The following is a 71,500-nucleotide window of genomic DNA, read 5'->3' on the forward strand; positions in this document are numbered from 1 at the left end:
CCCACTTGTGCTCTCTCTCTCTCTCAAATAAATAAATAAAATCTTTTTAAAAAGTTTGGCACAGAAATACGAGTAATTAAGAATGTAGAATGGACAAGACTTGGCTTGACTCTGGATATGGGGGTGATGGTGGCCCCCAGGGTCATGGGGCCAGGTTACACAAGGTGAAACAGATTGGGGAGAGAGATAATGAGGTGGGTTTTGAGTAGTTAGGGCTGCTTAGTCCCATGGGCCACCGGGGAGAGACTGGCAGGAAATGTGTACTTGAATCATCAGCGTGTTCACTCAGCAAATATTTATCAAACACCTAATATGTGCCAAGAGCTTTCCTAGGTGCTGGGAATGACATGGGAGAAAGATAACTGACCAGATTCCTGCCTGCATGGAATTTAGAATCTAGTTGTGGGGACAGGCATACAGCAAAAATATGTATAAGTAAGTATTCATATATATATGTGTGTATATATATGTATATATATATATACATTTCTTGTTAAACGACAAATTGGTCTAGGTGTTATAAGAAAACACCAAGGGGCTCAGGGAAGCAGGAGGCCTGGGAGGAGGGGACCCAGACAGCCTATGCAAAGGCCCTACGGTAGAAAGAGATTGGTTTTCCCAAAGAGCCAAAATAAGGCCAGAGTGGTGGACAGTTGTGATCACAGAGTAGAGACTCAGAGAATTAAGGTGAAGAGTCAGGGAGGGTGGCTCATATTTTTATTTTATTCTAGGTCCCATGGGAAGTCATCAACGAGTTTTTTGAAAGGAGTGAGGGGAGGTTCCTATAACCGCTCAGGTGAGAAATTCTTGCACTAGAGTGATGGCAGGGGAGGCAGAGAGTAGGAGGGATTTGAGAAGCCGTGGAGAAACAAGCAATAAGACTTGGTGATTAATTGGGATTGAGGAGAGGAGGGAAAAGGAAGAAAGCATCGGGACTCCCAGGTTTGTGTCTGAGCAGCTGGTGAAGGGGTTGCTGCTCACTGAGAGAGGGTCCAGGTGGGAGCAGGTAGAGTGTGAGGTGGTGTGACATCCAAGGGAGGGGCCAAAGAGCTGACTGAAGATGTGGGTCTGGCGTGGGGACCAGGTGTCAGGGCCATACGTGTAAATCTGGAAAACATTAGGTGACTGAAGATGTTTAAAGTCTTGGGCATGAGTGAGATGGGAGAACCTTTACAGTGATGGTGGAAGAAGGGCCAGGACTTAGCGCTGGAGACCCCAGTTTTGGAGAATAGACGGAAGGGGGTCTTTGGTAAAGGGGCTGGAGTGTAGTTGAAATAGTGAGTTGGGCAAGGGAGGGGGGCTAAGGTTCTTTTAGTCTGAGACCTTGGGGGGCTGGTCCCAGAGAAAAGGATGGAATGCCTCCAAATAGTTGAGGACTGACCACATGTTAAAGTGTAGACTGGTTTTGTCTACACTTGCAACATGGTCTTTGGTTTCATGTAAGGGAAAATTGCCCAAATCCAGAGCTGCACAGAAATGCCAAAAGGATCTAGAGGGAATTCATCTTTAGATGGACACTTGGAGGAGATGATCTTCCAACTCCGAATTCCATCACTCTAGTTTATGTCTGAAACAAGGGGGAAAAAAGAAGTTGCTTTATTGCAATGTTAGCCTTTTAACAAAAACACCAGTAACTAGATCCAGCCATCGAACATATATTTATTGAGCTTTTGCAGCATGCTGGGCACTGGGAGTTGGTGGCCCTCACGGAGTCTGGGGATGGACACTTTCAGTTCCTTGTGGATGTGTCTGTTTCCCTCCTGCCCAGCAGGTGCAGGTCAGCACTCATTTCCACATCTTCCTGTTGGTCACTGGAATGCAGCAACATATCACTGGGGGAAAGAGAAAAGAATCAGTTTAACAACACATGAGGTCAAGAGGTGAAACAGACAGTCTCCAGCATTTAGAAAATTATGAGAAAGTGGCCCTCATCAAGTAAAAGTTCCCTTTTATCGGAATAAATAAAAGAAAAATCCCATATTTTTACCGCTGCTATCACCCAGTGGTGAGGGTGGTTAGATGGAATGTTTCAGTGCAGAGGAATTTATGGTACAGAGCTTTATTCAGCCCTCCCAGCCGGCTCCTAGAAACCACGTGTCTATGCCCAAGGAAGCAGCATAAACAAAGCCAAAAGTATATGATGCAATTAATAGTTATGCTGTTTGTGCTTTTCTTGAAAGGCCTCACTCCCGTTCCTTTCAGTGCGTCTTACCCCCTTGAAAAGTGCCACACGTTCATTATTAGTCTTTGTTCATTCCTTCATCAAATATTTATAAAGGGCTCTGGATAAATGGAGGGGGAGGAGGGGGTCCAGACGGGGGGAGGGAAGTGGTACAGAGTGTCAGCAGGTTCTTTGAGTGCCAAGAACAGAAATTCAGGCAGCTAGATTGATGAGGAGGGGAGGCTAGGGGAGAGAAGGGAAAACTCTTAGAACAGAAGGAAAAGGAGGGGGGTGTAAAGAAAGGAGGGGGATGGGCAGGAATGAGGGGAGAGGGGGTGGGGGGGCAGGCAGGGGGACAGATTGTCAAAAGAACAGCAGCTAAGGGGCATTCCCTCAGGGCGCCACCTTTGAAATAAATCTGCTCCAACTGTTTTGTTGTTGTTGAAAATTCAAATGCCAGACTGTCAGGGGTCAAATTCCAGAGAGGAGAGGCTGATTGGCTGGGCTTTTGCCACATCCTTTGGGAAGGTGGGGCATGTGGGTTGACACCATATTATGGGGAACAGGTAATTCCTCTAAGGAAAATCAGTTGCAGTCTGGTGGGGGAAACATGGTGAACTGGCAGAGGAGGAAGACAGGAACTGCCATGATAAAGAATAATACCTACTTTTAATGGGGAGCACGCTGAGCCTTGCAGAGATGGTGGAGGATGGGTCCAGCAGACAGAGCTGCACATCCAAAGCCCTGAAGCAAGAAAGGGCCAGAACTGAGGAAGGGGCAGCTTGTGGTCCATTGTGGTCACAGGAGTTGCTGGGGGGAGCGAAAGGCAGGTCACTAAGTGGTGGTTGTGTTTTCTCTAAGTGCATTAAGATGCCATAAAAAGATCTTAAAAGAGAAAGTAATGTGATATGGTGTTCATCTTAAAAGATCACCTGGCTGGAGGGTAGAGAGTACGTGAGAGAGTGTGCTCAATCAAGTGACTCCTTGGTCAGCACAGGGTTGTGGCTGAGAATGGAGCATGGACCGCGTAGGGGAGGAAAACTTCCTCAACCCTCTTAGGTTCGTTGCTGGGGGGTGCAAATTAAACTGACAAAAGACAGATTAATAGAAAAAGCATACACATTTTATTTTTAATTTTATGTACACGGGGGTTTCACAGAAAAGTGAAAACCCAAAGAAGTAGTTAGACTTGGGGGCTTATGCACCATTTTAACAAAAGGCATTATATTGTGGAAAAGAGCCAAGACAAAGAAGAGGGGGCTTCTAGGGGGCAGCAAATTGTGGGAAGGTAAAAATATGGGCGAACCAATGGCAGACAGGATTACTTCGTAAGGTTTGCTTATGCAGAGTTGCCTCAGTACCATCTCCATCTCTGATAATAGAGTTGCTCTCCCCGTCCTGGTACAAGAGAAGCCTAGGACACCTTCACTAGGGGAGCGTATGCCCTGCCTTCAGGCAGATAGCTGGAGAGCAGAGAGTCCTTACTGTGGTCACTTTTTCTCAATTGCCTTCAGTCCAAAATTATCCTTCTGCCAAAGTAGCATATTTTAAGATGGCATATTCTGATCCCCTTCAAAGGCACACAGGACCAAGATCAGGCAAGGGGTGGGAGTGGGAGTCAGTTTTTACAAGAAGGACAAAACGAATGTCACAGAGACAGGAGACGTAGAGCATGAGTCAGCGTCAAGAAGAGCAAGCAGAGACCATGGAGCCAAGTCCAAGACCCAGGGTGTTCTTGAAAGTGGGGAGGAGCTCACAGGTACCAGGCACCCAAGTAGGCAGGACACAGACGAGGAAGGAGCAGGAGACACTGTGAGTTTAGATAAACAATTGGGTCCAAAGTCTGCAGTGACTGAGACAGGCCAAGAGGAACCCATGGGTCCACAGGAACAGCTCCAGAAGGCAGGCTGTCTGCCCTCTGTGTCCCTGGCCTGAATTCTTGTCAGGAAGAGAAGGAGATGCAAAGACCCACTTGTTTTGGAGGGTCTTGACTGAAGCAAGTACAGTCTTCCTGAGTCTCCTTTAGTGAAGAGCAGGGTAATTCAGGGAAAGGGGTTTGGGGGTTAGATAATATGGAACTCTTCCTGTTGATCCTGCTGATGTACCTGTACAAATGTACAAAGATTTGTTCATTAAGGCATTATGTGTAACAGCCAGCAAACAGACTAATAAACAAATAAGGAAACAGCCTAAAAGTACATTTTTAGGGAATTGGTTAAACAACCATGGGCATCCATACAGTGGAATATGTTGCAGCCATTAAAAAGAATGACATAGAACTATGTGTGCTAACATAGAGTCATGTCCAAGATGCTTTATTTGAAAAAATCCAATTACAGAACAGGAGTACAGTGTGATCTCTTCGTGTGGAAAAACAGGGCATATAAATATGTGTTAATATGCGCATTGAGAATTTTTGGAAGGAAAGAAGTAATATTAACAGTGGTTTTGTCTGAAGAGAAGGGCTGGGGCTGGGAAGGTGTGTTTCTACTTTCCTATTTGATTTCTCTTTCTATGAGCATATCTTACTTCTATAATGAAAATATTAATTAATAAAAACTGTTCTTAAAACCAGAGTAAAGATTCATAACTCCTTAGAAATAGAAGGGATCTTCCATAATGGATAGAGGACATTTGCCAAAAACCTACAGCAAAGTCACACTTAAAGATTAAATGAGGGAGCGCCTGGGTGGCTCAGTTGGTTAAGCGTCTGCCCTCGGCTCAGGTCACGATCTCCGGATCCTGGAATCGAGCCCTGTGTTGGGCTTCCTGCTCAGCAGGGAATCTGTTTCTCTCTCTCTCTTTGCCCCTTCCCACCACTCATTCTCTCTCTCAAATAAATTTATTTTTTGACAGAGAGAGACACAGTGAGAGAGGGAACACAAGCAGGGGGAGTGGGAGAGGGAGAAGCAGGCTTCCTGCTGAGCAAGGAGCCCAATGAAGGGCTCCATCCCAGGACCCTGGGATCATGACCTGAACTGAAGGCAGATGCTTAACAACTGAGCCACCCAGGTGCCCCATAAATAAAATCTTAAAAAAAAGAGATTAAATGAGAAACCTTCCTTTAATGTCAGGCATGAGACAGCAGTGCCCACTGTCTGTACTTCCATTTAACCATATGAAGGATTCATGTCCTAACCTGTGCATTTAAGAACAGAAAAATCAATAAAAGGTGTAAGACAGAAAAGAAAAAATAATCATAGGTCACAGATAATGTGATCAACCGCATAAAATTCAAGAGAATGTTTGAACCTAATACATTTTTTGGAACTGAGAGTTTATCATGGCTGTTGAATTTCAGGTTAGTACTTAAAACTCAAGTGTATTCTTATATATTGGCAACAGTACAATTTTTAAACTACCATTTATAAGAGGAAGAAAAATTGTATAACCAAGGAACAAATATAACAAAATATATGTACTATTTCTGTAAAGAAAATTGTAGAACTACAATTATAAAACATGCAATTTATAAAATTGTTTAAAATGTAGGTATTGAAACATATTAAAAAGTAGAGCTATATACCATCTTCGTGGATAGGGATATTCAATATCTCATAAAGATGTTAGCACACTCCATATTAATATATCAATTCGATAATACCAATCAAAGCCCCAAAGGGAAATTTGAGGAATTGACAAGCTTATCTTGGAGTTTAGAGGGAAAAGCAAACAAGTTAAGACAAATAGTTAAGGCTATTTTGAAGAAAGAAGGGAAGGTGAGAAGTTGTGGGCCTTGCCTCTCTAAATATTGGGACTTATTATAAGCTTACAGGAATTGAGACATGTGGTATTGGCATAGAGGCAGACAAACAGACTAAAGGAACTGAGCCCAAAATTAAACCTGCAGATATATGGGTATTATTTATGTGGTAGAGGTGACACTGTCATGACAGGGTTTGAGACGTGTTCCCCCCAAATATGGCAACTTGGCATATTAAGTAATCTAAATGGAAGGAATTTGAGCAATGGCAGCTGCGTGAAGGACTCTTTGACGTTCCCCTGAAGTAGATCATAGACCCTCACAGGACAGATGCCCTTTCTGTACCCAGAGAAAAGGAGCATCCTTATCTTCAAAGATGAGGGGTGCCAAGAGAAATCTGAATGAATAGACCTTGCTAAGTTTCCCCCAGTTTACTCCTTTTGGATCATACACAGTTGTCCTATCCCATGACTTTCCACTCTTCATCAAACCCAGTATAAAAACACTCAGATTTAACTATTCTTCAGGTCTTCATTTCCTTGTGAAGACTCCTGGGTCATGTACAACTTATATTAAGTAAATTTGTACACTTTTTGTTAATCTATCTTTGCCACAGAGCCTCCATCAAGAACCTAGAAGGGTAGAAGGAAAAAGATATTTTTCCTCCCCTACAACAGGTTAGTGATACAAGACTGGAGTGATCAATAATTGGTGCCAAAGATCAGATTGTGCATCTAGAAAACAATTAATTAATTTACTTCATACCAAACACAAAAGTACATTCCACTAAATTAAATGTGAAAAGCAAAATTTGAAAAAAAAATGGGAGGGAAAGTTAGGAGAATACTAACAAAAGATTTCCTAACCAAGACTCAGAAAGTACAAACCACAAATAACAGGACAGATAATTCATTAAAATTAGAAACTTCTGTTCACCAAACATCAGCAACAGCAGAAACAAAAGGACAATACAAGCCACAGACTGGGAAAAGATAGGTACAGTTTATAAACAACAAATGATTCACATTTAGGATTTACCGAGAACTCCTATAAGTAATTAAATAAAAGGAAACCCAAAAGGGAAATGGGTGAAGGCTGTGAACCGGAAATTCACTACATTTTTTTTTTTCTATACTTTTCAGTATGCATGAAATATTTCATGATTTACAAAACCAAAGCTCTAGTGTCAGGTCTCCCAATCTGTTTGTGTCACTTTGGACAAGTCACCTCCCCTCTCTGTGCTTCCTTTCTCCTTTGTAAAATTGAGGGTTGCATTGGAAGACCTGCCACGTCCCTTCCAGCATTAAAATTCCAATAACTCATCAATCCATAAATGGATAAAGTGGTACATCCACACCATGGACTATGATTTGGAAATAAAAGGAATGCAGTACTGACACCTGCCACAATGGGGATGCACCTTAAAAACAGTAGGCAAACTGAAAGAAGCCAGACACAAAGGACCACATATTGTAGGATTCCATTTACATGAAATGTGTAGAATAAGCAAATCCATGGAGACAGAAGGCAGATTCGTGGTTGCCAGGGGCTAGCAGGAAGACAGGACTAGAGGGCATGATGGCTAATTGGTGCAGGGTTCTCTTCGGGTGATGAAAACGTTCTAAAATTGACCACAGTGATGACTGCACAAGTCTGTGAATACACGAAAAGCCACAGAGGTGTGCACTTGAAGTGGGTGAACTGTATGGCATGTGAGTTGTATCTCAACAAAGCTGTGAAAAATGAAAGTTTCCATTTTCCAAAAAGAAAAATTTTCAATGACCCTATATTCATCCTGTGACTATTCACTGCAGCAGCAGTGAGCCACTTACCGGGGTCCTCACTAACACGGATTCCCAAGCGTGGTTAGCTCTTTAGAGAAGTTGGGGACAGCCTATTTGTAAAAGTGGGTGTTGGTGACTAACTTCTGCCTCTCCTGAGACACATCACACAGATTTGGAAGTTGGAGAGAGGAAAAGGATCGCAATGTCGCAGGCAATCTGATAAAGGGAGCCAGGAAGGGGAAGGTCCTATTAGTCAAAGTGCACAAAAACACTCCTCTACAACCAAAGGTAGAGAAAATAAAATCCTAACTCTGGTGGCTGTCATTGCCACCAAAAATAAATAAATAAAATAAAACAAAATAAAAATACGGGTAGCAAGTGGGATGCTGAGATGTTTCATGATCGAGAGCTGTAGTCCTAGAATGAAAATACAGTAGCTTTGGTTGTTTCCAGCTGTAAAAGTGATTTGGTGCCGGATATCAATTTTATGGCCTTTCCCTGGGTGTAATAACTGGAAAATGCCTGAGGAAAATCTCTGTCCAAAATCTAGCAGCTCTCCACATAGGTCCTCCTGCCTCTACTGATGGGGAACTGGCAAATAATTACATTATTTCTGCCGTAAAGCCCGATACGTCCCTAATAAAAGTTAATGATTGTGCGCAGGCTTTCAGATATTCGGAGTCTAGACTGAAGTCACTAAAAGGAATCTTTGTACGTTCACTCTTCAGCATTCCACGTGGGTAGGACTTTCAAGTGACTTCAGCACCAGCCTCAAGCTGACAGCGTATTTGTTGCCTTCAGTCTTAGGCACGGAAGCCCTGTTAGGACCCTAGGAATAGGTCAAGGCTTGTACTTGATGTTCCAAAACATTAAAAAGCTACAGCATTAAAACATGAACGCCGAAGGCAGAACACTTTAAAATGAGAAAATAACATCTCTTCTTTGTAGGGTTGGAAGCTTCATCTCTTTCCTTAGACACCATAAATATATCCTTTTCTCTTCCTTCCCCAGTGGGAAGAGCGGGAAATGGGAACAGAGGTGTTGGCAGTGAGTAGTGATATTCTGACATAGTTGTAGGATGTCTGAATTGGGAAAGAGCTTCACGTGCCCTCTAGTCCAACTTTTAATTTTGCAGAAGAAGAAACCAAGGCTCAGGAAGGTCAACTGACTTGCCTAAGGTCATTGGCTTCAGGCCCCTGGGGAGTTAACACATCAAGGCGGATGGATAACTTTTTGCATTTAAGACGATGAACTCTCCCAGTTAGAAGATCACTCTGATACTTCATTGATTCAGCCAACAAGCATTACTGAGCACCTGCTATATACCAGGCAGGCATGGGCCCTGGAGCTACCCTCTTGCGGGAAAGTAGGGAGATGGGCGGTGAGCAAGCGAGTCCACAGGATAGCTTTTAGCTGCTGTGACAGGGGCCGAGGGGGCTCGGGAAGGCTCCTCTGAGGAGAGGACATTTGAGCTGACACCTGGAAGACACGGGAGCTGCCGTGAGACCCTATACTCGCACTGGAAGGAGAAGCCAGGCCAGGGGGCTGAGGCCAGGGAGGGAGGCTTGTTTGGGACAGATACTGGACAGGACGCCACAGGGGGTTCTAAGGGAGGAAGTGACAGGTGAGCAGAATGGGTGGTGGAGGGAAGAGGGCTGGAGGGGAGGTGACCAGGAGACGGGGAGGAGGCTGCACAGGTATCCAGGTGAGTCAACCGTGGTCGTGGTGGAGGGGGAGAGCAGGGCGTGGATTCGGGCCTTGTCCCGGGAACTGGTTAGAGCTGCCTCATCCAGGTGGTCTCCGGGCTCTGTGGACACCTTGTGCTCAAACTCGGGAGTCTCCTGGAGCGCACCGGTGCTCTGGAGTGAGCCCCTAAGAGAAGCAGAGAGGTCAGGAGCACAGATCCTGGACCCCTGCATCGCTTCAAACCCTAGTTCTTCACCTCACCCCACATGACTTCAGGGTGGGTTACCAGATTTTCTAGTGCAGGTGTTGTTCAGCTTTTTCTGTAAAGGGCCAGATGAGGATTGCCTTCATGGGCACCATGCTGGACAATCACAGAGGGCTGCCGGCTTAGAAGGGCCCGCGTTTGGTTTAATGCTCTGCTGCCTCTGCTTTGAAAGCTTTGAAAGTCTTAACAGTTTATAAACAAGGGGCCTCGAATTTTCATTTTGCATTGGGCCCTGCAAACAGTGGGTGAAGCTGTCCTGAGCTGGAAGCTTTGGGGGCTGCCGTGGTCTCTGCTGCAACCACTCTAGTCTGAGGGTGTATCGTGAAAGCAGCCAAGATGATAGGTCATGAATGGGCATGGCTGCATTCCAGTAAAACTCTACCTACACATCCAGTCTGCAGGCTGGATCCCGCCCATGCACTGCCAGTTGCCGACCTTGGGCCAGTGCCTCAGTTTTCTGATGGGACGAATGGGAAGAATATTATTCATCTTCTAGGGCTGTTCTGAGAACCAGTCACTGAAACAAATACAGCACCTGAACAGTAAGTATTATGTTGTGTGAGCTACTATGACCTTTGAAAAGATTATTTTTTTTAATTGTGGGAAAAAATAACTAAAAAAAATTTTTTTTTTAAGATTTTTTATTTATTTATTTGACAGAGAGAGAGATAGTGAGAGAGGGAACACAAGCAGGGGGAGTGGGAGAGGGAGAAGCAGGCCTCCCGCGGAGCAAGGAGCTCAATGTGGGGCTCGATCCCAGGACCCTGGGACCATGACCTGAGCCGAAGGCAGACGCTCAGCGACTGAGCCACCCAGGCACCCCACTAAAAAAATTTTTTAATTGTAGTAAATTAGACACAACAAAGTTTATCATTTGTAAGTGTGCAGCTGCACGGCATCAAGCACACTTACACCGTGGTGCGCCCATCACCACCGTCCATCCCCAGAGCTGTTGTTATCTTGCACAACTGAAACTCTGTCCTCATGAGACACTTACTCCCCATCCTCCCTCCACGCCCTCCTCCACCAGCCCCCGCCTGCCATTCTTCTACTTCATCTGTCTCTGACTTTGACTGTTCAAGGTATCCCATGTAGGCACAATCATGCAGTAGATGTCCTTCTGTGACGGACTCATCTCACTGAGCAGAATGCACTCAAGGTTCATCCTCGTTGAAGTGTGTATCCGAATTTCTTTCGAAGGCAGAATAATATTCCATTGTCTTAGCTCGGGCTGCCTTAATGAGACACCAGAGACTGGGGGACAAACAACAGGAATGGATTTTCTCACAGTTCTGGAAGTTAAAAGTCCAAAATCAAGATTGCAGCATGGTTGATTTCTAGTGAGAATGCTCTTCTGGCTTCTAGAGGCCACCTTCTGTCTATGCCCTCATTGGTGGGGACAGAGAGAGGGAGAGCAAGCGGTCTGGAGTCTGGCCTTACAAGGACATTGATCCCATCAAGGGGCCCCACCTTCATGACCTCATCTAAACCTAATCACCTCCCAAAGGCCCCACCTCCAAATACCATCCCACTTGGGGTTAGGGCTTCAACATAGGACTTTTGAGGGGACACACCCGAATCCTTAGCATCCGTTGAACGGATGCACATTTTCTTTGCTCATTCATGTGCAGTTGGACACTTGGGTTGTTTCCACTACTGTGAATAGCACTGCAATGAACTTGGGTGTACAAAGATCTCTTTGTATCCCTGACTTCAATTTGATTCAATTCTTTTTCACCCAGAGGTGAAACCCCTGGATCCCACGGTAATTCTATTTCCAATTTTTTGAAGAACCACCATACTGTTTTCCACAGCAGCTTCACTATTTTCCATCCCCACCAGCAGTGCACGAGGCTTCTAGTTTCTCCGTATTTTTTCATTATTTTTATAATAGCCATCCTAAAGTAGTGAAGCAGTGTGAAGTGTAAGTTGAGTGTGAGGTAGTATCTCACTGTGGTTTTGATTTGCATTTCCCCAGTGATTAGTGACGTTGAGCATCTTTTCATGTGCTTCTTGTCCACTTGATTATCTTCTTGGCAGAAATGCCTATTCAAGTCCTTGACCTGTTTCCAAGTTGGGTAGTTTGTTTTTTTGTTCTTGAGTCTTAGGAGCTCTGTATATATGCTGGATATTAATCCCTTATCAGAGGTACGATTAGCAGATCTTCTCTCCCATTCTGTGGGTTGCCTTTTTACTCTGTTGATAGTGTTCTTTAATGTACTAAAGTTCTTCATTTTGGTGAAGTCTAATTTTTTTTTCTATTTTTCTCTCGTTCCCTGTGTTTTTAGCGTCATATCCAAGAAGTCATTGCAAAACCCAGTGTCGTGAACCTTTTCTCTTGTTTTTCTTCTAAGAGATTTATAGTTTTAGCTCTTGTGTTTTAGGTCTTTGATCCATTTTGAGTTAACTTTTCATATCATGTTAGGTTGAGGTTCAACTTTGCTCTTTTGCATGTGGATGTCCAGTTTTTCCAGCACGGTTTTTTGTTCGTTTGTTTGTTTTAGTTTTTGAGAGACAGAGAAAGCACAAGCAGGGGAGGAGCAGAGGGAAGAGGGAGAGAGAGTATCTTAAGGAGGCTCCACACTCAGTGTGGAGTCCGATGCAGAGCTCGATCTCACTACCCTGAGATCATGACCTGAGCCGAAACCAAGAGTCGGATGCTCAACTGACTGAGCCACCCAGGCACTCCTGTATCTCTCCTTTTTGAATTGCCTGCTAAATCCTTTGCCCACCTGCTCTCTTAGAGTTTTAGGATCACATATATAAAGGATGTAAGAGTATCAACACTTCTTTTGCTACATAAAAATCACCAAATAGTCATTGGGCACCTCTTTAGACAAGCTGCCGTGTCAGAGGTTGGCCTGCATGACGGGGCGAGGAAAACCCCACAATCCCGGCTTTCATGGGGCAGGAAGAGAAGCCATCATGGCAGAATTACCCGAATACGTGATTATGAAATGGGATAAGCCATGTAGAGGCAAGGGCCTGTGTGCCGTGAGGGGATCTGATCTAGTCCATGGCTCGGGAAGGTTCTCAAGAAGTGACACTGGAGCTGCAATTGGAAGGAGGAGTGAGCAGGAAATGAGCAGCTGTGGCGGGAGGGGCGGGGGCTGGAGAGATGTTAGCACGTGCAAGGCCCTGCGGCCCAAAGGAGCTGGGTGTGTCCAAACACAGGAGGGAATGTGCTTTCAGCTGGAAGGTGAAGGATGACAAGTGAAGGGAAGTGGGGGTGGGCGCAGAGACTAGAGGTCCAGATTAAGGTGAGGCAGTCAGACAGGCGGCCGGCAATGATTTTCTTTGCCTTTCTAGACTCTTTGTCCACAGCTATAAGACAGCCATCCAAGGTCTAGGTGCATAGCTCGTGGTTCTTTAAGCTCTGCCATTTTCTTGGATGAGTTCACCACCCATCACCCGGAAGTTTCCTTGATTGGCTCTTTCACCCGTTCATCTATCCCACAGATATTCACCGGGCACCTGTGACATGCAGGCTAGTAAGTAAGCTAATCTCAGAAGCTGATGAGTTTTTAGAAGTGAACTAAAGGTGGGGGGAAAGTGTGGAGAGCTGACTGGGCTCTGTGTTGGGCGTTGGTGTGGCTAGAGCTCTGAGTAGCCACCTTGAGGGCGGCCGGGGGTTAGTGGCTCGGCCCCTGAAAGTGGAATGGGGATCTTTATCTTCATCCTCAGGGTGGAGGGAAGTCAAAAATGGTTTTCAGCCTGGAAGTGATTGAAAATCACGTCTGTGGTTGAGAAAGGTCCCTCTGGCTTCTCTGGGGACGATGAAGCCAGGGCTGCTGAGTGGACCCCAGAGGTCATGGGAGGCCCTTTCTGTGGTCCACGTGGGAGGTGAAGGTGTCCTGAGAAAGGCTGGAGGCAGTGAATAGCCTGTGATATGGGTGGATGGCTCCAAGGCGTTCCAGAAGGACAATCCACACGGCCTGGTAAAGCGTGGGTCAGGGGAGGGTGAGGGGGGACCCAAGAAGTAGTCCCAGGTCCCATGAGTAGAACTGGAGATGGTGCTATTTAATGAGAAACAGAAGCCCAGGAGGGCCCGCTGTGGGGGAAAGACCTTGAGCTTGGTCTTGGTGAGTCAGTGCCCGGGAACACCTGTGCAGAGAACAAGTTGGAGAAGCCAGGAAATTGGCAAAATGTGATGCGAGCAGTATGTGGATTTGAGATCTTTCAGGGGTGCAACAAGGGCTTTAGATACACAGAACATGGGGGTGAGAGAGAGGGAAGGGAGGAGGATGGACCCTGGTTTCCAGCTTCTACCACCTAGAAAGACAGTGCTGTTTTGTGGAAAATATCTTTCCTCACTTGTCATTGGCCTTTTACTTTTTGGGGGGATGGGGTTAATTCAGCTCACCATGAAAGAATGGTTCGCCTGCATATTTTATTAATGTTAACGTGAAATACATCTAGGTCACAGAAATTTGGGGCCGTGCTAAACCCATATGTTAAAAATAAAGTCCTCGGGGCACTCTGAGCAATAATACGAGGCCATGCCTAACCTAAACACAGGGTCGAGTTCATCACCTCTTCCAACATCTGGAGAACCTGAGTCCTTTTGCAGATAAACTTCCACATCGCCATCTTCCTAAAAGCCTTGAATTCCAGGTGTGACTAAGAAGAGCTCCAGACTGTGAGTCGACACTGTTCCCTGAAAGGTGTGCACACCGGCTGAATCCTTCTTAAACAATCACCAAAACAACAATTTCTCTTGTTCCCACTACGGCTTTGAGCCACACAAATTAATTACATCACCAGTAAAATTAGCCCTGTGTTTTGCATCCCAAGGTCAATGTTCAGCCTGAGAAATGGTTTAGTGCTTTCAAACACAGGGTTCAGCATATAAATATTTATCACAGGAGGACAGGAACTCATTGTACACGGCGTGTTTACCTTATCAGGCAGTTACCTGGGGCAAAGAGTCCACTGTCTGCTTCCTGTCCCAATTTCTCTTGCCCAAGACCTTGGGCAATTGTTTATTTGACAGAGTGTTCTGTCCCATTCCCTTTCTTCTGGGAATAAAGGCACAGCATGCTAATCAAGTACATCACCTGGTCCACAAATACCTGGTTTCCGGAGAGGGGAGAGTTCTAGGTGTTTGCTTGAAAGATCCAACAATAGTTACAAAAGAGAAAACTTCTGTGACACCCACGCAGAGAACAGCGAACATGCCTTTCTCCATCCCTGACTTTTGTTTTGTTTGGGTTAGCGTTTCGAAAGCTCTCAATGGACTCTGTGGAATGCTCAAGTTTTTGATAGTGAAGACAATGTAACAGACACGGGCAAACAGCGATCACGGACTGATTTGTGGCAAAAACACAGCCTTCTATTTTATTACTGTTTTCTATGTTTATAAAGCAGGAATGTTAGAGAAACATTGGCCAAGTTGGTTTTAATCTGGCCACATATTTGTTTTGGCCACTCTTAGCTTTTATTTCAAAAGTTCTCATACTAACTAGCTCAGGCGATTGTTACATAAGAAAGCCCAGCTGGGCCGCGTGCCAAAAGTTCAACTCAGCATCTTTCCGCCTCCCCATGGTGGTCCCAAGGAATGGGTTTGTGAGCCTGTGGAACAGAAATCTCAGGGTAAACTAAATGAGCTGATTTGCAAGGAGCCTCTCGCAACAAACTATTTTTCAGGTGTTGGTTTTCCTATCCCCCGATGTCCAGTTCTCACTCATCAATCATTACATTCCTTGTGTGGATTTATCAAGATCTCTTAGCCTTTTCTTTTTCTTTTTCTTTTTTTTTAAAGATTTTATTTATTTATTTGAGAGAGAGAGAATGAGAGAGAGCACATGAGAGGGGGGAGGGTCAGAGGGAGAAGCAGACTCCCTGCCGAGCAGGGAGCCCGATGCGGGACTCGATCCAGGGACTCCAGGATCATGACCTGAGCCGAAGGCAGTCGCTCAACCAACTGAGCCACCCAGGCGCCCCTCTTAGCCTTTTCTACCCGAGTAGCTACCAACTCTTAAAACTAACAACTCTGCACTGTTAGGTTTTAATTTGCATTTAATTTTGCATCTATTCTAATTTGCATTTAATTCAATTGGTCATTTCTATCTCTTCTTTCTCAATTGCCTGCTGTCCTTTGCCTACTTTTTCTGGAGTTTTCTTGGAGTTTTAATGTCACATAGAATAAGGATATTAAGGACATCAGCACTTCTTTTGTTAGATAAAATCACCAATTATGCATCAGGTACCGCTAGAGTCCTGGGCATTGCACATGGGTTCTTCTGTTTGTCCTAAATATACCCCTTCCGGGCTTCATATGATCATCTTTCAATGTAATTTTCCAAAATTTGGAAAAAAACAAATGTATATTAATATCCAGTGACCCCACAAGGACAGGGCTTGGTCTGTCTTGCGTGTTGGTAAATTCCAGCACCTAGATGTGCCTGGACCAAGTAGGCATTTGATACATTTGTCTAATGAACACAAAATCCATCAAGAAATTATTCTCTATTTTTCCCTGCAGCTGTCCTCTTTCTAGGCAGAAAAAAGAAAAGATCCTAACCTTCTTATTCTAACCCAATATCAGCCTCTCGTTCTCCTGATTATTTCAATGGTTCTTCTTCAAGATATTTTCTTGACATAAAATAATTAAAAATGCATATGGTATCCTAGGTTGTAGACAAAAGTGGGGACATATTTTCAGCTTTGCTGAAATCCTTCATGTGTTTTATGGGCTTTTGGCCACAGCAATGTGTTGGCCAGTGATTTCATTGGAATGATCCACTCTAACTCCCTGAAAACTGAAAATAATGGAGCTTATTACCCTATCATTATAATTTTGCCAGATTTCCCCAAAACAAGTCTTCAGGGCTATGAAAACCTTAGACGTGTGGGGAATGGGTAAGGCATTACATCTGTTGAATGAACTGAGGAATTTCGGGACTGTCCCTCTTGCTCCAGAACCTCCCCCACATCCAAGGTCAACTACACCTGAGTTCCATTATTTATTGAGTGCTTACTTTGTGTCAGGTGGTTAATGTGATGCACCAACGGTGGAGATTTGTGCCTGGGGGCTAAAGATTTCCAGGCATTCTCTTTTAAAAAGTAGGTTCAACCAGGATAGACATCCCATTAATCATGGATGCTTTAATCAATTTCTGAGGTCCCTCAAGTTTACCAAACCCCGAAGGGGTGGAGTCCGGATTCCCACCCGAGCAGTCCGGCGCCACAGATTCCAAATGAGTGTCGTCCTACTGCATCATCATGGGGGGGGTCACACATTAATTTACTGCAGCGACCCTGCCATTCTCTAAGAATTTGGAGTTATTTTCTTGGAATTTGATTAGAAACGGAAGGACTCGGAATCTAATTTTGGCTCTCCTAGTAAGCAGCTAAGATGCAGTAAGTGAATCATGTCACTTCTCCAGCCTGTTTTCTCATGCGTAAAATGAGATCAGGCCCGATGTCTGATGAAATTCCCCTCCAGCTCTAGCAATCTGCGGTCCTGTCTTAACCGTGGCATTTCCTTTCAGTATAAGCTTGGTTTCTGTGCTCTTTTCTGTAAAATAGGGATATTTAGACTTGCCTGGCCTATCTTGCTGGGCTGCTTCAGGCGAATTGTGTGAAATAATAGCTTTGAAATCACTGAAGAGGACAGGAGATGGATGTAGGTTACAGTCTTGGGACTTTATGTCATCCGATATCATGCTTCTGCTACTCCCTCCAGCCTGCAACTCAGTTTGAAGGTCAATTAATAAAAGTTTCTGGAGCATCTACTCTGTGTCTGTACTTTCCCAGGCTCTGGAGGAACAGTGGGCACATGGATCCAGCACTCGAGTGAGAGACAGACGCCAAGTCAACAGAATATACAAGTTTATCTAAGATGAGGGAAGTTTGGCCAAAGACACCAGCCAGGGGCTGAGCTGAAGATGAACCGCCCTGGTTGGCTCAGTCATCTTAGAGGAGGGGGCGGGTCTACCCGAGACATAAAGTCTGCTGTTATGGGTTGAATTATGGTCCCACCCTCCTCCAAAGATATGTCAAAGTCCTAACCCCCAGTACCCGTGAGTGTGACCTTATTTGGAAATGGGGTCATTGCAGATGTAGTTGGTTAAGATGAGGTGATACCGGACTAGGGCGGACCCTTCATCTGACGTGACCGGCGGCCTTAGAAGAAGAGAGACGAACGCAGAGGAAAACACCTCTGAAGACAGAGGCAGGGTCTGGAGCGATGCATCTGCAGGCCTGGGAATACCAAACTCTGCTGGTGACACCAAAAGCTAGAAGAAGCAAACAAGGATCCACCCCTACGGGGCTCAGAGGGAACACAGCGCTGCCGACACCTTGGTTTTGGACTTCTGATTGCCCGAATTGTGAGACCCTTCTGTTGTTTTGAACCACCCGGTTTGTGGTCCTTCGTGACAACAGCCCCAGGAAACGAATATCGATCTGTAGGAGCCAGGTACACAGAGGATGGGAGAAGAGGGTCCCAGGGCAGACAGAACAGCATTGGCAGTGGCCCGGGAACATGTCTGGCTGTTAATGATGGCAGTGGGGGCTGGGAGAGGGTGCCAAGGAGGCTGGCCGGACAGGCCTTGTAAGAAGAAGGCTGTGTGCGGGATGTGGACGGGATGGAGGCAGTGGAGTCAAGAACCTCACTGGAAGGTGGTGGCCCCTGCTTTAGGATGGTGCAACAAGAAGGAGGCGATGGAAAGTTCTAGAAAGTAGGTTAGAGAAAAACCTGACTGGACTGGGGGTGAATTTGGTGCAAATAGGTTTAAGGTATAAATAAATGCTTTAAAGAAGTTAGTTTTCAGGCTGGTGGAGGGTGATGCTCTTCATGAGTGGGCGAGAATTGGGGAGGAGCAGGTTCGAGTGGGGGAGGGGATACCGCAAGTTTGTTGATCTGATATTACTTGGCTCAGTCTTTCCTCTTACTCATCAAACTTGGCTCCAAATGACAACTTGGCTGATTCTAAAATTCAAGCCCCTCATCCTCCTCCAAAGAGATGCATGAGCCCCTGGGGCAGATAGTCAGGAGAGTCTTGCCCCCAAAAGGAATTTCAATCATGTCCTTTCAAAGGGTGTAATCATTTGACTAAAATCTCCTGCTTTGAAGAGGAAAACACCTTTTGAATATGTAATTTCTGGTGTGTTTGTAAAAGCAGTTGATCCCGATCCCATTTCTTTATAGCCATTCCTGGTGAGCCCAGATTTGAAAAGATCATGTCAGTGCATGTCATCAAGATGCCTAGCTTCATTATCAAAGGCTGTTTGCTTATAAATAAATAATAAATGTATTTTCTCATTCCCATTTAATTAGGAACTTTATAAGCTACCCATGAGCAAAGAGTCTCATGACTGAAACAACAGGTAGCCGGGAATTTATAACAGCAGTGCATGTGGCTATTGGAGCTCGCAATTCGATTTTTCTAGGACTTGTAAGGATGTTCATGATAACAGAAAGAGGGTACTAGCTGCTGGAGTAGCCATTTTTATATGATATGCTCTGTAAGATAAAGCTGGGGGAAAGGACTATAAATATAGTGTTGGGGATGGCAATAAGAAGGTAGAGGCAGGGGGCACCTGGGTGGCTCAGTTGGTTAAGCGGCTGCCTTCGGCTCAGGTCATGATCCTGGGGTCCTGGGATCGAGCCCCGCATCCGGCTCCCTGCTCAGTGGAGAGCCTGCTTCTCCCTCTCCCTCTGCCTGCCACTCTGCCTACTTGTGCTCTCAATCTATCTGTCAAATAAATAAATAAAATCTTTAAAAAAAAAAAAAGAAGGTAGAGGCAGCCCATGCAAAATGGAACTTGATTATATCTTAAAACTATGTAAACAGCCATGCTTGTCCCAGACCTCCTTTCCTTCTCACTCTCCCGAGATGACGTCATCGCCCCCAAAGCTTTACTTATTATCACACAGCCTGGTGACCCTTAAACTAAGTTGTCAGTGCCTGGTCCTGCTCATGAGCTTCAGACCGGGTCCCTCACATGCTGTGAGGTCCCTGCAGTCCAAGGCTCCTGAATGGAATGTGCCCCAACAGAACTGTCATCTCCTCACCCACCCAGCTGCACCTGCTCTTCCCTGGGCTCCTCCTCTGGAGCCTGTGGCCTGGCTTCCCAGCCCCGCCCCCCATCAGGCCTCGGGATTCTGTCCTGATCACCTCCCATTGTCCAGGCCACCATCTTTTGTCACCTGCATCATTGCCAAGTCTCCCTGGCTCACTCCAGTCCTTTGCCCTCTCATCCATTGTCCTCACTGCAGGGGGGATAATCTTTCATGAATGCAAATTTACTCATGTCACATTCCTTAAAGAAAGAAAACAACTCTTTGATATCCCTTCATTTATTACTCCGAAGAGCAGCCCAATTTCCTTAACTTGACCCTCTGGTCCAATTCCTCCTCCCCCTTCAGGGACACGCCCCCCTCCAATGAGTTGAGTGCCCATGTGCTGTCCACGAACTCTGTTCCCCCGTAGAGTCACACATTTACAACGCATGGAGACTGCTGGTTTACCATGTGACTTACCTACACTCGCAGGTGCACGGAAATATCCATTTCCCTCTTCCTCTTCAATCAAATTTGACGCCAAGCCTCCATCCTGCCAGGGAAGCAGGAAAGTTAATGTCATTCATTCTTGGGGCTCCTGATGCTCCCCCATCCTGTCACAGTGCTCAGGCAGAGTCATCTGAGGGCACTGTAACTCCAGTCCCCCTTGCCTCTACCCACTCTGCTCCTGGCCACTCCTGGACCCTGGCAACTTGCCCCAGACTGGAGCCCCAGTGCCCAAGCTGCCTCCAGGAGGAGTGGATTTGCTCACAATCCTCTGACCAGTCTCAGGGAACTCTTCCCAATCAGGGACAGCCAGTTCTGTCTCCCCAGTGAGTTCAGGCTTTTCCAGAATACAAGGAGAGTGGCTTCCAGATCATTTCTACCACATACACCTGGGGAGGACTCTGTACCAGGGACAGGAAAGTACAAGGAGCTCAACACGGGTGGGTGTCCCTGGAAGTTATCCTGGACTTGCCTCCCTTCACTCAGCAGTGACCTCTAAGATGGGGCCAGGTCCCTTTCTAACTGCCTGGCACCACGCCTGGTAATCAGAGGAAGACCAGCAATGCAGTATCACTCCAGACCTACCCGATGTGCAAAGATCAAGAAGTCTGAGGGGACCGAGTGTCTCCGAGGACGTGGAGAATCAGGGTTGCTGAGACACTGTGGAGGGATTGCAAATCCCTTTTGGGAGTAGAAGAAAATACCAGGTGAAGTTAAAAATGCTCGTTTCTTTCACCCTGAAATCCCACTTACAGTGTAAGCCTGGAGAAATTTCTGCCCAAGGGCATGTGAATGCGCAGATATTTGTTGCATCATTGGTGATGACAGCGAAGAACTTCCTAGAACCTGGACATCCATCAATAGGTCAAATAAATCATAAAATATCCTTATGAAGAATGGTGTACTGCTGTGGGCTTCCACACATTTGTTCATATTCTCCTTAATGGGATTTTGGTTTTTTATTTTTTTAAAAGATTTTATTTATTTATTTATTTATTTAAGAGAGAGAGCGAGAGAACGTGAGAGAGAGAGAGCACAAGCAGAGGGGAGGGGTAGAGGGAGAAGCAGACTCCCCGCTGAGCAGGGAGCCCCACGCGGGGCTCGATCCCAGGACTCTGGGATCATGACCTGAGCCGAAGGCAGAGGCTTCACTGACTGAGCCACCCAGGCGCCCTTTAATGGGATTTTGTAAAACTATGTCCCCCTCCGATATTTTTAATTTGACATCTGAAATAGCTCATGTTAAGTTTAACAAGCTGAAGAGGTCATTTCTAGGGCACTATAAATACAGACATTTGAAAACACACCTCTTGCATTACTCTTTTGACGATATCCAGTGGCATCTGAATGGGTTGATTGGATGTATTTTACGATCCATTTTTAAAAACACACGAAGAAACTCCTTGTTTCATAGACATTTTTTAATTATTTGGGACCATTATGATGAAAGATTCACAGCAAGTGCATTACTTTAACTATTTCCTACCCCGTATTGAATGACTATAAAAAAAAATCAAATAATGTGTCTGAAAAGGTAGGAATAGAAAAAATGAAAGCTGGAGGAATATTTGGACCTACTGGAGTTGCAAGAGCCAGCAGGAGATCATAGTAAGCTTTAAAAGTTAATCTTTTTTTTCTTTTTAAAGATTTTATTTATTTATTTGACAGAGAGAGACAGCTAGAGAGGGAACACAAGCAGGGGGAGTGGGAGAGGGAGAAGCAGGGTCCCGGCTGAGCAGGAAGCCTGATGTGGGGCTTGATCCCAGGACACTGGGATCATGACCCAAGCCGAAGGCAGATGCTCAATGACTGAGCCACCCAGGCGCCCCGTTGAAGGTTAATCTTAATAAATTGCAAAATGGAAGTAAACAGTCTGGAAAACAAAAAATCATTTAGATATGGTACTTTAATAAAGGATGAAATGGAAATAAACAGCCTGGAAAACAAAAAATCATTTAGATATGGTACTTTAATAAAGGATGAAATGGAAATAAACAGTCTGGAAAACAAAAAATCATTTAGATATGGTACTTTAATAAATGATTTCATAAAAAGAACCACTGTTCTTAGCTTTATAAAAAGAAGTGTTTCAACTATTAAAGTCAACATGAATGCAGTGAATGATAAATTGCTTGAACTTAGTTGTAGATGAATCTATGAAAAGGAGGAAAAAGACATGATAGGAACAAGAAAATGATGTATAACAATTTGGGAAAACTTTATCAATTTCAAGATTAGAACTACTAGCCTGTTTATGAAATTGTATGTGAATGTATGTCATTTAAGAACAAAGTATGAAAAAACTTGAAAACTTTTGAGTTATTCCAACTTACCGAATCCTGAAACTTGGCCCGTGAGGTTTCCAGAGTTTATGGATTGAGGGTGAAGAAAAAATTAATAAATTAAGCCAGTTAATTAAAATGACATTTCAAGAAAATGTTTATGACAAAAATGTTGAATTTTTTAAAAATCTCAGGCAGTTAAAGGTAGCTAGAAACAATTGTAATGTAATTGCTGTTAGTTCAGTAGAAGTTGAGAGAGGATTCAGCATCAATATCATTGATGTTAAGAGAAAATCTCTAGTTATGGAGACTACAGATAATCTAATAACTATCCCCTTACTAGAAATCTTTGGAAAAATTTGATGCTGTTAACAATAATTTTTTAAATGGTAAATCAGCTTAACTCATACAAATATTAGATGAATCCCTGTCAAAGTTTATTTAACTGATTAACTTATGAAGAAACCAGTAAGATGTTACAATCCGCTCAAAGGAGAATTCAGAAAACACACTAGTAGAAAATAAAAAATGCTGAAATAAATAAAAGGGCAAATTGATGCAAAACAGGTCAATATAACCAAGGCAATAGTCTATCATATCTCCATAGGAGATGTTCATTTGCATTTCTGTGCACAAAGATCAGTTATATTACTATCAGTTTCTACAACATACAAAGCTGCGAACTAGCTCAAAAACAAGGGTGCGTATAAGCCAGAAGGACTGGAGACACCAGTATTCTCTTCTTGCCCATTTCCAATTTCTTACAATTTTTCCCGACAGTGTCATTCCTCATGTCCAGTGACAGCCCAGAACTCAGACCTGCTGGTCCTGCTGGTGGTGTCATATGCCTAGTTATAGGCATGCCTAAAAAACAAACAAAAATTGTACCGGCAATTTCCAAACATAGCAAATGATTTTGATATTACCAGACCAATCTGATGAATGATCTATGTTACAACTTACCAGTTCGTAACCATTTTATAAAAATATATATATTTGAGATTTAAAACGCATGTTTAAAATGTTTATATATTTCATAAAATGTTATATATTATACGTACTATAAGTTTTATATTGGGATTTACATATTTCTATTATTCGTATATTTATGATTATATATTTCTATTACTGTGACATTATCACAGTTTTTGGATCTGCGTCCTGCATCTACACACACAAATACATACATTCGTGGAGGTAAGAACTGGATACAATGCAGAGAAATGCCAGGGAGAAGGAAGGCTTCCACATCTGGGCAGATTATAATGAAATATGGCTCTCACTTGTAAATAGAGAGACGTTTGTTTACATGAAATCTGTAAATCACAAACAACATGGTCGGTCTCAATGTAGACTTGTTTCCCCTCAGTCAGTGGTATCACCATTTACCCAGTGGTTCACGTCCAAAATCCAGGTGTCATCTTGGATTCTTCTCTCTCACACTCCACAACGAATCCATCCAAAACCCCTGTCAGTTCTCCTTCGAAAATATGCTCATTTCCCCTCCCTTCTTCAGAATAGGGCGCTTTTCTCCATCTCCGTCTCCATCTGGCCTCTCTCCTGGGCAGGCACAGTGGTCTCCTAACAGCCTCTGACTCCTTGCTTTCCCCGCTATGATCCATTCCTTGCTCTGCAGCCAAGGCGACCCTTAAAACAGCAAATCAGAGGTCATAGTTCCCCTGCTTATACTCGTCAGTGGCTCCTCTTATACCTGGAGTAGTCTAAACTCCCTCCCTTATCCAATAAAACTAAAAAATCTGGGCCACATCTGTTTCATATCCATTTAAAATGATAAACCTTCTCCCCTACCCCAGCACTGCCCAGCCCCTCCCTGATCTATCTTTCCATGGAACTTATCACATCATACATTATATTATGCTACATAATAGTAGACTTGGTACCTCTCTCTATATTATACTCTTCAGGTAGTTAGTTTATTATTTGTCTTCCTTAGCAACAAAGTATAAGCATGAGATCAGGGATATTTGAGCATTTTATTCTTTTTTTTTTTTTTAAGATTTTATTTATTCATTTGACAGAGAGAGAGAGCACACAAGCAGGGGGAGAAGCAGGCTCTCCACTGAGCTGTAATGGACAAAGTCAAGAGAAGGAAGAGAATGGAAGGTAAGTGAGATTTTGGAATGTTGACAATGAGAACAGCCAGAGGCTGGGACAGACACTGGGGAGGACGATCAGGTTTCGAGGAAAGGCATGAGCTTGGTAAGTTTCCGGAAAGTAAGCAGGTGGCCCTTCCAGCAGCAGGCAGGGGTGGGAGGCCATGCCACATCTGGGCAGGTGGCGAGCCCGTCACGGCACCTAACGCTTCTGTCTGGTCGGTACGAGGCACTTCACGTGTGCTAATTCATGCAGTCCTCCCCAGATCCCCTGCCGGATGAGGACACCAAGCCCTAGGAGGTTAAGTGACTTCTCCAGGGTCACGTAAGACGGTAATCGGGGAGTTTCCCTCTGGCCTGGTGCCTCCACTCCTCACCCACATACAACACCACAAGCTTTGGCCAAGTACTCTGGACTTGGAATTTGAGTCCAAACCATAATCCAATAGAACTTTTAAAAAATGTATTCAGGGGCACCTGGGTGGCTCAGTCGGTCAAGCATCTGACTCTTGGTTTTGGCTTGGGTCCTGGAATCGAGCCCCACATCAGGCTCCATGCTCAGCATGGAGTCTGCTTGTCCCTCTCCCTCCCCCTCTGCCCATCCCCCCTCATGCTCTCTCAAATAAATAAATAAAATATTTATTTAGCCACCTTCCCTGAGCCTTGGAGCCCAAGAACCATGTCACCTCTGACCCATTCACCCAAGAATCCATGCAGAGAACCAAGTTCCTGCAATAGTGTACAATGATGCCCACATACCGTGTTTTGTATAAGCCACCCCAATCCACTCCCCAAAAACCGTGCCCATTTTTAAGAGACCAATGGCACTGTGTGGCTCTTACGTGAAAATCCTGCTTCAAATGAACCAATGGTAAGATCTGAGCACTGATAATAGATAATATATAACCAGGGATTCTGGTTAATTATTTGGTGTGATAATGCAGTAATTTTTTTTAAAAGGTCTTTATCCTTTAGAGATATACACTGAAAAATTTACTGATGACATAATACCTGGGAGTCGCATCACGTGATTGAGGGGAAGGCATTGAGGGTTGTTGAAGCCTCGCGATGGGCACATGAGGATTGAGACACTCCTCTCTTATTTTTATATGTGTTCAAGATTTCTCATAATAAAACATTTGCCAACTGTTTCAACAGTTTTTAAAACAAATGGACACTGTGCTTTCCCTACGTTCACGCTTAATTTCTGCCAGTTGAGCTCACGGAGTCTTGGCCAGAGTATTTCGTTCTGTGCCCTCCTCCGAGGATGCTGTTCTGGGGGTCCCGTTGCTACGAGCCGCCTTTGCCCACTTCTTTAATCTGCCAGTAACTTTTCTTCTTTAGTGAGAATATTCTTCTCAAATTGCCCCCAACTAATCAGAGAAAAGACATCAATTTTCCTTTCTATCCTTCCTGGCTTTCCTTAACTCCTTTTTCAACATGAGAAAGGAGACAAAAATGGGAAGAATTATAGTTGCCACACAAAATGGGGAACGTCTATGTGCTGCTGGCTTTTCTAGTCAGAACGGAGGGATTTTCCACTTTATTCTTTAAAAAAAAAAGACCACCTGTCTCCCTTCTAAAAAATGTTATCCACTGCTAGGTACTGCTCAAGATTTATCCAGTGGGTACTCCGATGTGTTCCCCAGAAACTTTATTGTCTCAGCTGTAAACTATTTTGGAAACCAGAGCCCTTCGGACTTCTAAAGGAGCTCGATCCTTCTAGCATATCCCTCTTGAAAATGAGGTAAGCAGAAAACCTAAGAGATTTTATTTTGTTTTTATTACAATCTCTAAAAATATACTCATCACAAAAATTAACATTTTCAAACTCTTCCCAGGAATCGAACAAGACAGTTGCTGCTTGGTCCCGGGCAAACGTGGATTGAAGGTGCCCATCATGATCTCCGTGTTTCTCTGGGGATGGAGGGCGACTGACAGCCGTGTAGTATTAGTACAATGGTATCAACATGGAGCCTGTATTTGAAATTTTGTTTCCCATCCTGCCTTGAGAACATTTTTTGCTTTTTTCACAGGATCTGGACAGTGGAGATCGGGAAAGGTTTAACATATGATCATTCATAACAACTTGGCTTATTGCAAGAAGGGGGGAAATATTCATAGATGAAACATTAGAAGTGTTAAAAATGCAGGTGCATTGACTGCCAGAATCACATCACAGGAGCTAATGTTCCCAAACTCCTAACCTCAAAACCCAGACAAAATATTCAGTGCACTGCACTAGAAACTTCTGTCCTGGGACTATTATTACCCTTTGCATTCTGGAGGACAAGTGGGACGGGCATAAATCTGTCCCTTTCCCCTTTCAACGACTGAATGTTGCTTCTGTTCGAGTCCGCTGCTTTCACCACGTTCCCGGGCTCCGCACAGAAACGGGTTGTGCGGAGCTTCGTGAGCGAATATCGAGGCGCCATGGAGACATGCTGCCATAAAAGTGTCTTCTCTCATTTTCAAGGTAAACAAATGTTATTGCCACCAGGAAATAGACCACATGAAAAGAAACGTCGGGAACCTGGAAGAGCTGCCCAGGCAGTAATTCTTTTCAGTTTCCAAGTTCATTACCCTCATTAACTCAAGTCAATGGGACAGAACAAAAGGCTTCTCAAAAGCCCCATAAACATGACGCATACATATTTTAAATCTCCAGCTATAAAATAATGAAGCTGATTTTTCTTCTTGCTCACGGTGCCCGTCCAGTTTTTCCCTTATGATAAGTGTGCCTTGTAATATAGTCCTTGCATCCTGTGTTACAAAGTACTATCTTGAACTCACTGATGGTTGGTGGGGGGGGGGCATGGAAGGCAAACAGCCATAACGCTGACTTTCCCTGTTTAGACTGTAGGAGGTGGCAGGTGTCACAGGGAACTTGTTGAGAAACATGCATGTCTGCAGGTGGAAGGTTAAGCCCTGTGAAGGTGCAAGGGTCCCCACTTCTGTGAAATTTCTGCGGGTCTGGGGGTCTGGCACATGCTGGGACTTCCCCTCCAATGTGAAGGGATGGCTGCTGCGCTTCGGGTCCCCTGCCATCAGATATGGAAGATGCACATGCTTGGGTTTTGGAGGCCACCTATGGCATATTTGGATGACCTGTTCTTGCCGATTTACTGGGTGACTCAAAAAGCCACCAGCTTCGGGCGCCTGGGTGGCTCAGTCGTTAAGCGTCTGCCTTCGGCTCAGGTCATGATCCCAGGGTCCTGGGATCGAGTCCCACATCAGGGCTCCCTGCTCTGCGGGAAGCCTGCTTCTCCCTGTCCCGCTCCCCCTGCTTGTGTTCCTGCTCTCGCTATATCTCTCTCTGTCAAAAAAATAAATAAAATCTAAAAAAAAAAAAAATTATAAAAAAAAAAAAAGCCACCAGCTTGGAGAGTGAGAGAAGGCTCTTGAGCAGGGCCAGGCTACAGTTCAGTGGCTCTGACCCTCAGAGTCCACGGCCCACCCTCCTACCGTCAGGAGTCGCTGGTGGCTCTCTAAGATGCTGTGATGGTTTATTTTACATGTCAACTTGGATGGCCCATGGTGTGCCTGGTTATTTGGTCAAACGTTATTCTGGGTGTGTCTGTAAGGACTGTTTCTGGATGAGATTAACATTGGAATCAGTAGACTGAGGAAGGAAGAGTGCCCTCCCCAATGTGGGTGGGCCCTATCTAATCAGTTGAGGGCCTGAAGAGAACAGAAACGCTGACACTCATGAGTAAGGGGGAACTTCTCCTGCCTGATGGCCTTGACCTGGGACATTGGTCTTTTTCCAGCCTTTGGACTCAAACTGAAACATTGGCTTTTCCTGGGTCTTGAGCCTGCTGGCATATGGACTGAAAATTTCACCATCAGCTCTCCTGGGGCTCTGGCTTGCTGACTGAAATCTTGGGACTTCTCAGTGAGCCAACGCCTTATAATAAGATAAGAGAGAGAGAGAGAGGAGATATTTATATTTATATATAAAGGTTCTGTTTCTCTGGAGATTCCTGACTGATACGGATGGGGAAATGATCCTCTGAAGCTCAGACATGGCATTGTGAGTTGGGAGTCAAGAGCCTATGAAGCTCTCTATCCTTCAGGAGGTAGGACGTCCAACCCCCATCCAGAGGTCCATGCTCGATGCTTTTCTCCTTGTGGCTGAAATATGTATGTCTGGGGACCCCAGGATGGAGGTGGGAGTGATGCCTTTCTTGGTGGCACCCCATGTTTTCTTCCTATCCCCTCTGTGGCCATGGCTCTGTTGGTTTAGGGGTTTTAGTTTCCAGACACAGTAATGGTTCTACCCTGAGACTCTCCCAGGCGATTTTTGACATCTTATGCCTTTGGACAAATAGATTTCCCCCTCCCAAAGTGGGCAGGTTTCTAATATTGGCTGACATGATGGATCCTGTTGAGGGGAATCAGGTTGCTGCCACAAGTGTGGGGGTGGGGGGGGCTTGTGGCCCTGAGTCTGCGAGCTAAAACTCTTCCCCCTGCCAGAGGCAAACACTGATGGGGGGGCGCAGCCCTGCACAGGACAGTCTCCACACTCCTGCTACTGGAGGCCCCACTGCCTCCCATCATGCACTCATCCCACATTACGTATATTGGCTATTAAATTTCTGAAGAGGGTTTTACAATTTTGCTTTTGACATTATTATTCATTTGATGTTCTGTCTTCTCCGTCTTTTTTGTGGCCAATATTTCTTTCAAATTTTAATCATGTCCAAAGATGCTTGAAATGTTTGTAGGCTCGGGGCGCCTGGGTGGCTCAGTCGATTAAGCATCTGACTCCGGCTCAGGTCATGATCTCAGGGTCCTGGGATGGAGCCCCAGATCGGGCTCTCTGCTCAGTGGGGAGCCTTCTTCTCCCTCTCCCTCTGCCTGCTGCTCCCCCTGCTTGTGCTCTCTCTCTGTCAAATAAATAAATAAAATCTTGAAAAATAAATAAATAGGGGTGCCTGGGTGGCTCAGTCGTTAAGCGTCTGCCTTCGTCTCAGGTCATGATCCCAGGGTCCTGGGATCCAGCCCCACATTGGGCTCCCTGCTCGGCGGGAAGCCTGCTTCTCCCTCTCCCACTCCCCCTGCTTGTGTTCCCTCTCTCGCTGTGTCTCTCTCTGTCAAATAAATAAAAAAATCTTAAAAAATAAAAATAAATAAATAAATAATGCTCGTCGGCTCAAGGCATTGTGTGCCCAGAGGGTCTAATGGAAAAAAATAACGTAGTCCATCTAGAAGGACGACATGACCACAGGATCTGATCTGCCACAGTGAAGGTCTGAGTCCCCCCAACCGGCTCGGAATGGGGAGCCAGCCGGGGGAAGGTGCCGGGGGAAGGAAGAACAGGAGTGTGTCTGTGTGCCCATATGTGTGTGTGCTGGTTTCTAGTTAACTGACCTCTATTTTTCTTTGCTTTACGGTTACGTGTGTTATAGGTTTTAGGGGCTAAGTTTAACCTTTAATCCATAGTTTGCATTATGTCCACATGAGATCGTGGTAGAACCAGAAGAAGAGCAGACTTTCCTGCAGATCCTGAGTTTGAAGCTGGATACATTTGTGTATGAGTTATTGGGAGCTGGGTGATTTCCATTTGCATAGATAGTAATTGTATTCTATTTCAGGCATATCTGGAGTTATTTGTATATAAAGCAGGGTGTGTGGGCATTCGGCAGTCAGGGAGTGGACTAGAATGACTGTCTTGCTGCTGGCTTGGCATTCATGCTTTTTTCTTTCTTTCTTTCTTTTTTTTTTTTGAGAGAGAGAGTGTGAGTGGGGGTTGAGGGGCAGAGGGAGAGGGAGAGAGAGAATCTTAAGCTGGCTCCACGCCCATTGCAGAGGCCATGGTGGGGCTTGATCTCACAACCCCGAGATCATGACCTGAGCTGAAATCAAGAGTGGGACCCTTCACCGATGCGTCACCCAGGAGCCCCCCTGGTATTCCTTCTTCCCCCTTCTGATGCAGCATGCTAACACTGGTTGGAAACTTAGTCCTCTCTTATTGGATACAGTCTTGAAAAAACTGTCAGTTAAAATGCTCCTCCTTCCCCTGCAAAGGGCTGGATGCATGACATAAGTCAGATCAGTCAAATACTTTCTCCCTGAAATTGGAATCCCTAGCAGGATTACACCAAAGTTTCAAATGGCCGGAGCTATGTTGTCTCAGAAGGAACAGGCTGGGGAAATCGTCACTTTGTTCCTGTTCCTACATCTCTGCTCTTGTTCTGAGTCTGGTTCTTCCCCTCTGACTTTATCCTACGGGCTACTCCATGTCCTTCTAATAAATTCCACTGTGGTATAAATTGGCCAGAGCGTTGTCTCTGCAGTTGAACGCATGGCAGCAGGGACCACTACCCTGGGAGGGTGTGCGGTGAGAACGGGAGGGAAGAGGAGGGGGAGAGAGGAGCGGGCAACAATGAGGGGCAGCCCAGAGCCTGGAGGAAGGCGTGGAGAATCCAAGGCAGAGCCGCAGGGAGAGGTGATGGCCAGTGGGAGACTCCGGGCAGCAGGGTCAGAACCTGCTGGGAGGCCAGGGACTGATACGTGCCCACTGCATCTACTGATGGTTTCAGTGTGTACCTTGAGGACAGGTGGGCAAAGCTTGACTGCCGTGGGCTGAGGGGTCCGTGGAAGTGAGGGTAGACAATATCTTAGTTAAGATACAAGTTCGGCTGCTTTTGCATGGATCACAGTGGCTCAGACAACATGGGAGGGCTAATTCTCTCTCGTGTGAAGCCCAGCACCCCTTAGGTGGGTGGTTCTGTTCCATGAGGTCATCCTTTGACTGAGCTCCTCCTACAAGTCACTCTGCTGTCCCCAGGGTGTTTTTTACATCCATCTAACCAAAGCCAAGCAGTCAGGCAGTGAAGGAAAGAGATGGGGACGAGCTGGGGGAGCGCTGGCGTCCCGGGTCCACAGGGGCAATAGAAGGAGATATTGAGGGTATAAGAAAAGTCGATGATAAGAGAGGGAGAGCTTAGAGAAGGAGGGGCCATAGGTCAGTGTGCAGAGAACTTGACCTTGGATAGGAGGATGGAAAGGGGGAAAAGATAGAAGAAAATACAAAGGGGTTTGTGGGCTTGATGGCTGGTAGCAGAGAGCATCTGTTGGCCACCATTTGCTGTATAAAATAGGAAACCAAGTCTCCTGCTAAAATCAAGTGGGAAGGAGGGCAGCTGGGTGTCTGAGAGAGGGGAGACAGAAATAGTCCTTGCTGGGGGGGCTGGGCAGGTGAGCATGATGGAGATCGCTTGGCAAGATCCAAGAGTACAGGGGAAGTTGGTGAGTGGCACCCCAATCTTGGTGGCTGGGAGATTTCTCCGGTCAGGGGTGCTAAGCAAATCAGGTACAGGATTAGGTTTCTCCCATCCAAGTTCCTATGGGGGAAAGAAACGAGGATGCCTTTATTGGAATGATCACATAAGCATTTCAATTTGTCTCCTAAAACACAGCACAGAAAAACAATCCCCGTTTTTGCAATACTGGGTCTGGGGAACAGTACTGGTGAGAATCAATGCTTCCATAAAGTCAAACTTCTATTGGTTGTTACTCAGACCTTTGAAACGAATGCACACATCTTCTGAACGACTGGCATCATTCATTAGTGTGACGAGAAGAAAGAGCCTTCGTTACGATCAGAAAGCTGTTGAGAGATGAGCAATGTCCAGCTTGCGGGCTCCATGCCGCGGAGGCGGGAAGGCTGGCCGCCCGTGTGGCAATGGGCACGCAGGAAGCATGCGACTGCCCATCCTGGGTCACCAGTAATGGGTGAGCATCACGGGTAAAGAGTTTTATGGGTCATAATAGTTTTCTGTAAATGAAAATTGCTCCTCCTTGCCGGGCAATGGAGTTATGTTTGACTTAATCCAGGAAAGTCTTATTCATCTGAACTATGACACACATGAGTCAATAAGTGAGTGTCACCCGGAGACTTAACGAGGCACTGTTACCCTTTCAGTCCTAGGATGGTCGCTTCCAGAGGTGTTTGGAGGTTGGCTGTGCTGTTTCGACCATCTCCGGGTGAAGCTGATGGGGTGACTGGTGGAGGACGGGGGTGGGACAAGGTCTTCCATAGGCTTTTCGCCGATTTCACCAAGCTCAGCAGCTACATGTCAAAGGCAGCCCAGAGATTTTCATTTTCCCCTGTGAGCCTCTCATTTACTCAGTGGTTTCCATGAAAGACCAAGTTCTTAAGAAGCGATTATTACAGTAATATTAATAATAACAGTGATGACATTTTCCCTCTAAAGGATGTTCGCAGTTGGGGCTTCTGTGATTTTCCACAGGGACACTAGCCAGGGAAAAGGAAAGCTTCCATTCGCTTTTAAATGTACCCTGGAGTCCACGTATGTTCATGAACTCAAGACTGTGTTGGGTCGCATGGGAGCTCTTCCTCAAAACGTTCAGAACAGCAAAAACATTATCTTGTGAAACAAGGAAAGACACAAATTTAAGTTTAAACCAAAAGGGAGAAGGATTCCCTGAGAGTCCCAGCACAGCAGGTGTTCTGGGATCCCTTGGGTGGGCACCCCAAGGGTCTCCCAGGAGCTCCGAGCTACCCTCTCGCGTTCTTCTTCAAGGGCCATGTGCTGATGAACACAGCACTCTGCATTTGTATGGTGGAGCATCTCAACACAGTGCCCCAGAGCCAGCAGGGAGCTCTGTCAGGGGAAAAGCAACTTTCCCTGTTTTAATATGGATGAATTGATCCTTGGGCGTTTCTTTCTTCGGGAGAATCAGACAGATTGCATCAAGTTTCTGAGTGGAGAGTGGAAATTATGCGTCTGTGGAGTGTGGATTAAGCTATTTGCTGGACGTTATATATTTCCCTGCCTGCATTAACAGTACAAATGAGTCATAAATACCACAGAGATATGTGTAGATTTTTAAACATTAACTTGGGATTTGAAAGTTAGAATAATTAGCCTCAGAATAAATGTATAGAATATGAGATTCTATTTTAAATGTGTGTCAATGCCACTGAGTCCTCCGTTTATGTGCGTCTCTACATGTGGTTAACAGGAGAAACTAGTTGAGGGAAGAATGAGCGTGTTTATGATAACTTAGCTCCTAGGTTTCAAGATTAGTTTGCTGTCAAGACAGATTTTAATCCTTTCATTTTATTCTTCCATCATTTATAATCAAGTCTTTGCTGGTGGTCTGAACTTCTCACCCTTGACAGACACACACCCAGAAGCAAAAACAAAGCAAACTTAGTTAAATATGACATATTCCCTGGTCGTAATGAAATTCTAAGCTCCCCATATCCATTTTGATAATAATGGTCATTCCTTTCAAAATAGGGATCCATACTTTCCACTAGGCTGGCAATTTTGAAGATTTGCATCAAAAATTTTTTTTAAGTATCTCCATGTATCAGGCACTTCTGGCTTCCACTTCCGATCCTCTCCACCTCCCCTCCTACTCCACCCAGGTGGTTCTGAGCTGACTTCTATCGGCTTTGTGGGCTGGGGAGCAGCCCTACCTCAAGCCTGAGTGGGGTGTCTCTGGTAGCAGGTGATGCGGAGGGGGGTGCCTATCAGCACTGACCCCCCCACACACACCGTCCAACCCAGAGGTGTGGGGAGATGGAGGCGTGGTCTACCCCTGATCAATGGTGGGCAGGAGCTGGCAAGTACATGTCCTCCCCAGGAGGACAGTTCTGAGACTCATTTCATGAGGCTCCTCAGAGAGTCCCACCAGACAGAGCCCCCTGGCCAACTGGGTAACACATCCTTGACTCGGCTTCCCTCCCTTTTATCTCTGCTTCTCTGACCCTTCCTGCTGCTTCCTGGGTTTACACTCCCAAGTAAACATTTCTCCGGCTCTGCTGTTGAGGGAACCCAGATCAAGAGTAATATGAGTTTATATCAAGAAAAATCCCCCCCACACTTAATTATTACCACTGACATTCTAATTTCCTACCCACAGAAATTAAATTTTAATAGTCCTTTCCTTTACAGTTTTATCAATTAAGCTTCCCTGTCTCATAATGACACCTGCTGGAATTGTGCTGGTAATGATTAAATAGCGTATCTACCCGTGAGCCACAGGGGCAGGGAAGGGCAGTGGAAGGGAAATGGACTTTGAGTTTCCATTCCAGCCCCACCTCTTACTAACTGTGTGACTTTGGGCAAATCACTTAACCTCTCTGGGCCTCATTTGTGAAATGACCTTATACCATAAAAGTACAAAATTAATGACAAATAAAAAAAGAAAGGACCTTTCACCTGGAAGTGTAAACACTTCTGTTAAGTCAATGAAGAAGCATAAAATGAAATTGCGGGATGTTTCGAAAATAACAACCAAGAAAACATAACATATCAAAATGTCTGTGACAGAAAGCTAAAACCTGGAGCAAAATTGTAACATTGAACACCCATAACAGTAAACATGAAAACATGGAAAGGAATGAGTGAAACACCCACTGAAAAATAAGAGACAGACACACAGGACAGACAAATGTTTACCTTTTGAAAATTCAAAGAAAATTAATAACCCACCCACTGGAAAATTGCTCATGGGAAAAAAAGATAAGAAAAAAAATAAACAACACAGAGGATGAAAAAAGGACAAAACTACAAATCAGCAGAAATGTAAAATATAGAAAGACAATATTATAAAAATGTCATGCCAAAGAAGATGAATACTGAGATTAATGGGCAAATTTCTGGAAAAATTACGGCTTGTCAACACTGACTGGAGAGGAAATAGAAAACCCAATCCTCCCTAAGTTGATTTACGGCACAACCCCAATGAGACTCTCATGTTGGTTTCTGAAGCTGTTGATTATAATGTCATGAAGAAGAACAAACAAGCAAAGAAAAACCAGGAAAAGAAATGCAGTGTTGGGGCGACCTGAGTGGCTCAGTTGGTTAAGTGACCGACTTGTGATTTCAGCTCAGTGATCTCATGGGTCATGGGATCGAGCCCCATGTCAGACTTCCCACTCAGTGGGGAGTCTCTCAAGATTCTCTCTCTTCCTCTCACTCTGCCCCTCTCCCTGCTTATACACTCTCTCTCAAGTAAATAAATCTTAAAAAAGAAATGCAGTGTTGGGAGTTTGACTAGCACATCCAGATATTAAAGCACATTATAAAGCCCCTATAATGAAAACAATGTGGTGTCAGTATGAACATATATATATAGACAAATCAAACAGAATAGAAAATCCAGAAATAGACCCAAATGAATATAGAAATTTAGTATAGATTAAGGTAGCATCTCAAATCAGTGGAAGAATTTGATATATGTTATTGAGATACCTGAAGGTATATGAAAAAATATATATAATTAAGCCCATTCCCACATCATATATATTCCACACACCAGAATATATTCCTAATGGATCATAGATTTAGATGTAAAATGAGGAAAACATGGGGAAGTTTCTTTATGAATTAGTTTTAACCAAGAAACTTTCTAACTATAACTCAAATCCCAGAAGCAATAAAAGGATTGATTAATGCGTTTATATAAAAGTGATAAAATTTGCATGGCCAAAAGCATCATAAGCCAAGTAAAAACACAAACAACAAAGTTCAGGAAGCTTTATAGTTTTTATTGCAGACAAATGGATTAATACATTAAGTTAAGCCACCTGAAATTGCTGGTATTTAACCATTTTGACCTAAAGAAATAGCAATTTCATACAGTTCATTTTAATACCTAATACGTAAAAAACTTCTAGAAATAAAATGGGCAATATCCACATAGAAGAATGACTAGAGGTATGAACACACAATGCACAGACTAAAAATGCAAGTGGCTGTATTTCCTGTAGAAATACACTGCCAAGACCCCCAAATGATACAGGCAAAACCAATTTTGTACAGTACTCTGTGTAACAGCAAAAAACTAAAGAAACTCGGGCGCCTGGGTGGCTCAGTTGGTTAAGCGACTGCCTTCGGCTCAGGTCATGATCCCAGGGTCCTGGGATCGAGTCCCACATCGGGCTCCCAGCTCAGCGGGGAGCCTGCTTCTCCGTCTGACCCTCTCCTCTCTCATGCTGTTTCTCTCTCGCTCGCTCTCTAATAAATAAATAAATAAAATCTTTAAAAACAAAACAAACAAACAAAAAAACTAAAGAAACTCAAGTATCTTGATATCTGATAGAGTGAGTCCTCCAACTTTTTTGTCCTGGGATTACTTTGGATATTCTTATCTTTGCATTTTTATATACATGTTTGAATCTGTTTTTCAGTTTGAGCACGTGCACACACACACACACACACAGATATCCTGCTGAGATTTGCACTGGGATTACATTGAATCTGCAAACCAACTAGGGCAGAACTGACATCTTTACAAAATTATGTATTTCACCCATGAACATTTATTTAGGTCTTTTATTTTTTTAATTTAATTTATTTATTTTCAAAGTTTTTATTTAAATTCTAGTTAGTTGTGTAATATTGACTTCAGGAGTAGAATTCAGTGGTTCATCACTTACATACAACACCCAGTGCTCATCATAACAAGTGTCCTCCTTAATGCCCATTACTCACCTAGCCCCTCCCCCACCCACCTCCCTCCAGCAACCCTCCGTTCGTTCTCTATTGTTAAGAGTCTCTTATGGTTTGCTTCCCTCTCTCTTTTTTCCCCCTTGCCCTATGTTCATCTGTTTTGTTTCTTAAATTCCACATATGAGTGAGAGTGTATGGTATTTATCTTTCTCTGACTTATTTCACTTAGCATAATACACTCTAGCTCCATCCACGTCATTGCAAATGGCAACAGAAATTAAAAAAAAAAATTATCCACTTCTCTATGTGGATATTGCCCATTTTTTGATGGCTGAGTAATATTCCATTATATATATAGACCACATCTTCTTTATCCATTCGTCTATCGATGGACATCTGGGCTCTTTCCATAGTTTGGCTATTGCTGATAATATTTGCTGCTAGTTAGGTCTTCTTTCATTAATCTCAATAATGTTCTGTAGTTTTCTGCATACAGATCATGAATTTCTTTTGTTAGGTTTTCTGTGTTTTTGATGTGCTTTGAAACTTGTAAATGCTATCTTATTTTTAAATTTCACTTTCTAGTTGTTAACAGAATAGAGAAATATTACTTTTTACCCTGATCTTGCATTCAGTGACCTTGCTAAAGTTTATTGGTGTATTTAAAATCTTTTCTACCCAACCAATCATGAGGTCTATGAATAACGACAGTCTACTTCCTGCTTTTGAATCTTCATATCATTTTTTTTTCTTGGTTTACTGAACTGGCTAGGACCTACAATATTTACTGTAGGGTTTTTGTACATACCCTTTATAATATTAAAGAAGTTCCTTCTTATTAACCAATTTGCTGACAATGTTCATCATGAATGGACATTAAATTTTATCAAATGATTTTTCTGCATATATTGAGATGATCCTATGACTTTTCCTTTTCTGATAAGGTAGTGAATTTGAATAGAAAGACCACCCTGCGTTCCTGAAACAAGCCCAGTTTGGTCGTGATATATTGACCTTTATATCTAATCACTGAAATTGGTTCTAGTTTAGGATTGTTGCTTAGGACTTTATAAACAATAATCACAAGAGAAATGTTTCTTTCTTTTAACACCCTCGTCAGGCTTTAGCACTGAGTTGATGCTGACAAAATGAGTCGGGAAATGTTCTTTCTTTTTTGATTGGTGTTTTATCTTCCCTAAATGTTCAAAAGAATTTACTGATGAAGTCGTCTGGGCCTGAAGTTTTTTTGTGGGAAGATTTAAAATGATGGATGCACTTTCTTTGATACCTACATTTGGGGTATTTTATTTTCTAGGAATTTTTTTCCTTAATTTTCAAGTTCATTGGCATAAAGTTATATATTTTTATCTTTTTAACATCTGTAGGAACTATAGCAATGGCCTCTGTTTCCCTCCAGATACTGGTTACTTGGGCATCCTCTCTTTTTTTCTTGACAATTCCTCCCACGTGAATCTTTTCAAAGAATCAGCTTGAGCTTTGCAGATTCTTGTTTTCACCTGTGTTTTCTATTTCATTAATGTTTGGCCTTACATTTATTGTTTATGTCCTTTGGTTTGGGGGCCTTAATTTTCCATTCTTTCTCTAACTTTTTTTATTTGGCTTTTTAGGTCATTGATTGTCAGTCCTTTCTTCTCTATGCCACACGCTCAATGAAGACTATAAGTCTTCCCTTCAACATGGTTTTAGGGTGTGTTATATTCATTTTCATTCAGTTCAAAATATGTTTCAAGTTGTTTGTAGTAAGCTTCCTTCTCTGACTCTAGTTATTTAAAAATAGATCATTTAATTTCCAAAGTCGGGGGGAGGGGGGGTTTTCTATTGACTTTTTGCTATTAATTTCCAGTTTAATTCCGCTATTTTCAGAGAACATTCTGTGTGCAGTTGAATCCTTTGATATGTGTTACAACTCGCATTGATCAATATTTGTCAGTGCCCCAGGTACACTTGAAAGGGATGTTGGAGACAGTTCTGTAACTATCAATTAGGTCAGATTTGTTAATTAGGTTAATAAAATCTTCTGTATCCTTAATGATTTTACCTTCTTTGTCAGTTCATTATGAAGAGAGGTGTGTTAAAATCTTCCACTGTAAAGGTGGATTTGTTTATTTCCCATAATTTTGTCAATATATTTTGGGATTGTTGTATTAAGTGCATTAAAATTTAGCATTTTTAAAATCTTCCTGATGGAATGACCCTTTTTTCATTAGGAAAGGTTCCTCTGTAACTGTAACAATTCTCCTTGACATAAAGTCTACTGTGCTTATTACAGCTGACTCTTTTTTTTTTTTTTAAGATTTTATTTATTTGCGAGAGAGAGAATGAGAGACAGAGAGCATGAGAGGGAGGAGGGGAGGAGGGAGAAGCAGACTCCCTGCTGAGCAGGGAGCCCGATGCGGAACTCGATCCCAGGACTCCAGGATCATGACCTGAGCCGAAGGCAGCCGCCCAACCAACCGAGCCACCCAGGCGCCCTTACAGCTAACTCTTGAAGAACTTGAGAGTTAGGAGTACGGACAACCCCACCCTGCCCTGTGCAGTAGAAAATCAATGCATAACTTTTGACTCCTCCCAAAAACTTAACTACTAATAGCCTACTGCTGACCAGAAGCCTTACTGATAAGATAAAGTCGATTGACACATATTTTGTATATGTATTATATACTGTATTCTCACAATAAAGTCAGCTAGAGAAAAGAAAATGTTATTAAGAGAATCATAAGGAAGGGAAAATACATTTACACTACTGGACTGTATTTCTTGAAAAGAAATCCGTGTGTGAATGGACCCGAACAGCTCAAACCCGTATTGTTCAAAGGGCACTTGTGTTAAAATAGCTACATCAGCTTTCTACAGTTAGCCTTTCCATGGTGTGTCTTTTTATATCCATTTTACTTCCAATTTTTCTATTTTGTTATATTTAAGGTGTGTCTCTTGGTAGCAGCATATAGTTGAAGGCTTTTCTTATCCAGTCTGATCATCTTATAATTAATGATGGTCTCTTAAGTGTGTATTTTGTCTTTTTACATTTGACATAATAATGGTATAACTGGGCTTAAATCTACCATCTTAACTATTCGTCCCACCTGTGTTCTTTTTTCTCCCTTTTGTTTTCTTCTTTTAATTCAGCTATTTTTTTATTATTTCTCCCTACCCCCCAATTAACTTGCTATACATTCTTATACTATTCTTTTGTTGGTTATCTTAGAGATTACATTTTGTAGCCTTTATTTATTAAAGTCTAATATAAGTTGTAATTTTACCCCTTCTCAGATAGGACAACACTTTGTATTTATCTTGTTCTCAACTTTTGTGCTCTTGTTGTCACATATTTTAATTCCACTTATATTTCCATATGTTTTGACCCCCCAATAACAAACCATTATTTACATATCATTATATAAAATACTATTATTTTATATATCAATATTCATTTAGATTTACCCCCAGTTTTACTCTTCTGAAGCTCTCCCTTCCCTCCTGTTTCTCCATGCTTCCTTCTCAAATAATTTTCCTTCTGCTAAAATAATCCTCTTTCATATTTCCCTTCATGTGGATCTGCTGATGGGAAATCATCTCAGCTTTTATTTGTCTTAATATGTCTTTATCTTGCTTTCATTTTTGAAACATATTTTCTCTGGGTATAGAAAAGAATTCAACACAATCCCTATCAAAATCCCAACTGCCTATTTTTTTTTTTAAATGAGAGAAGCCATATGGAATTTCAAAAGACCCAGAATAGCCAAAATAATCTTGAAAAAAAGAACAAAGATAGAGAACTTAGACCTCTCAATTTCAAAATCTGTCACAAAGCTACAGTAATCAAGACAGTGTGGTACTGAGATAGAATAGATATAAAGACCAATAAAACAGCATAGAGAGTCTAAAAATAAATTGACCGTACATCTATGGTCAATTAATTTTCAGCAACGGTGCCAAGACTATTCAATGGGGAAAGGATAATTTCTTCAACAAATGGTAAGTGCTGGGACAACTGGATATCTATGTGCAAAAAAATAAACTCAAACCCCTATCTCACACCTTATACAAAAATTAGCTCAAAAATGGATCAAAGATCTAACTGTTATGGCTAAAACTATAAAATTCTTAAGAGGGAAACATAGGTATGGATCTTCATCACCTTGGATTAAGCAACAGTTTCTTAGGATGACCAAAAGCACAATCAACCAAGGAAAAATAGATAATCTGGACATCATCAAAATCAAAAACTTCTGTGTATCAAAAGACTATAAAGACAGTGAAAAGACAATTGCCAAAAATGGGGGAGAATTTACAAAGTGTATATTGGATAAGAAAGGCTCTATGCTCCAGAATGTATTACAACTCAACGATTTAAAAATGGGCAAAGGACTTGAACAGACATTTCTCCAAAGAAGAATGGTCAACAAGCACATGAAAAGACACTTAATGTCATTAGTCATTAGGGAAATTAGTCATTATGCAAATCAATACAAAAAAAAAACAATGAGATACTAACTTCACATCTACTAGGATGGCTACATTTTTTAAAATAGAAAAAAAAAACAAGTATTGATGAGAATGTGGAGAAATTGGAACCTTCACACATTGTTAGTGGGAATATAAAATGAATGGTGCAGCCCCTTTGGAAAGGAAGCTGGCAATTCCTCAGAAGTTAAGTATAGAATTACCGTGTGGCCCATCAGTTCCACTCTTGGGTTTATATCCAAAATAATTGAAAACATACGCCCCCCCCCCACAAAAACTAATGCACAAATGTTCACAGCAGCATTATTCATAGTAGCCACAGAGTAGAAACAACCTAAATGTCCATAAGCTAATGAATGGATAGCTATGATGTGGAATATCATTCAGCCATAAGAAGGAATGAAGTGCTGATATCAGTCTCAAAGTGGGTGATTTTTGGAAACATTACCCTAAGTGAAAGAATCCAGCCAAGTGCTGAACGATTACATTGATAGGAAATGTTCAGACTAGACAAATCCATAGAGACAAAGAGTAGATTTTGGTTTCTAGGGGAAGTGGGGAAGGAAGAATGGGGAGGGACTGATAGTGGGTATGGGATTTCTTTTGGAGCAATGAAAATGTTTTGGAACTAGTCAGTGGTGATGGTTGCACAACCTTACAAATATACTAAAACCACTGAATTGTACACATTAATTAGGTGAGTTTTGTGGTCTGTAATTTGCATCTGAACTGAAAATTTTGAGAAAAAATCCTTACATTCCTTGGATATTTTCAATACGTTATTATATCAGTTGATTTTATTTAGGGTTTTGGTATATTCATTTACATGTGAGACTGACCTCTAATTTTCTTTTATAAAATTGATTGTCTTTTGCTTAAGTGTGTGTGTGTGTGTGTGTGTGTGTAAAAATCCCACATGAATGTAACGTAGGGGAGGAAGGACACTCCCTCTACCCTCCTAGTTTCCACTGCTGGGTCTATGAAATAAACAGACAATAGGCAGATTAACAGGAGAAAAGATATACAAATGTATTAATTTTTAGTATTACACACACACGGCATCACAGGGGAAAAAAGTGAGTACCCAGAAAGGAGGTAAGATTTGAAAGTGTATGTAGCATCTTAGTAGGGAAAGGGGAGCAGGAAGTGGGCATCTCAAGAGGGAATAAGTGATTTTCAGGAAAGAGGAAGGGGCCCTTGGGAGAACAGATGGAAGGTGTGATCGTTTGTGACAAAGTCTGTCTGGGTATGGTGTGGACTTCTGGTCTCCTCTCCCGGGACACGTGTCCCTCCTCCCTGGTTGATGGACTCCCGAGGGGCCAGGACAGCCGAGCCCCTTGAGGAGGACCTGCCTTCAGGTAGGAGAGGGAGGGTCCAGAGGAAGTTCCTCCCAGCATTTGCTGTTTTGCAGGTGCCTACGACTGAAAATAATCCTTGTATCAAAGTGGCACATTTTGGGGTAGCGTGTCCTGATCTCCTCCACTAACAATATACAAGATGGACTCTAACTAGGAATTATTAGTTTGCATCTACTTTCTTGTCATTGTTGTGAGTTTCTGGGTGGCAGGGGAGTGGGACAAATGCTGTGCTGAGCTCTCTCTTACTGTAATAATTTGGAGGATCTGCAATTTCACGCCCGAGAGTTTCCTCTCCTGTGTCCACGTGTGTCCCCAAGTTTGTCCCGTCGCTGTCCCAGCCAAGCCTTTCCCTGTTACATCAACCCACGCGGGGCTGGCAACTTTGCCATGTTAAGTCTGACTAATTTCGTCTGAGGTGCCGTTTTATTTGGAATTTTTATAAACTTATTTTGTTCATAGCTTCCGACTCACCCTGGGTCCCAACCTCCTCCACAAGGCAAATGGAAATGAAGCCTTTTATGACGCTTCCTTATTTTCAAACTGGAAAACTGGCAGCGATGGGGCTTAGAAGTGAGTCGGAAAGTCTGTGTCAGGCTGGCAACGTGACGCTTCTGAAGATGAGGGGTGTTTACAGGTTTTTTTTTATAAAAAGTGTCAGAGCTGGAGCTGTGAAGCCAGCATTCTGGGGGGGCAGGTGGACTTGAATTCTATCATGATTTGGTTACCTTATCTTCCTCCTGTCACTGTACTTCCAAAACTAATGTTCCCCCAATTTTCCTTTTCCAGAAAAATCCGGGATTAGAATGTCACAGAATTTCTAGGAAGCGTGGGGACCGCTGATGAAGTAGGTAGGATGGATTCGACCAGTCAGTGAAGGTGGAGAGAAAATGCCATAAAAGATGGTCAGCGTGGAACAAGGATGGAGAGGAAGCCCTTCCCTCACTTAGAACTGGTTTCTTGGGGGTGAGGACATCTGGACAAAAAGCAAAGGAGCTACAGCACTTCAGGCCGGCTCCTTCATTCACAGCGTGTCAAGCACCTGTTCTGAGTCCCAGGGACACAGGTGCACAGCTAGAGATCTGCTCCTGAAGTTCAAGGAGCTCACCAAGGTAGATGGATGGGGATACAAGGATCCACTCTGCAGGGCTGAGTAATGAGGCCCTCAAGTGGGTGAGTTGAGCTGCACGGGGGAGGATGGGCTCCCATGTGAGTGCTTCTCTGTGCCCTGACTGGGCCCGAGGCTGGAGAAGACAAAGCAGAAAACTCAGTAGACATGGTAAGCAGAGCCCAGGCAAGTCTTTAAGAGAGGCCTGAGTGAAGCCGGGTATATTCTTTTAAAACCACTCAATATGAGCTATGGGGAAATTAGCATCTATTGGTCTGCGGAATCATGCGGATTATGTTAAATGTTGGCAGGTTTATGAGATCAGGAGCTCACCGGTTAATCTCAAAGCACAGCTGACAGAAGGAAATGTCTATGGCAAACGACGTGAGAGATGTGCATAAACCCTCCAAAGATGATTTTTTTTTTAGCCAAATATTTTTTATAACATAGAAAGAACTGGGAGCTGCAGGTACTTACACAGGAGAAAATCAAGTTTGGAAGTGTGACATGGTCACACCAACCCGGGTAAGATGTTATTCCTGTGCTCTGAATGCTGAAGTCAGCTCATTGCCAGACTAGATCTGGTTCTAGTCATTATGCATAGAGAGACCCTTCCAGTTTTCGGAGAGCCTAGGGCGGTGGGCAAGGTGCCCAGCTATGCACTCAGTGGGGGACACTGCTTCCTGGAGGGCTTTCAGTGGTGTGTCGAGGAAGCAGATGCCGCTGCACCTATAAATGCGCTTGGTTAGGTGGGAGAAAAGTTTTAAGCAGAGATGTAGCAAAGCACACATAATTCACTGAGCTCATGGGGGGCTCTCTGAGAGCGGAACTCTGTGCCAGGAACGTCCAGATATGCACAGGGAATGGGGCTAGCGGAATGTCAAGGTGATTTTGTAACCAAGGATTCGGTGGTTGAGGAAATGGCCTTGTTTGATTCCTCCTCTATATGATGATTACGGTATTATGCTGACTGCTTGGAATTAGTTATACTATCTGTGAATATCATCAGAATAAAGTGGCATTGGGTCTGTTTGGGTTGAAAAGCTGAGAATCACTGGTGTCCTGGGACAAATAAGGGCCTCCAGGGGGCGAAGACAACTCGGTGATCTTTTGCTGGATTTGCTATTTAATGGGCAAGTGACGTCGTCTCTCCAGGTCCCAGGGTCCTTGTTTTGAAGTGTCAAGATTTTACTACATCATGTAGAGTCTTCCCATTTGGGACTTGATCATACAGGAGTGAAGTTGTCTGTAAGCCCCAAAGCCCTTGATCGTGATTGGAATATGATCAAAAATTGACCTGGAAGCAATTAAAAATGTTAACTATGAAGGATTAGACCTCTTGAAAAATATGCCCGACAACTTCATATTCTTAGTGTTTCACCAAACACCTTGAAGGCTATTCATCTTCCAAGAGTGAAAGAATCTTCACAAGAAATGAGCAGTGTTTGAAGACGATTTATGCCACAGAATTACCCTGAAATGACGCGTCCAGTGGTCTGCGTGACAAAGAATCCCCTCGGTGCTCCTGCCTTGGAAATCAGTCCCCTCAGTTCCTCAGAGGGTTTAACAGAAGTCCTCACCACCTTCAGAGGCCCCCCTGGCCCCTGGTGTCTTCTCCGTCTGTGTAGGAACCAGCAAATGGTGGCACAGTCTCCAGGGGTATTTCTCCGAGGAAGCAACAGGGGACAGCATCCTTGGGCGACTTGCAACATATTCAGCCTTGACCAGGATGGGGAGCCCGCTCAGGCCGAGCAGGATTCATCAACACCCTATAGCTGCTCAGCGGCAACCTCAAGGTTATTAAGTTGGCTGCTTCCAAAATGTAGGCCCTTGAGTAAAGAATCTAATTTTATTTGAAAGAGACAACTGCTGTTGAGCAGGTCCCTCCTGAATGGGTAAGTCTGATCCATTGAGCTGAGTTGAAAAACAAGTTAAATGGAGTAAAAAAAAATCTCTTTAAGAAAGAGAACAACGTAGGCTGTGTTGGGGCCGTAAACGGAATTTCGCTCAACAGGAGCTACTATTTTCATCAGAGAAAAGATTATGGAGCTCTTGAGGAAGGTTTCCAAGAAACAGAAAAATAGTCCCGATTCAAGCTCGGTAAATAATGAGGTGTCTGTTGGCAAGTGAACTGTCGGCCCAAGTGAAGTCCGGGGAGGGAGGAGATGAATGTGCCGGGAGGCGGGTTGGCTGAGGGGAAGACAAAACGGGTTAATTAACACCAAATGCCTCATGGACAGAAGGAACATCGAGGTAGGAGGGCAGAGTGGAGACTTGGGGGCGGGGGGTCCCCATGACCTTGCTGGTCAAGCTTCAATGAAGACAAGCCTTTGGCGTTCAAACATGGAGACAAGGCTCAGGGAGCGAGCTAGCGAGAGCTCGACCTTCTGTTCCATCCAAGTTCAAAAGCACCTATGTGCGGTTCAGTGGCCATTTCTGTGGTGAGACTCTTTATAAACACCAGGTGCTGTAGGTAAAAGCCAAATTAATTTTGATTAGCTTTTCAGGATCACACAGACACCTTCTCCATTCACACAGCTCACAGTGATGGGAAATGCTGGGGAGGCTTTGACTCCTAATTAGGAGTCAGGGAAACAATGCCCTTAAAATTGTGCAAAAATAGGAGCCCAGGGTCACCCAGAAATCTTTCCAATTCTACCGCCCTATAAATTATTGCAGCAGTCCCTCCCTGGACCACAGGAACCATTTGATAGGACCCTTCCAAGCTCGTCGTTATTTCCAAGATCCTTCCTCTGTCATGAGGAGATTCGGGACTTGGTTCGAAAACATCCCAGTTGTTGGTGAGGGCCGTAGCTCGAGAGGAAGGGGTTGACAACGTGCTTCACTACTTCCGTTTGGCAGAACACGGAGGACTTCTGTTGGATATTTATTGAAAGAGACTGTGCTGGGTTTTCTGCTCTTGTAACTTATTTTTGTTATAAAGTAGCAGGTGTTCATTGTAAAACAACAATCGCTCCAAAGAGGAGTCCCGAGGTGACTGTATTTAGAAGGTCAAGGTCACCAGTGGCACCCAGATACCACCACCAAGGGTAGACACTAGAGTAGTTCAGAGGGTATAATTCTAGACCTTTCCTTTACATATGCAAACTATATAAACATGTACCTCTTTCTTCCCCTAAGCTTCTAGATGTAAAATTTAGACCATTTCAGCACTCCTTTCTCTTGAGCTACATTTGATAACCGAGAGCCAGTCCCAACCATGATCTAAACCAGAAGGTTTTCTCTCAGGGAGAAGCACCATGCCAAATGCCAACCACTGGATTCAGAGCTGTCTTTTAACTCCTTTTCAGCCCCAGAGCTGTTGAAGTCATCACGTCTAGATAGCCAAGACCCCAACCTGGTTGGAATCCCGTAGCTGGATCAGTCACTGAAAGGAAGCATAAACGGTATTAGGAGCCCAGGTAGACCTGGGTCGTAGGCTTGAACTTGCCTTTGTAGGGCATGCCCAGGAGCCCAGAGGTGGTTGTTCTAAACCAGCGCAAGCTTTTGATGATCTTTGAGGGACACCTACAAGGAAATGTAGCACAGCGAGTTCATTGAAAGCCAGGATAGGAGAGACTGTGTATAAAAAGAAGTTCCAAGAGCCAAAGAGCGTTCACTCATTAAACCCATCCAAAACTCGCAGGAGCTTCGTGTTTCAGGTGTGGTCACTGTGCCACCTGCCCAGAAGCAGCAGGATGTTTGTTCAACTTGCCATCCCAGGCCTACCGGGTCAGAGTCTCTGGGAGAATCCTAACAAGCACTTCTAAGGGCACCCCAGGTGGAGCCGAGTCACATCGAAGTGGGAGAACCTCTGTCCAACACCACGAGAAGAAGACAGAAGCCTGTCTTTGTTCCCTGGGGCTTATTTCAGGCGACCCTGGGGCTTATTTCAGGTGACCCTGTGACCAAGAAGACATAGAAGCCAAAAGATGGGAAGGTCTCCTGGCCTTGGCCAGCCACGGTGTGCATACAGAAATCAAGTGCAGGGGTGAGCTGCTGCGACCCCCCCCCACACACTGCCCTGCAGAGGAGAGGAGGTTTTGTGAAGTGAGAATAACTCATTCTTTGATGTCATAAATCAGTCCGTCATTTAACAAGTGGGAAGGATTGACAGAGAATGAGAGTGTGCTAAGCACGGGGCCAAAAGATTTGCTCAGGGACAACAGACAAACACAACTGAAACAATGCTGAGCAGAGGAAGCCATTGTGGGTTTGTTTGTTTGTTTGTTTATTTGTTTTTAAATATTTTATTTATTTATTTGACAGAGAGAGACACAGCGAGAGAGGGAACACAAGCGGGGGGAGTAGAAGAGGGAGAAGCAGGGAGCCCAATGCGGGGCTCAATCCCAGGACCCTGGGATCATGACCTGAGCCGAAGGCAGATGCTTAACGGCTGAGCCACCCAGGCACCCCATTGTGTTTTTAGGCACTAGGTCACGTGCGGTAGACACACAAATCCGAGGAGACAGATGAGAGTGAGGGGAAAAGGCCAAACATCAAGGATTGGAAGGATTTGAACACATCACCAGGAATGGACCCGGAGCTGGGAAAGAGCAGAGAATATTTTGCCCACAAGTGTGGGCTGGGGTGAAGAGTGTGCAGGTCGAGGAGAAGGATGAGGGAAGCAGATGATGGAGGGCCCTGGAAAATTAGGCTGAAAGTTCAGGCTTCACCATGTGGGAAATGGCCAGAGGTATTTAAAAGCGTCAGCCCATCTGTGCTGTGGAGAATAGATCATCTTCTGCCTTAGGGTGCTCCTGCAGAAGCAAGTAATACTTATATCCCAAATCACAGTGGGTTCCTAAACGCCATCTAAGTTTTCCATGGTAGTTAATCAAGCAAGGAGCCGATCTGGGGGAGGAAGTCAAGGGTTTGGGTTACAGACTTGACGAGTTTGAGAGCCTGTTTAGGTGTGTGTCTGAGTGGAGCGATGACGTAGGCAGTGGGGAATGAGCTAGAGAACAGGGAGGCACAACAGGAGGCTCCCTGGTGGACACACAGTAGTTAAATGGCACTTGTGCATCAAGGGACCCCACTGGTAGCAGGAGACTGGAACCGGGAAGTGTACCTGTTCCCTTGCTCAAGATCCATCTCCAAGTGTGGAGAAGCCCCAAGCCCATGTGTCTAACTCCGAGCCATATTTTGTCACTTGGATGTCTTGCCAAAAGGTCTAACTCAAATAATGAAAAAAAAACGGCATGTCAAAATGTGTGGGATGCATCTAAGGTCATGCTCACAGGGAAACGTGTAACTTTGAATGCTTGCTTGCATTGGGAAAGAGGAACGGCCAACACACGGACAATCTAAGTGGATTGCAAGAAGAAAGACAGATGACCCGATAGAAATACGGGGAAACGTCTTGGGGCACCTTACGAAGGAGATCCTGAGATGACCAATGGACGTACAAAGAGATGCCCAAGCTCGTTAGCCATAGGGAAATGTAAATCATAGCTACCACTATACGCCAGCGTACTTCTACCAGATGGCAAAAAGTAAAAGATAAACGTACCAAACCGGGTGAGCAATACACACTGCTATGAGGAGGGTAACTCTACAACCTTTTGGAAAACTTTAAAATCATCTACTGAAGGCAAACATATATTTCCCCCCAAACGCCACTTCTGGATATATACTCAACAGAAATGTGTACATATGTGTGCCAAGGACGTGTATTACAATGTCCATAGTAGCCTGATCATAATGACCCTCAAAGAGAACCAGCCCACATGTCAACAGAAGGATGGATACTGAGGGTACATTCAGACCACACACAACAACCTAGACAACTCTCAAAACCAAAATGAACAGAAAAGGCCAGACACAAACGAGCATGTACTTCCGATTCCAACACACACAACAAAAAGGTGACACAGAACCGTAGCTTCTAGGAATGCGCCCTGCAGCACGGAGCTACCCAGGGGCGCCACTCTGCAAGCCGCTTCCCATCCACCCGGGCCAAGGAGCTCGAAGCAGATGCACTGTTTAGTTCAGTTGCCTTTTTTTTTTCTCGGTAGTAAGATACCCAGATGAGGAAGCAGTGCATGGCTTTAAGCCTAGGGCCAGCTCTGCATCTTGCAGCGGCCAGACACTGAGCAGCCCTGCCGTGCATCTCCTTGGCTCACCTGGGTTCGCTTGGAGCACAACAGACAGTTCCCAGCCCAAGCTGCTGGGATTTCTCCAACACCCTGAGGATTTGCTCTTCCTCCAAAACTGCACAGCCACAGTGCAGGGCAGTGAATGCCTCCAAACCAGAGCATCCCTCAGCCAGTGGGGGCAGGGAGTGGGTAAATAAATGTCCCAGCTCCCATCCTCCAGTAGGACAATCATAGGGCTTCTCTGAGGCCCCAGTGTGGGTGACCTACCTGGTCATTTACGTCTTTGTTATTAGCTTTTCTCTCCTCCCCATCTCATTCCTGCTTCCCAATAAAAAACCAGCTTTTGGGGGGACCGAAACTGACTCATGTGCAGAGGTTACAGCTACAGAAATAAGCCAGAAAGCAATGAACATGAAAATCAAAATGGGGATTCCCTCCTGGCAGGGGTGGAGAGGAGAAGGAGGGCAAGTCACAGCGATGGCACGGGGAGGATTTCTAGAGAGCCAGCAAAGAGTCCGCTCTAGACCTACCCGTGCGTGATAAATCCTTGAGCTGTTCATTTTGTCTCATGCACTTTTCTGTTAGATTTCATGATAAAGTTTACTTTATAGAAGTTTATTAATTCGTGGGCATTCTTAAAATAAAAGATTAAAATAATTTGAAATGTTCATGTTTTACATGTATTAGTTGTATATATATATGGTTAAATGTTAGAAATCTCTATTCAGGAGATTCAGAATTTTAATACAGTGAACGACTCGATAAAGAGATAAAAAAGCACAAAAGCCATTGGAACATTAAAGATCCCAGAGATGTCCTATCCAGAAGTTTCTTCTCTCAAGACCCACCCAGAGGCTGGTGGTGACTTCTCTAGGAAGGCTGGGCTCACTCTTCTCTCAGGGGAACAGCAAATCCAAATTGAGCTTGGCAGAGGGAGGCTCGCAGGCGCAGAAATCAGCCAGAGCTCGGGGTCCTGACCACCTGGCAGCGTCATCGGCTCCGGCCTCAGGCTCCCAGAGGCAGTTTCTCCTGCCGGGTTCCGGGAGCTGTCCCGACAGGGCTGTGGATGGAGCACGTTAGAGTACAGGATGCCAAATACCGACTGGAACATATTTATATGTAAAAATTATTCACTTTATCTGAAATTCAAATTTAACTGGGCATCCTGCATTTTCTCTGGCAACCCTGTGTCCAGATGAGGCTCACAGACGAGGAGGAGTCCACAGCCATCCTGGGTGTCGCTGCCTTGGTCTTGGTTCTGGAGCCTGAGTCCGACACACTTTGGCTTTGGCACTTCCTGGTATCCAGACCCTGGGTTCTTGCTCTGGCTCAGCTCAGACTCTAATTACAACCCTGTAGTTCTAATATCCCTTTGTCCCGCAATTTGGACAGTCCCGAATGCAGGGTTTGGTTCCCCAGGCTCTATAAGGAGGGCACGTGTTTAGAAATCAGAATTCATTTCACTGCAGAAACAGTATGATCAAGCTCCCAAGCCAGCCCATCACAATCTGTTTTAACCCACAACATACCTGTGCGGACACAGTGGGACACACGGGTCCCTCTGTATGTAGATCACATAAATGCACTTGCAAGTCTGTGAGTGGCCCTTTGCCCGGTGTTTCCGGAAGGGACAAAAGAGAATTGGGTTGTCCCATGTTCCTGGTGTTTGCTACACATTGTAATTAGAGGACCGTTAATTTGGGGACTTTTTCTTCATGGAAACATACCTTCTGGGTTCAAGTGCGGAGTCTTGGGGTGGCTGTTGCTTCCCCAGCAGGAGGAGCTCTGGCAATGGGAATTGTGTGTGCACACACACGTGTGTGTGCATGTACACGCATCCGTGTGCTTACCAGCGTGCATAAATATGAGCGTGCATGCAGGCCAACTGCGTGGGTGTGCACGTGCTTATGTGCACAAAGTAGGCACGTACCTGTGTATATGCGTTCGTGTGTGTGTGGAGGGCCTCGCGTCAGTAGAGCAATACTGACCAGAGGCTCAGTCGGTAAGCGTCTGCCTTCGGCTCAGGTCATGAACCCAGGGTCCTGGGATCGAGCCCCGCACCGTGCTCTCTGCCCCGCGGGAAACCTGCTTCTCCCTCTCCCACTCCCCCTGCCTGTGTTCCCTCTCTCGCTGTGTCTCTCTGTCAAAGAAATAAATAAAAATCTTCAAAAAAAAAAAAACATTCGTTAAGTCCACGTAAATTAAGGCACTTTTCTCTACAACATTTGTGTAAGCACACGCTTTCACTCACATGCGTCCTCACTCAAGTGCAAGCACAAACACTTGCGGCCCTGTAGTACCTCCATCTTTTGAACCAGGAGCCAGAAAGCAGCTCTCCTGACAAGCCATCTGCGGATGGGCAGGCAGGGCTGGTCAGAGAGGACCGAAGCCGGAGCCCTGGGGGACGGAGAAGGAGGACCGAGGCAAGGCTGTGGGTCTCGGGCTGGTTGCGTGGATCGGCCACATGTCTCCAGCCCTGTGCGGGTGGAAAGCAGGTGCTCAACGCCAACAACCAGGGCAAGCCTGCAGGAAGGCCCCCCAGCAGGACCGCAAACACCGCATCCGTGGCCTCCTGCCCCTGGGGCAGGAGGCATGCGCCTGGGTCCTCAAGGCTGGGGTTTCCGTCCCTGCTCCCACCCTGACTGCGGTGAGGCCTTGCCTTCTCAGGGAGCCCCAGGCTTCCGGATCAGAAACACACGGCGGCGAGAATACCCATTTCATAAAGTTAGGATAAGTAAATGAGGTTTAAAGTACATAAAAGCCTTAACGCAGGGCCCGGCACAAGATCTGTTATTAAAAATAATGTTATTCATAAAATCCACGGGGCTGTGTGCTTTGCAGGGAAAATGCGTTAACAAAGTAAAAAAAGGGACGCCTGGGTGGCTCAGTCGGTAAGCGTCTGCCTTCGGCTCAGGTCATGATCCCGGGGTCCTGGGATGCGGGCATCGGGCTCCCTGCTCGGCGGGAAGCCTGCTTCACCTTCTCCCTCTGCCTCTCTCCCAAATAAAAAAATAAAAATCTTAAAATAAATAAATAAATAAATAAATAAATAAATAAAAAGAACAGTTCAGTCTTGGAACCTCAGATCCTCGCAAAGTCAGAACATGCTTAGAAAGAGCCATCTCCTCTTCCCTCTTGTGCGGGACAAGCGCTGGATCTACACGCTGGGCTCCGCGCCCCCGCCGAGGCGTGCGCTCCCGGCCGCGCTCAGGCCCGCAAAGGTGGGGCTCTTCCACCACCTGGTGGACACCCCGGGATGGCAGGTGCGCCGCGGGCCCTCGCCGCCACCTGAGGTCGGCTCATGAGCCTCCTCTACTGGCTGACCTGAAGGTTTGCTCAGCTCACCGTCCTGGGGGAGGAGGGGGTGCGGACGAACTGGGGTTTACTTATTTGTTCCCGATCGGAGCTTTTTCAAAAGCCATCGCCGACTGTGCCCCGCGGAGGATACCAGGGAAGCACCAACTCGGTCACACCTGGGGTGACACTGAGTCCGATGGGCTCATCTGAACAGTCCCTTGGGTCTGACTTGGTCTCTTTAGGGTACTAACAGCCTTTGGGGTTCTTCCTAATCCTGTCTGGGATGCTGCTCGGGAATGGGCGGGGCTCACGTGACCTCCTGGGATCCTGGGCGGGGCTCCTGGCCACAGACTGGTCACCCAGGGACCCCGGATTTCCCAGGTTCTGCTCTGAAGTCGGCAGGTGCCCCGCCTGGGCCTGTGGATCCCCCCTGGGTCTCTCTGCCAGTCTCCACTCGCCTGCTGGGGGCGAGGGGGGGCTGTCCTTGCACACCCAGATGAAGGGCCGGCCCCCTCCGTGGGGTGCTGCAGCTTGGTTCTGAGCAGGGCGACCCGAGCCCCCCTGCCTCTCACCACACTGATGTGGGACAGCTGAGCCCAGAACATACTCCTCCCAGCACGGGGTGGGGCCCAGGCTTGACCCTAGGGGGTGGGGGGGGTGGGAGGAGTGGTCCCCTGGACACAAGGCCTCCTGGCTCTGCCCAGGGGCCAGGGGGGTGGGCTTCTCTGGGGCTTCCTCCAAAGGTCTGTCCCTCTCCTTCCACTGGGGCCTCCTGCCTCGACCTCCTGACCAGAGGGGGAGATCTCACCCACAGAAAGGGAGAAACCCCACCCTCCCTGCAGCCCCCAGAGGGTTAAGAAAGGAGGGTTCTAATCTTGGAAGGTTCTAACTTTGGAAGGTTAAAAATGGTCAAAGGAATCTTTTAAAAGTCTTTTCTTTCTCCACAATGCCTAGATTTCAAGCCTTTTCTCGTGCTGCAAAATCCTATTTTGAACACCAGAAATGAGCTATTAGCTTTTGTTCACTGACCAGCCCCTCCCTCCCCGCCCCCCCAAGCTGATACAAGCTAGAGAAGCAGCTGCACAAGCTACTCCCCACACCCACTTCCTCCTCATCCACGGCAGGGGCCACACATCCTGGCCTCCCTTGCTGCTGGGTGTGTCCTGTCCCTGAGTCACAGGCAATGGCATGTGAGTGAGTGGAATGTGGGCCTCTTGCAAGCCTGTCTCGGGCAGAGCCACGGTGGAAGGAGCCTGGGTCCCTGAATGACTGCGTGGAGGCCACCCCCCCCAGCAGGAACACCCCTTTGGACTTCACTGGAGTCCCAGAGAAGCATTGATGGCGTGAAGCCTCTGAGATGCTGAGGGTTTTCAGTTACAGCTGTGACCTTTCTGCTAACTGAAGAGCCAGTCATTTGGGTGTAAATGCAAAATAGAAAAACACATTAGTATTTTTCCAAACCATTTCTCCTGTTTAGAGGAAAAAATAAGGTAGAACCAGTTATCAGATGGCTCATTCTCCTCCACCTGGCCAGAGACTACTGCTGAGACTCCTCCAGGCTTCAGCGGGGACCCTCTCCCCTCCATCTCTCCCTGCCCAGGTCCCGCTCCGTCTCTCCCTGCCCACCTTCCACGGTGTGCCTGCAGTTCGCCCCTGTGTGCTGATTCTCCAGGGACCATCTCTGAGCTCCAGACCCCGATCTCTAGTGGCCTGGATGCCTCACACACATTCTGTCCCAAAGCCGACCTGCGACGATCACCCCACCAGCCAACCTGCTCTTGGCCCAGTGAGTCAACCTTCCTTCATCCAGGTGCTCTAGCTGAAAACTTGGCACCTCCCTCCTTCCTTCCCACACCTCCTACCCTCAATCTATCAAGTCCTGTTGCTTTTACCTCCTAGATGCCTAACCAATCCACACCTCATCCCTCTGCCATCCCCCCCCATCCTCTCCCACCTGGACCATTCTCTAAGCTCCTACCTGGTGCACTCACCTGGTCTCCTGGTCCCCTCCAACCCATTTTCCACTCTGAGCTCTATGATCTTTGCGAAATAGGAATCCGGTTTATGCCATCCACTTCCCTGCATCAAACACTTCTAAGCTTCTTCTTGTTCTTAAAATATGACAGCAGCCCACGAAGGCTGCTGGCTGGGCCCAGTCTGCCTCTCCAGCCTCCCCAGCCCCCACTCACCCTGGCCTCTGCATCCCAGCCCCACTGGTTCCTCAGTCCTGCACTTGCCATGCCCTCTCCTGTCACAAGAGCTCAGCCCATGCTGACCCCTCTGCCTGGAACACACTGCCCTCCTTACTCAGCTTTAGTGTGCTCCCATGTGTCCCTTGTCCTCAAGAAGCACCCGACCCTCCCAATGAGATCAAATTCTCCCTATTATAAACTTTCATGGGGCCACAAGCTTCCCCTTGTAACATTTTCTGTGGTTATAATTTCACTACAGGCTATCTATTTGCTCTATCATTATTTGATTCAACCCACCTCACTTCTACCCCAGGCCCTTTGCACTTGCTCTTTCTTCTGCTGGCATGACCTTCCCCCAGATATCAGATATCAGGCCCCCTGGCCTCCTCCTAGTCTTTCTTCACATGTCACCTTCTCCATAAGGACTCATGAACAATCTTATTTAAAACTGCAATACCACCCCCTCTCCAGCCCCACACTCTAGCTCCTTCTCTGGGGAGTTACTATCTTTAGGCACGTCACTAATTCATGTTATTTGTCTTTAATGTGTCTCTCCCTCTCTACAATGTGGTGCCACAGGGGAGGGAATTTTTGTCTGTTTTGTTCATTGCTCTATCCCGGGTCCCTAGATCAGTGTCTGGCATAGAGCACGCACGCCCTGATACATATTAAGGGAGTATGTGAATGCAGTCTAATAGTTCTAGGCTGGGCCAACTTACCCGTTCTGTAGAGTGGGCACAGTGCCCGGAGCTCTCAGTGCTTTTAGGAATTGCCAAAAATGAGTGCATTTCTTTTAAAATCGGTGTGTGTATGTGTGGGGGCGTGGGGATGAGAACTCTTAGGCCATGGAAAATATCTGAATACATAGTGTTATCACAGTCGTCCCTAACCAACACATTCGTAAACGAAAACTGTAACCTTGGGGTGGCGGGGGGAGTGCCTGGGGTCCGCTGCAAGTCAACAGTGGGCCTGTTTCTGGGGCTCTCGTGGCAGACCCCCGGCGGCCGGAGGGCTGCGGGCCGCGGCGGGGCGGTGCCGCTTTAAGGAGGCTCTGCGGGTACCCGCCGCGGGCGGCGCGGGATGCAGCGTGACGTCACGGCCCCGCCCCGCGGGGTGATGCTGCAGCAGCAGCAGCAGCCGCGGGCCGGGGGCTGCCGGGCGGGGACCGGAGCTGCGCGCGGGCCAGGCAGGAGCCCGGCCTCAGAGAGGGATGCCTCCTGTCTCGACCCACAGGTACCCCCGCTTCCTCCCGCGCCCTCCGCACAGCTGCCCGGCGTCGCGCTGGAGCGACTCGGCGTAGGCCCCCGGGTAATCAGAGTGCCAGGATTGGGACTGGAGGTTGGCACGGAGACCTTTGTTCTTCCTTGATGTCTAACTAATTGACCTGTAAATGGAGCCCCCGGTGTCGCCCCCTGAGTGCGGAACCCTCGGCCCAGAGGAGGTAGTGGCCGGTGACAGATTAATTTCACCCTGGCTGGGAGGGAGAGCACACACTGGAATTTGCCCCAGGCTTACGTTGTGCTTATTGGTGCCGGAGGCCTGATCCCGGGTCACCTGGGCAGGTGTCATCAGCTTCCGGTTCGCGTCCCGCCTGAGGCTGAACCCTCCTGATGGCATCTCTGTCAGCATCCCGGGATTAAGTTTATGATGAGTTTATGGCCCAAGGTTTCTGCTTTCTTGCCACGGTTGAAAGAGCAGGCTGATGGCAATTCAGTTCATTCTGATCTCATCAACAAATAACTTCTCAAATTATTTCTGAGGTTATCATACTGTTTATGTTTTTCAGCCTTTATGGGGAAGTAGAGTCAGGTGCTAAGGAAACCCAAGTTCAGTGTGCACCTGACCAGGGTTTCTGGGATCAATTGGTAGTCAGGGAGAGGCGGGATTCCAGAGAGCAGAAGTGAGGAATGGGCCCCGATTCAGTAACCAGCGCATTAAATACACCCCTTCGGGTCCACGCAGCCCTTTGCTGGCTTGGGAAGGTTTTCTTGAAGTATTAACTTTGGGAATTGTTGGAAGGAAGAGTGGGGAAGGGATGTAGCCCCGTGGGACCCCAAGTGTAAAGAGGAGAGAGAAATGAAGAAATTATTTGGCTCATAGTAGGGTAATTTTTAGCATTCAAATTACATGGGCATTGTTTATTTTTATTAATCATTTGCGGTTTAATCTTCCCATACCACTTTGAGGGATTTGTTACGTGAAACATCCTCTGTATTCGAGAAGCACAATGGGCACAGCCTAGAAACTTTGTGGGGCCAGCAACAGATATACATATTTTTTTTGGACTGAATTAATACTCATAGAGTGTGATCAGGATGGCAAGATGGTCTGGTAAATATTTGTATTCATGTATTAAAATGCTATTTCATTATTTTAAATTTCACTTTCATTTTTTATAACATTCAAAAATGAATTTCAAACATTCTTCTTAGAGTAAACTTTCATGGACAGCTTTTAATAAATGTATTCTTGAAATGGAAATAGTAACACTGATCCCTCAAGTTGAAAATGAACCCTCCGGGAAGCCTTTCCGAAGTCCAGGTTTCATTTCTGGTTTAGATGCTGGGTGGTAAGGCAGGGGTGTGGGGGTCTCCCTTTTGCTAGGACTGGCTGCAGTCTGTGTTTGAAAGCCGGGGATGGTGGGCAGGTGATGGTGAAGTGGTCACATCACAGGTAGAGACATGGGCTAGCCACATAGTTCATTTTAAGTAGGGCCGAAAAGGTTCCCCTTTGCAAAAATATGCTCCCATCATATGCTGTTTAAATCTGAAATTCTTCCAAAGTGGGCCGTGGTTCTTCATTCTAAAACGAAAGGCAAGGTTTCTAATGCCCGTGCACTTAAGTTCACTTTATGGGGATAGAATGCTGATAGGCAAGAGCGGTGCCCTGCGCAGAAGGGGCGAGGAGCAGGTAGAGAGGCCGAGAGGGAGTAACCCCTGCGGTGGGGGTAGCGCCGTGACCGGACAGGCGGGGTCAAGTCAAGCTCCCCCACATACCTGTGCTAAAGGTCTTCCTTCTGACTTTTAAGGAGATGGTCTTATTATGTGGTCTTCCAATGGGCACTTTATTTCTGTGGTTTTAATGAATGAGTGAAGCTCCAGGGAATGCTAATAGCCTCCTGGGTTTTTGAAGGCAAGACTGGCCAAAGGACAGATTTTTCTGGAGTATTTACTATGGGCTGAGCTAGAACAGGAGGAACAGAATCAAGAAGTTTAGCTTTTTAAAAAAAATTTAAGTTTGACTTCATCTTCATAAATGAATTATGGGTTTTTAAAAATATATTTATTTATTTATGTTAGAGAGAGTGGGTGTGTGTGGTGGGAGGGAGGAGGGCAGAGGGAGAGGAAGAGAGAGAGAATCTCAAGCAGACACCCTGCTGAGCACAGAGCCCGACACAGGGCTCAATCTCACGAGCCTGAGATCATGACCTGAGCTGAAATCAAGAGTCGGACGCTTAACCGACTGAGCCACGCAGGCGCCCCTAGTTATGTTTTTAATGAAGTATACTTTGCCTACACAGCCTATATCTGTTCTTCCTTTAGAGATAGCATGGGATTTTTCTAAGGTCACAAGATAAGCCATCTTATCCCCACCTGTCCAAGAAGTAAGAGTAGACTGGGTCTCTGGGTATGTCCATCCCTGGCCTCTCAGTATGAAATCCACCTCTTAGCAGGGGCGCCTGGGTGGCTCAGTCGTTAAGCATCTCCCTTCTTGCTCAGGTCATGATCTCAGGGTCCTGGGATTGAGCCCTGAGTTGGGCTCCGCGCTCAGCGTGGCGTCTGCTTCTCCCTCTGCCTCTGTGCTCTCTCTCTCTCTCAAGTAAACAAATAAAATCTTTAAAACAAAACAAAAAACCACAAGCCACAAGGCCCTTCATAGTCAGCTAATCCCTTCCCAATGGCTTCATCTCTCGCCACACTGACATGATGCACAACTGTTGCACATACATCTCCTTTACGCAGCTGCTCCCCACTGCTTAGAACTCCTTCCCTCCACTTTCCACCCAACTCGGGGGCAAACACTTTGTCTTTCCTTTATCTCTGTGACCTTGGTGTCTTGGTACTTAGTACTCAGCCAAATGGGAGGAGGGGTGTGTAGGTGAATGGATGGATGGGTGGATGCGTGGATATTTGGAAGGCTGGAAGGATGGATGGCTAGATTAGGAGAGGAGTGGGTGGACGTGTGGTATGGATGGATAAGTAGGTGGATGGATGGGTAGGGGGAAGGGAGAAGGAATGGATGGATGGATGGGTTGGTGGGTTAACACAGTGCTCCGAATCCTGCTGGGGTGTCTCTAAAGAAAATCACTTCCACCACTGGTGTCTTCCCAACAGAAGGAAGACAATCCCTGAGTAGATAGGATGGTGGTTGCGGGGGTGGGGGGGGGGAATTTAGGACACAAATCTGGAGTGATGAGGCATTTCGGAGTGCTTCAAAAAGAACTTATGGACTAGTGATAATGTGATGGAAGGTGGTGAGTTAACATCAGAAATAAGGGCCTCATTTTTAAAGCTTAAAAGTAATTTTGGAAAAAAAAAAAGGCCTGTAATATTAGAAAACCCATCAGTGTTGGGAGTGTTGTCTTGGGTTTGGAGCATACTTCTCAGGCAAGATATCTATTTCTCACCCTCCCTGGTTCTTTTTGTCCCCCGCTTTTTTGGGGGGGTAAACAGTATCTCTATTCAGGGTGTCATCTGTGACATGTGGGATTCAGGGTGTTTGATTTATTTCTTTAAAGAGAGCATTTTCAAACATGATCAAAGTCTCAGTTCTCCTGACTTGACTAAAAATTCACTCATCCACAGGGGTTGTAAGGAAAGGCCTAGAATTAAACTCATGCATCTGCTTTTAGGCAAGGGCCCCAGCCTCCCGGGAGGAGGAGATACAGTGATAGGCAGGGTGACCGCTGTGACTTTCCGTCCCATGAAGGAAGGGCTGTCCCCTGACCGGGCACAGGTGCTCAGGGCGCCTGTAGGTGGGTCCTGCCCCAAGTCTGGTCTCCCCACCTCTCTGCTCCCCTGGGCAAAATTCATCCTGAAAATGGGCTGTAGGTCCTAAAATATCCTGGCACCCTTCAGAGCCATGGGAAGCCTAGCTGCTCCCACCTTCCAGGAGGTTCCTTGCCTGGCCCTCCTCGTGGAGCCTCTTTAGGGGTCAGTCCCCTTGAGTTTTAGTGCAGGGACCTGAGGACTGGGGTCGTCCCCCTGAGCAGGGACAGAGCGCCGGCTGAGCCACATCGCAAGCAGTAGGAGCCTCTACTCTGGGGGGCAGCGTTAGACTCTGAGAACTCGTCCCTTCTCATATGACAAGGATGAGCAGGTGCCAGTCAAGTGGGGGGCGAGGGGAGCCACCTGGAAAGACGAACTCTGATGGTGGAGGCCCTGGTGAGTGACTGTCGCCCCCGAACGGGCTTTCCCCACAGGAACACCCACCGGCCCCCCCTACGATGATCCCCCCGGCGAGCAGCACCCCTCCAGGAGAGGCCCTGTTCCCCAGTTTGGCTCCTCAGGACTTCTGGAGGTCTCAGATCTCGGGCTACTCGGGGTCCGTGACCCGGCATATCAGCCACCGGGCCAACAACTTCAAACGACACCCCAAGAGGAGGAAGTGCATTCGCCCCTCCCCACCCCCACCCCCCAACACCCCATGTCCGATCGAGCTGGTGGACTTTGGGGACCTGCACCCCCAGAGGTCCTTCCGGGAGCTGCTCTTCAACGGCTGTATTCTCTTTGGCATCGAGTTCAGCTATGCCATGGAGACCGCGTACGTGACCCCAGTGCTCCTACAGATGGGCTTGCCCGACCAGCTCTACAGTCTGGTGTGGTTCATCAGCCCCATCCTCGGTGAGCCCCAGCTCAGCCCCGATGGCCGATGGTCTCCAGAAACCTCTGGAAGCTTCCAGAAGCCTGACTTGAAGTGGCTAGAGGGTCCCAAGGGGACAAGGGAGGAGCAAGAGTTACGTTTTGCTCTTTAGTTTGGGGCTGTGGGAGAACACAGGCAGGGTCTCCACACCCCGTATTTTAAGTGACTTTATCTAAACCAGACCACAGAAGAGGCATTTCACTGACCCCCAAGGATTCCCACCATCTGACACGGAGCCATCACTGGAGGATCCAGGCAATAAAGCTTGATGTGTTTTGGGTCTGGGAGGTCCTGGAATTTCTTGGGTTCCCCAAGCAAGGTCATGGCTGCTTAGTGCCTTATAGGGACCTAAGTAGAAAATGTGGGCAGAAGCTGAGCTATTCCAAGAGTCCGTCTTTTGTTTTTCTAGCTCAGGGTTGCGTACTCCGAGTTTCATCATTTATTCGCTTGACACCTTGGGACGTTTGGGTGCAGGTGTTTGAGGGCTGTCCAGCGCGGGGTGCGGGGTGGGGTGGGGGGATCCCAGCAGTGACCACTGGCCTGCTCTGTTTCAGGATTCCTACTGCAGCCACTGTTGGGTGCTTGGAGTGACCGATGTACCTCAAGGTTTGGAAGGAGACGCCCTTTCATTCTTGTCCTGGCTATAGGTCTGTTGTTTTGGAACTGAAATAAAGTGGAAAAAAAAAAAAAAAGAAAAGAAAAAAAGGCCCCAACTGCTTCCTCTTAGCAAAATCTAAAAGAGTGTTGACAAAAGCAGCGACACAGATAATTTCACGGGTGTGGTGGCAGGGAGCACCCCGTAACCAGGCCTGAGTTAGCTGTGACAGTCTATCCCTTTGATTTTTTAAGAACGGGTTAATAAAGCGTATGTCATTCCTGCCCTACTTGACAAAATAAAAACCCTGATCCAAGCAAAAAAGCAAAAACAAAACCAAGAAACCATGGTGAGTCTGCAGGTGACTTTTCCAATGGGCTCTGCTTGAAGTTTGGTTAAAAAGGAATTCTCAGGGCCCTAAAGGTTCTAGACTAAAGTGGCCAGCTGGGGGGGACAGAGCTGCCCCACGTTTCCTTGGCGTGACTTTTTCTCTGTCCGCAGGGGCGTTGCTGGGCCTCTCGCTCCTGCTCAATGGCAGGGACCTGGGCACGGCGCTGGCCGACTCGGCCGACAACCACAAGTGGGGCCTCCTCCTCACCGTGTGCGGGGTGGTGCTCATGGACTTCAGCGCTGACTCTGCGGACAACCCCAGCCACGCCTACATGATGGACGTGTGCAGCCCCGCCGACCAGGACCGCGGCCTCAACATCCACGCGCTGCTGGCAGGTAGGTCTCCCCACGGCGCGGCTCTGGGGCTGCGTGTCCACTGTGGGCGCTTCGATCGCCCTGATGCAAAACCCGAGTCATAAAACTCAAATATATGGGGGCGCCTGCGTGGCTCGTTCGGTGAAGCGGCTGCCTTCGTCTCAGATCATGATCCCGGGGTCGTGGGATCGAGCCCCGCATCGGGCTCCCTGCTCGGCGGGGAGCCTGCTTCTCCCTCTCACTCTGCTGCTCCACCTGCTTGTGCGAGCTGGCTCGCTCTCTCTCTGTGTCAAATAAATAAATAAAATCTTAAAAAAAAACCCTCAACTATAGGGATGAGCACTGACATGATTGAAAGTATATATTTCAGACGATGTAGTTCAGCAATACTATGTAGTGTTGATCTGTGCATACACGTGTACAAGCTGTAAGGATAGCCACTTATGTGCGTATGTAAGTCTCTGTGTATATGACTCTGCGTGCGCCTTACTCCCATTGTTCGAGGAGTTACTTTCTACCAAGGCACCACGAACCCTGAATTGGCCAGAGCTGAGTCACCGCCCCTAGGAATAGGACAGGGTTAGGTTCCTGCGAACCTCTGGTCCCATTTTCATCAACCCCATCAGCACCTAAACTTGTTGTATGTGTTTCTGATTAAAGACACCTTCTGAACGTATATCATGGGTTCACGAACATGGAACTCGTGGCCAACGCATGGCACGTGCCTGAGCAAAGCTTATCTGACACACGTGTTTTCTTTATAAGACACAGCGCAGCCTCCTGGGACCTCCGAGCAAGAGACAGCAGAGTATCAGCTCTACACGTGGCGGCCGTTTTAAATGGTGATGTCACCCCCCCCTAAAAAAAGGCAAAAAGCCTGCAGAAACATGGCATCATATAGATGATAAGAAAGTTGGCTGTCCACAGTCTTGAGGGTTGAAATAAGAAGGCAGGGCATTGCACTGTTTGGCCTCAGCTGGGACCTCCAAGCGCTCGCTGCTCTGCACATAGCTGAGTGTGATTGCGTGTGGAGTGTGTATTGACGGGTCACAGATACAATTTAGTGAGCAGGTAAATGGGCACATACAGAGTCTGCATATGATGAGGAGTCACACACACATGCGCGCTGCGCTCGCACACATGCCCGAGTCGTGCTTGCTGCAAACGGGAGAAACGTGCCTATGGAGCTGAGACACGAGGCAGGGACGACCACAGAGCCACAGAGCCTGTGTGATTAGCAGAAGTGAGAGGTGTGGAGCGTGAGTATTATCCCCGGTGACCACGCACTCGCACGCTTCCAGAGAACTGACTGCGGAACAGGACGAGAGTTCAGTATGACGCTTGCTTATCCACATATTCCCGAAAAACCAGTACTTCCAGCTTTCTTACACAAAACATGTACCTTTTCCAAAATAAAATGGAATCAAACAATCCCATCTCAAATAGCATCGGGAAGTGTTTCTAAAGGTCAAGGGAAAGATGTAACAAGACCGGGGCCGCGCAGGACCTGGATGGACAGGCGGGAGGCCAGCAGCTCCAGGATCGGGAAGCCTGAATTGGTCTCGGCTTTTCCTCCTGTTCAGTGTGCGACATTGGGCCAACGGCTCAGTCTGTCCAGTCCCAGTTGCTTCTTCTAGAAAATGCCACTGCTTGTCTCTATTTACACACATGCATGGATGGGGGCAGGGAATTTCTGCAGGGGTCCCGGCCGGGCCAGTGCTGGGGTGTGTAGGGTAGCAAGGAGGACCCCGTCTTTTACCTTATAGTCTTCTGTATTGTTTCTTTTCTTTTTTAAAAAGATTTATTTATTTTGGAAAGAGAGAGAGAGAGTGCGCACAGGTTCACTAGTGGGAGAGCAGAGGCCAAAGGAGAGAGAGAATCTCAAGCAGACTCCACGCCCAGTGCGGAGCCTGACCTGGGGCTCGATCTCGCCACCCTGATCCTGACCTGAGCCAAAATCAAGAGTCGGATGCTTAACCGACTGAGCCACCCAGGAGCCCCTCTTTTCTTTTTTTGTTGTGTTAGAATACATATAATAAAAAAAATGACCATCTTAACCAATTTTAAGTGAACAGTTCGGTGGCATCAAGCACATTCACATTGTCGTGGGGCCACTGGTCACCCCCGCCCCCAACAACTTTCTCTTCTTGCAAAACTGAAACTCTGTCCCCATTAAACACTAACTCCCCGTTCCCCACGCCCAGCCCCTGGGCTCCCACCATATACTCTCTCTGTCTCTATAACTCTGACAGCTCTGAGTCCCTCATATGGGTGGCCTCATGTGCTATTTGTCTTTTTGTGACTGTTGATTTCACTTCGGACAATATTCATCTCTGTTGTAGCAGGTGTCAGAATGTCCTTCCTGTGTAAGGCAGAATAACACGCCATCGGGTATAGAGGTCGCATCTTGCTTATCCATTCTACCTGTTGACGGACAGTAGGTGGCTTCCACATTTCAGCTAGTGTGAATCAAGCTGCTATGAACTTGGGGGTGCAAATGTCTCTTCAAGACCCTGCTTTCAGTTCTTTTGGCTATAAACCCAGAAGTGAAGTTACTGGATCCTACGGTAATTCTATTCTAAATTTTCTGAGGAGCCTCCACACTGTGTTCCGTGGTGGCTGCCCCATTCTACACCCCACCAGCCGTGCACAGAGGCTCCGATTTCCCCACATCTTCGCCAACACTTGTTATTGTCTCGTTTTTTGATACAACCCACCCTAATGAGTGTGAAGTGGGATCTCACTGTGGTTTTGGTTTGCATTTCCCTGATGCTGAGCATCCCTTCGTGTGCTTCCTGGCCATCTGTATGTCTTCTTGGGGAAAAATAGACACTAAATAGATATGTGAGTCCTTTGCCCATGTTTGAATCAGGTTGTTTGTTTCTTCGAGGCTGAATCGATGTACCGTTTCTTTCCTGTGAGAATATATTTGCTTCAGTAATTGTTTTTAAAAAAATGGTTAGGGACGCCGGGGTGGCTTAGTTGGTTAAGTGGCTGCCTTCGGCCCGGGTCATGATCCCAGGGTCCTGGGAATGAGTCCCACATCAGGCTCCTTGCTCAGCAGGGAGCCTGCTTCTCTCTCTCTCTCTCTCCCTCTGCTTGTGCTCTCTCTGTCAAATAAATAAAATCTATAAAAAAAAATAAAAAATAAAAATAAAAAATAAAAAAAATGGTTAATAAAGGTCATCTCAAATCTGACCTTCTTTAAAGGCCACAAAATAGCAATTGTGTCTTCAGAAGAGGTGAGAGGAAGCTCATTGGGACCATGAATGTGGGAAGTTAAGAATACTAAGAGGAGGGGAGACATGAAATTCAAAGGCCTGTAAGGACAGTCGGGGACAGATGAGGGAGATCTAGGGGGAAACCGTTAAGGAAGTGGATTCAGGGCCACATGCCACCTTGAGGGGTCCGTGGAAGCTTGAGCTGAGTGTGTCTGAGCCCAGGCCTTGCCATAAAAGTTGCTATTTAAAAGCGGCTGGTTCTCCCCGAAGCGGAGGGTGGCCAGACCGCACGAGCTGTTTGGATACAACAACAGCAGGAGTAAATGGAGAGAACTCGCCTCCCAACCAGCAGATGGGCTCGAAATGCAGCTGAACTCAAAATGATAAGGCCGCAGCCCTGTGGTGTAGCCGGGAGGGGGGCCGGGGGTGCTGGGGACGTGGGAGCGGGCGGCGGGAAACAGCACTCTCTGGAGCTAAGTGCATGCGGTGCTCCTGGCTGGGGGCAACGTGGCATCAACCTCATTTTTACACCTTGCTGCATGAATCAGTTTGCCATTTACCTGTTCCCCAAGGCCAGGGGATGCAGCGAGCAGGAGCAGAGGACCGGATCCCTGCAGCCCTGTTGTTTCCACCAGCTTGCTGACCCGGAGAGCAAGGGTGGCCATCCTTGGTCACCATTGGGGGTGCATGAGGACGCGGGCATCAGGCGAGGAAGACCGGGGTGGCCACATGAATTCCCCCCCCCCCCACATACACACGTGTGTGGTCCGCATGTTGGAGACAAGATCTTCCACGTTTGCCTGGCACTGACGCTGGGGGGCTGGGGCTCCTCGAAGGGGGCTGTGACCCAGTGTAGACATTCAGTATTCCAGCAAGGCCGTAAGTGGGACAGACGTGGACGGGCAGGCACCATGCCACTTGCTCTGGAGCCCGGCAGCCCCGGGCAGGAGAGGGGGGCCCTGAGGCGGCCCCCTGAGAATCCCATTCTCCTTTGCATTTTTGCCGGGGTTTAAGAGGGACCAATGCTGGATCTGGATCCTCCCAACAGATTTGGCCACCTGAGTAAGACACGGAACCACGACTCTCGAGGGCCGTCCCCCCTGCCTGCTGGAGGTGGGGGGGCTTAACCCTGCTTCTCTCCCCAGGCCTCGGAGGAGGATTCGGATATGTGGTTGGGGGCATCCACTGGGACAAAACCAGCTTCGGAAGAGCCCTGGGCGGGCAGCTGAGGGTTATCTACATCTTCACCGCGGTCACCCTGAGCATCACCACCGTCCTGACCCTGGTCAGCATCCCCGAGAGACCCCTGCGGCCCCCCGGCGAGAAGAAGGCCACCATGAAGAGCCCCAGCCTCCCGCTGCCGCCCTCCCCGCCCCTGCTGTACGAGGAAGGGGCCGGCGAGCCCCTCCCCTGTCCCCCGGCCACCAGCCTGTACACCAGCTTCTCCAGCCCCATCTCGCCGCTCAGCCCCCTCACGCCCAAGTACGGCAGCTTCACCAGCAGGGACGGCTCCCTGACGGGTATCAACGAGTTTGCCTCGTCCTTCGCCACCTCCAACATCGACAGCGTGCTCATCGACTGCTTCACGGGCGGCCCTGACCCCTACCTGGCCATCCCGGGCAGCGCCCCGCGGCCGGCCATCAGCGTCAGCTTCCCGCGGGCCCCCGACGGCTTCTACCGCCAGGACCGCGGCCTCGGGGACAGGCGGGAGGCGGCCCTGGCCGCAGGCCCCGATGGGGACGTGCTGAGGGTGGGCTCCCTGGACGCCCCCAAGCCACGATCGGCCGGGATCCTGAAGAGACCCCAGACCTTGGCCATCCCGGACGCGGCCGGAGGAGGGGGTCCCGAAACCAGCCGGAGGAGGAACGTGACCTTCAGTCAGCAGGTAAAAGCGAAGGTGGGGGGTGGGGTGGGGCAGGGGTCAGAGGGCGAAGTGTGCTGTCCCCTGTCATGAGTTAGATGGAGAGAGGGGTTGTCGCTCTGGGAAGGCCTCCCGAGCCCCTCCCGGGGCAGACTAGGCCTGCGTGCGGGGGGAGAGGCTGCGCCCGCCCGCGACAGCGCTCAAGCGGTCTGTCGGGGGCCCATCGGCGGCTTAGCGCGCTGGCCACCATCAGAGGGACACTCCTTCGAAAGGCGGCCACATTTGCCCCGAGGTAGTTCATTCAGGCCCTGAGGTTCCTGGCATGAGTGTGTCAGAAGCAGCCTTAGTGCTTCTCCCCGCGCCCACCGCGCCCTTGGGCGGCGTGAATGTGGCGCCAGCAGAGCTAAGTCTCCCCCAGGGACGGACACCCCCACAGAAGGCCTGGCGGATTTTCTGGGCCCTCCTGGCGTCTGGCCACAGCCCGCCGTCCCAAAGGCTGCCTCTAAAAGGCAGTGCGAGGCATGGTCTGTGCAGGTGAAGAACCTTCCGGAAGGCTGTTTGTGTTGTATTTCGTGTAAGTCAGATTGGCTGAAAGGCCACCAACTGGTATGTGGGACTTTAACCACCGTCAGAATCTGCTGTCTGGAGGAGGCCACCTTCAATAAAAGAAAGGCTACGCTGTCACTCGAAGCAGACGGAGTTCTGGGGCCCACCTGCCCTCAGGGGGGTCACAGGGTGAGAGAGGGTTTCAGTGAGAACTTGGAGTTTCTATAAAACCGTGTGGCCCCGACGGCGGCCCGAGGACGGCGGGGAGCTCGGAGGCGCGGCCTGCTGCCCTGCCCGGCCTGTGGCCGCGTCTCCCCGAGACCTGAAGCCACCCTGGCGGCGGAGGGTCTGCTCCTCAGCCAGGCGTCCCCCCCCCCCCCTGCGCCCGGCAGGGCTGACGGATGCTCCGGTTTCGGGGGAGGCTGACTGGAGACACAGTTTGAGGTGGCTGTTCCTTTTCTCTCCTGTTGAATCCTCAAGGGCGCCCGCGTGTCTGGTGCGAACCTTCTCTGGGCGCAGTGGCTGGTCATTCCCCGGGCTGCCTTCACCGTCTCTTGAGAGTGACTGTCCTCTGGCCGGGACACCTCCTGGGCTCAGGTCTGGAAAAGGTCTGAAGAACCAAACCTCATTGGAGGGTTAGGCAGTCCCATTACCGTCGGAAGAAAGAGATTTCTCTAAGGGCTCCAGGGCGTTAGCCTCGTCCGCTGATGACATCGGAGCGCTCGCCCGACCTTTTGTCAATAGCGGGTCATCCGGGGCTTCGAGATGCAGTTCCTTAGTTCTGGTTGAAACTCTCGTTTGAATCCTTTTTTCTAGGTCCATTCTCAGTAGAGTATCATTTATGAGCCAGCTCTTTTTTTTTTTTTTTAAAGATTTTACTTATTCATTAGAGAGAGAGAGGAAGAACGAGCACCAGCGGGGGGAGAGGCAGAGGCAGAGGGAGAAGCAGGCTCCCCGCTGAGCAGGGCGCCTGACGCGGGGCTCGATCCCCGGACCCTGGGATCACGACCTGAGCCGAAGGCAGCCGCTTAACGACTGAGCCACCCAGGCGCCCTCCTTTTCCTTGTTTAAAAGCTATTCTTTCTTTCTTTCTTTCATTTTTTAAGATTTTATTTATTTGAGAGAGAGCATGCGTGCACAAGAGTTCATGAGTCTGGGGGGAGGAACAGAGGGAGAGGGAGAAGCAGACTCCCCGCCGAGCAGGGAGCCCGATGCGGGGCTCGATCCCAGGACCCCGGGATCACGACCTGAGCGGAAGGCAGCCGCTTAACGGCTGAGCCCCCCAGGCGCCCCTATGAGCCAGCTCTTTGAGGAAAGTAAAGGTCCTGAGCTACATACAAACACGTATCGCCTCAGGTGGGCACATGGGTGTCATTTTAGCAGTTCCTCCGGCGGCCGTGGTGACCAGCTCTGTGGACATGGCTGCCCGTAGGACCAGTGCCCTGGGCTGTTAGCTTCCTCTGGGTCTCCCCACTTGGCTTATCCAGGAGCCAACGACAGCAAGGCTCCCCCACGGAGCCAGGGCGTTGTCCCTTCTCACCCTTGCTGCTTGCACAACGGTGAGCTCCCCAGTGACCCCAGGGTCCCCTAGTGACCCAGGCAGGGCGACCGAGGAGTGACGCCTTCTCGTGCCAGCAAGAGTTAAGCAAACCAAGTCAGGGAGCGGGTTTGCCGGTGGACGGGTGCTCCTGGGCCCCAGAAAGAAAGCTGGCCCCGCGCCGAGGGCCAAGGTGAGTGTTCATGCTCCCGGCACCTGCCCCGTCGGCCGCCCCAGCCTCCGGGGAGGTGCGAGTCCCCCCGGCCCGAGAGAATTGGGAACAGACTCCCCGGTCACCTTGCAAGAAGTCTCTTTTACACCCTGCTCTTACGGAAAAGAAGGGACGTTTGTAACATCTGCATTTGAACCGCCCCGTAGTTCTCGTATCTCAAATGTGTGTCCCGTTTGGCAAGGTATCCACTCACTCTCTGTGGCCCAGATCTCTCGTCCTGCAGCCACGGCGTGGGCCCCCCCCAAATGGGGCCGTTCTCGGCTGCTCCAGGTCTGTGATGAGACGACCTAACGTCGGCCCTCTCGTTCAGGTTCAGGGTGGTGCTTCACAGCCTCTGTGTGTGTGTGTGTGTGTGTGTGTTTCGGATGCACTTTGTCATCACAGCAAAATCCACGCGTCCCCTCGACGGCCGGAGTCCGGTGCTCTGACGAGGGGCTTTGTGTGAGCTTCCTTTCCAGGTGGCAAATATCTTACTGAACGGCGTGAAGTACGAGAGCGAGCTGGCGGGCTCTGGCGAGCCGACGGGGCAGCCCCTGTCCATGAGGCACCTCTGCTTCACCATCTGCCACATGCCCAAGGCCCTTCGCAATCTCTGCATCAACCACTTCCTGGGTGAGCTCCCGGCAAACCTCCCCGCGCATCCGCGTCCCAGCCTGGGTCTCGCTTTGCGACGAGGCCATGATGGGGACGCGGCTCCCTGACCTGGGGCTCCCTCCCCCGCCGGCCTCCCAGGACACCAGAGCCCCACGCCCCATCCCGGGGGACATCTCCCGCACGTTTAGACTCCCTAGATGCCACTAAGGGCAGGGCGTGGGGTGGGGCTGCCCTGGAGGGCTTTTCTCCAGGAAGGGCCAGAGAGATGCCTCCTCCAGGCAGCCCCAAAGTAAGCCAGGTGCTCCGGACGGAGGCACACCCCACCCCCCGTGCCGGACACCTGGTCTCCCCAGAGTCCGAATTCCCATTACTGAAAGCTCTTCGGACCACTCACAGTTAAGTGACAGATGCTGCTGGTGGGACTTGTGTCTTAAGCCTGTTTGGGCCTCATGCTGTCTTACTCCTAGAGCCGAGACAGACACACATAGAGACGCTCACACGTGCCCGCGGGTGCCTGGCACTGGCCTTGAGCCCGCGACCCTCGGCGCTCGGGTTGCCATGGAAAAGCCCGAGCTCGCATTTCATTCCATTCCGTGTCTCCTTGCTGTCGGGTTGCTGAGCCTCTGAGGATGATTAAGAATTTGAGATACTCTAGGGCTCTCAAATGCTGTGGGATGTAAATCAGGATGTCCTTCTGGAAGGCAATTTGGCAACAGGCAAGAATCTTAAAAATGCCCATCACCTTGATCCCAGTGACCCTACTTGGTATTCTTTGCAAGAACGTAATCAGAACTGTTACCAAGAATCTATGTCCCAGGTACTCATCACAGCATGATGTATAATAGCCAGACGCTGGGAGGCAGG

At 47.1% G+C, this 71,500-nt stretch overlaps 1 protein-coding gene and 1 long non-coding RNA gene across 5 annotated transcripts in view; both read left to right on the forward strand.

Annotated features, from left to right (window-relative positions):
- Window positions 1–728: 728 nt before the first annotated feature.
- Window positions 729–30,143, forward strand: LOC145721178 (uncharacterized). 2 transcript variants are annotated; one of them, XR_014144676.1, is made up of 5 exons: window positions 729–796; window positions 9,994–10,141; window positions 24,437–24,521; window positions 26,115–26,258; window positions 26,353–30,143. It is a non-coding gene; the product is annotated as an uncharacterized LOC145721178 (long non-coding RNA). The 2 variants fall into 2 exon arrangements; XR_014144675.1 differs by lacking the exons at window positions 729–796; window positions 9,994–10,141 and adding an exon at window positions 16,899–18,021.
- A 26,445-nt stretch (window positions 30,144–56,588) lies between these two features.
- The window catches only part of SLC45A1 (solute carrier family 45 member 1), a 20,171-nt gene continuing 5,259 nt past the window's right edge, over window positions 56,589–71,500 (forward strand). Inside the window, exons 1-6 of one of the 3 annotated variants that reach the window (XM_006734665.3) lie at window positions 56,589–56,716; window positions 60,906–61,326; window positions 61,900–61,992; window positions 62,442–62,666; window positions 67,012–67,751; window positions 70,501–70,654. In XM_006734665.3, the coding sequence (XP_006734728.2) occupies window positions 56,600–56,716; window positions 60,906–61,326; window positions 61,900–61,992; window positions 62,442–62,666; window positions 67,012–67,751; window positions 70,501–70,654 (1,750 nt within the window). In that variant the 5' untranslated portion in view covers window positions 56,589–56,599. The remainder of the gene's footprint in view (window positions 56,717–60,905; window positions 61,327–61,899; window positions 61,993–62,441; window positions 62,667–67,011; window positions 67,752–70,500; window positions 70,655–71,500) is intronic. The other 2 variants (XM_081817451.1, XM_081817450.1) reach the window with 2 other exon arrangements.

This window comes from Leptonychotes weddellii, chromosome 4, assembly GCF_054177405.1.
Source record: "Leptonychotes weddellii isolate Sample4059 chromosome 4, ASM5417740v2, whole genome shotgun sequence".
NCBI classification, from domain to species: Eukaryota; Metazoa; Chordata; class Mammalia; order Carnivora; family Phocidae; genus Leptonychotes; species Leptonychotes weddellii.